The sequence below is a fragment of the Schistocerca gregaria genome, chromosome 3 (assembly GCF_023897955.1).
Source record: "Schistocerca gregaria isolate iqSchGreg1 chromosome 3, iqSchGreg1.2, whole genome shotgun sequence".
NCBI classification, from domain to species: domain Eukaryota; kingdom Metazoa; phylum Arthropoda; class Insecta; order Orthoptera; family Acrididae; genus Schistocerca; species Schistocerca gregaria.
Genome location: NC_064922.1, coordinates 267046352 through 267118440, shown reverse-complemented (window position 1 = coordinate 267118440; position 72089 = coordinate 267046352).

Below are 72089 nucleotides of genomic sequence, written 5' to 3'. Positions count from 1 at the left end.
TTTCAGGTTGTTACTGAACTTATGTCAGTTAAGTGATGCCCAAATTGTCACTCTAGTCAAGTAAGATTTAAGTCTACTGTGACACCACTGTTGACCTGTTGGCTTTAAATTAATTCTATCTTAACCACAGCTAGGAATAATTCAAGGCTAATTGTAAGTGCCGTGTGTGATTGTTTTTGGTCCTTTTCTCTTACTCGCCATTGTTGAGTGTTGAACTGTTTTGGAAACCCGTTGACGTCATTATTTTCTGTAAGCCATTGTCCCCGTTAGGTTATGTAAGGCTAAAATACAGTGACCAGCTTGGTAATTTTCTGTGTTTCGTACATTTTACAAGCATTAAAATTTTGGGAAAGGTTTAAATCTGATATTTGCAGGTTGGTTGATGTTAGATAACTTGTCGATGATTCATGTTAAATCAGCTGATTAAATTGAACAAGTTATATTTCAATATGTTGTTACCAGTACCTTGCATGAATTTTCTTGCGTAATAAATTAAATTTTATATTCTATCCTCAACTTGTTGCCCAGCTTTCCACTCCAGCAGCCCATGTATCCTGCTCTCAACCATATCAGTTGTTCTTGTGGTGTGTAAGTGTTATTGTAAAACATATGAAAATGTAGCAGCAAGAATAATAGTATTATTTAAAAGAAATAAATAAACTCCTATAATTCTTATATATGTGCTGCTAAGCCCGGCTGTAACTAGTTTCAATAATTCCATACTTGACATTAAAATGTGTGCACCAAATAACTAATATACCACACCAGCACCTCTAACCGTAACAACACCGGTGTCGTAAATATTTCTATGAGTCAGTGATGAATAAGTTTTGGAAAAATTAATCTTACGCACCAGCCATAAAATTATTTCATTACGTAAAGTCTAAGATTGTTCTACTGAATGTTATCTTCACTTTTACAATAGAAAAATAATAAATTCCTGGGGGGTCTTGTCCTCGGAGTTCAAATATTGCAACATCGATCGAAAGAATTAGTGCCTCATTATTTCTGCAGTTTAAAATTGCCGCTCCATATGCTCACGTAATGGCGGCAAACAAATCACAGTCTGGACTGCTGCTGACACAAAACTTAAAACATTCATAGTTGGTTATTTAGTTACAAATAAAAGTCCATACGCTAGAATTCCATTTAGTATTTTTCCTTTGACCACTTATGACTACCTTTTACAATATTTAAAAGAACAGACCTCAGCTTATCTTCGATCTCATCCACTTCATACAACATAGAGAAGAAGAACATAAGAAGGAAGAATTCCACAGACAATACAAAGCCAATGTACTCTTTTAGTGGTATTACCTTTTGTTATGTGGTTATTCTTTGTAGGAAACTGGTTATAAAATAATAAAACATATTGTTGTCGTTTCACAATATAATAATAATTCACAATATAATAATAAGTCTTTTCTCAGTTAAAAGTCATTTCTGGAAAAACACTCTTTGATTCACAAGTCCCGACCACTGTCCCACACACTGGCAACACAAAATATTCGCGTTGACATTACAACTGGAAGAGAATGTAACATTATTTCAGTGATTACAAAACTGAGTCAAATTTACAAAGAACTTGTCAATATGAGGCCAGTTAGAGGACGACGTTGCTCACCATCTCGCCTGGATGCGCACGCTGACTCAGTTGGGAAGGACGTCATAATGCCACTATATCCTCTCTCGAGGCAAGATTCCGACAACTATCGTATCCGGTCGTTGAGTTCCTGGGCACTGTCACTAGGACAGAGCTAAGAACTAGACAGGTTCCACATACGTTCCATTACGGACAGGTCTGGGCATCTCTCTGGCCGCAGGAGAACCTCAGCGTCATGGACACAGTTCACAGAGATGTGTGCCATGCGCGGATGAACTGTTACGTTGAAAAATGGCATCACGATATCGTCGCATGAGAGATAACTCATGAGGAGGCAGGATGTTGTTAGCGTACCGTTGTGCTGTCATAGTACGGTCAACCATTACCAGCCTTGAGCTGAAGTGACATGTGATGGCTCCCCACAGCGCGATGCCCGTAATGAGACCGCTGAGCTTGCCCAAGACATTGGAAGAATTGGGTATGATATCAGTTCGCCATCATACCCACCGACTACGGTCATTATAGGTAGTGCAGTCAACACAATGTGACGTCGTTCGTCAGCAGTCCGTGCTTCTCAGTCACTACACCACTCCAAATGCAACTGTTTACGTTGTCGTGTTCATGCTAGCCTAAGCAATGGACATTAACTCCTTAGTCCGGCTGCTTCTAGTCTCCAACTGTGGGTTTGGGTCGACATAGAATGTTGTAGGGCGTTCATTATTTGTTCTCAGATGTGGTGCAGATGTGAAAGTGTTACAAAGTTATTGGTGCACAACACGGGAGTCTCCCGTAGTGTTCACACGTGGTCGACAGGAACTTTGACAACGATTATGCCTGCCCTCCCATGGACTTTCCCCCTATGGATCGTAAGCCTAACTCTTCAAGATTTGAATTAGAAGAAAACTTTCCCGATTACTCTAACAATATTGGTTCATTACCCACTGATTGGAGTACTGTCCCGTGTCTGCTTGCTTGCAGAAAATACGTATATTTCACCCTATCCTCTGAATTACTCAGCTGTCAGAGACGAATAGTATGCCGCAACTTGTTCTGGTTCTTTGCAGAAGCATTTAAATGTCAGGAAGTCGTTTCTGAAAGTATTTGTATGGAGTGTAGCCATGTATGGAAGTGAAACATGGACGATAAATAGCTTAGACAAGAAGAGAATAGAAGCTTTCGAAATGTGGTGCTACAAAAGAATGCTGAAGATTAGATGGGTAGATCACATAACTAATGAGGAGGTATTGAATAGAATTGGGGAGAAGAGGAACTTGTGGCACAACTTGACTAGAAGAAGGGATCGGTTGGTAGGACATGTTCTGAGACTTCGAGGGATCACCAATTTAGTATTGGAGGGCCACGTGGAGTGTAAAAATCATAGAGAGAGACCAAGAGATGAATACACTAAGCAGATTCAGAAGGATGTAGGCTGCAGTAGGTACTGGGAGATGAAGAAGCTTGCACAGGATAGAGTAGCATGAAGAGCTGCATCAAACCAGTTTCAGGACTGAAGACCACAACAACAACATACATCAGCTCATTAATAGAGTGAGGCGTAGACGGCTCTTATTCTTCTATTAATTGACACATAAAGACACCCAATATTTATGTTGCTCCATACTCATCTAAGTCAGTGCTCTGCGAAATGGAACACATTTCTCCTCGTGGATTACTTCTTGCTACGTGGCACTCAGTACTGTAGCGTCAAAGCTTTGAGGATGAAATCTGACTGCTGCTGTTCTGGTATGGCTATCATACTACTGTTCATACTTGTGATGACACCTTATTTATAACAGGCCAATGGCTACTAGTTCCTTGTTCACAGAGTGTCTTGTCACGTTGTTCTTACTTTCCCTTACTGCTTTTGTAATTTCTGAAAACTTCCAATCCTGGTTGATTTTCAAATAGGTGTGGTCATGCTAGCATGTCCATGTTTCTCCTGTCAGGCCATTCACTGTTACCTAGAGAGTGCAGTAGTGTTCTTGCTGAGGTTGTGGGTGAATCAGTTTCCCCTTTGCCTGTTGACAGTGCTATGGTTGCTTACCGGAACTACTTTCCGTCGGTACTGTGTAATGAGTATCGATCAGGGAACACCCTCTCATAAGCAACGTGTATTCTCTTACATGTAACAGTAATAAAATTTTGCAGCCATACTTTCCAACGTCGGGGCACTGTCACACCCAAATGCCCTACAAATCTGGGTACTGTACGAGTTGACTAGTTTGCAAAATGCTCTAGCTCCGTCAGCTTCCGATGGTGCAGTGTCAAACTAGTACATGGCATCACTGTTTCCTTCAGGGCGATCGCTCAACATCTGACGGTGTTCACGCTCCTTACATGCGTATACCCTACCAGGCCTGTTTCAAATATTCAAATATGTGTGAATTCCTAAAGGACCAAACTGCTGAGGTCATCGGTCCCTAAACTTACACACTACGTAAACTAGCTTAAACTAACATACGCTAAGGACAACACACACACCCATGCCCGAGGGAGGACTCGAACCTGCGGCGGGAGGGACCGCGCCTCTAACCGCGTGGCCATTCCACGCGGCCCAGGTCTGCTAACGACACCAAACACTAATACACTCTGGTGGCCGTTGTACCAGTCACAGAGAATTGCAGCTCTAATCGCTTACATGCACTTCGATGCTGTGTACGCCTACGAAGTTATGCGACATCCGAAAATGTCATTTGGGTGTTTCACTTTTTTGTCAGCAGTGAATTCAGCTGTTTTTTTTTTAGAACATTTCAAGATTTTCGAGGTTGTGATTAGGTTGGGACTTTTAGAGCACAGCTTAAACTGTCGAGAGTGAAATTAAATTGATAATATTTGTTGTCATCAGTACCTGCCCTTTTTTTTCCGTCACGTCGCGATTTACGAGGTTGTTACTAGACTGGGACCGGCGCAGCTTAAATTTTACGAAACATTATTCGCAGGCTGCGAATTCTTTGACGTGAGCTGTGTTAGGTACAGCTATACTACCTATTTGCGACACATGGAAGTTTGTGTTGCCGCGGGGAGTGGTCGCCCGGTTTGAGGCGCCAAGCCACGGATTTCGCTGCCACTCCCGCCAGAGGTTCGAGTCCTCCCTCGGGTATGGCTGTGTGTGTTATTCTTAGCATAAGTTAGTTTAAGTAGAGCCTAATTCTAGGGACCGATGACCTCAGCAGTTTGGTCCCTTAGGAACTCACACACACACGCACATTGAAGATTGTGCTGGAACGGAGATTTCCTGCTCATCGCGAACGATCGCTTTAAGCATTTAGATTACCCGTGCATTCTCCCCGGACCGATCCAGACCTCCATATGCAACACGCTCTATATCGGCAATGTTCATATATTACATGATCCCCGCAACACGGAGAATGAGATTACAAGGAAGCTGGGTTGATGTCATTACTGTCGTGTTTGCCTGTCGATGCTTCTAATATTCATTTTATTGTAAAATGTCTGAAGGGACAGACGTTGGTTCAAATGGCTCTGACCACTATGCGACTTAACTTCTGAGGTCATCAGTCGCCTAGACCTTAGAACTAATTAAACCTAACTAACCTAAGGACATCACACACATCCATGCAGAGGCAGGATTCGAACCTGCGACCGTAGCGGTCGTTCGGCTCCACACAGTAGCGCCTAGAACCACACAGCCACTCCTGCCGGTGACAGACGTACAACAGCTTAAATTCCAGCGAGTGAAACTATGAGAAATGAAATTTGTTATCATATGACACAGTTGTTTCGCTGCTTTTCCGAGTATGTTGCTATTTCCGTGGCGGCAGTTAGCGTGGGACCTACAATCTCAGCTTAAATTGTTGCAGGTGAACAGAGTACCAATACACTTGGATGAATTCTAGCGTACGATTCTGCCCGTCATCTCTGACCAGTGACGACATACCACGCGCAAATATGCACACACGCAAGGTATTAAAATTGCGACCAATAGTGGTAAACGTTCCATGGTACCGAAATGAAATCATGAATTATAGAATAGCCGAAATTCATAATAATGAATAAATAAACTAATGGGATAACAGGGGGGGGGGAGATGGAGTTCTGATTGGGGAAAAGTGGCCGAGCGGTTCTAGGTGCATCAGTCCGGCACCGCGCGACTGCTGCTGTCGCAGGTTCGAATCCTGCCTCGGGCATTGATTTGTGTGATGTCCTTAGTTAGGTTTAAGTAGTTCTAAGTTCTCGGGGACTGATGACGTCAGATGTTAAGCTCCATAGTGCTCAGAACCATTTGAAGCATTGGGGAGAAATTAAGATATAGCGTAAGAACCTCTGAATCACAGTAATAATGAAACGTAGGAAACGCAAGAGACAACATCAAGATATAGCTAAAAATCACGAAAAATAAATAGACGTGTATTGGACAACAAGAACTGAGCTGAAGTACATAGAGCAACGTCAAAAAAATTAATCCTAAAAGAAATCGTCCTATCCACCTAATGAAAAGTCACGAAAAATAAATAAGCGTAGAATCGACAACCAGAATTGGGCTATATAACTAAAGTGGACGAAGCGATACAAAAACTCTAAATCCTAAATGAAACTGCATTATACACCTTGTGAGAAATTATAAAAAATAAGGAAGCGTGGAATCGACAACTAGAATTGAGATGTTAGGAAATTCCCGTTCTAAGACTCTGGCGGGAAGTGAGCACTTTTGAACAGGAATCCATTTCCGGAAACATACCGGTTCCGTTTTACAACGGTTTCAATTCAGATGTTTAACTGACCCACTTCTGCTTGAGGAACTAAAGTAAGCATAAAGCAGTACAGTTACTAGGTAACAATTCGAGAGGAAACATACCGGAACATCTAATTTTCTTTTAAACACATTTGTTTCTATTAACACTTGAATATTACGTGTTTACATTATTCCAAGACAAAGAAGAACGCAGCATACCTTACGTACAGAACAGTACTGATTCTTCAAAACAGCGGGTTGATGTGGTGACCACCAACGTTGTTACACACGTTGTACCTACGAAGCACGTTCTGGTATGCACTCCCCATCTCACCTGCTGTCACTTCAATTTCCGGTGTAGCGCACCGAACTCGGGCCAACAGATCTTCCTCTGTCTCTACTGGAGACCCGTAAATTAAACATTGCTTAATGCACGACAAGAAATAGTACACGTCATCCTGTCTACCCTACTGCATACAGGGACGAATAACTCTGAGACTTTTCTGTTTCCGATAGCACACACGGACACGTAACTCATCTGGACTGAAACCGTCGTAGAACGGAAACGGCATATTTACGGACTTGGGTTCCTGTTCAACACATTATGCACTCCTTCTCCTCTACAAGTCCTAAAAGTTTGTAACGCGAATTCCCAAACATCCTGTATAGCTAGGAAGAGTAATACCAAAATCATAAATCCTAAAAGAAATCGTTCCACTTTCGTAAAAAAAATAGATAAAAATTTGTGAGAACCAAGGTTATGTTTTGATTGCTACTCGTTTCACTGGCAGCGATGTAAGTTGTACTCTTGCCTAACCACATCCTAGAAAATTGCGACATATTCGGAAATAAACAGCATAATTTAATCCAGTTGCTAAGACAAGCGCAGATAACATTTCACATACGACGTCACCCATGAAGTCGTGGCTCGAAACTGAAAATAGGAGTCGCACACTGCGACTAACCCACTAATTTCGCTAATTTCATCTATGAAGCATAGGAAAATACGAAATAGCGATGTGATCAACTATCCGTATCAGACTGATGATTCGCCGTGTATGCTTTCCGTCATTCATCACGCGAAACTTTACAGACAGCAATACGCAACGGAAAAGCCGCGGACACCCTTAGTGCAATTTTGCGGATCTGTCGAAATGCATGCCTGCGATAAGCGGGGTTTGACCATCTGTCCAACTCATGGTTTAGTCCAGTGGTCTTCTCACTGCGGTCCGCATGCAACACGAATGATGCGTCCGCGTGCCTGCATCTCGTGGTCGTGCGGTTGCGTTCTCGCTTCCCGCGCCAGGGTTCCCGGGTTCGATTCCCGGCGGGGTCAGGGATTTTCTCTGCCTCGTGATGGCTGGGTGTTCTGTGTTGTCCTTAGGTTGGTTGGGTTTAAGTAGTTCTAAGTTCTAGGCGACTGATGACCATAGATGTTAAGTCCCATAGTGCTCAGAGCCATTTGAACCATTTTTTGAAGTGTCCGTGCGGCACGTGGTTCTCTGGCCGGCCGTATTTTGTAATAATACAGTACGCTTCTAGCAACCAGCAGAACAATACAAAAATATCAACGAACGTTAAAGTCTCCGAAGAGGGCATTTTTGTTGCTCGGTAATAAACAAAAATACTTACAGAGATAGTAATATTTTAAGATAAGCGTAATTTTATTTGAAGTTAGTGAATTCGGTCGGGAGCAAAGTGAAGTTTGCCGCTTACGTCAGGGGCAGAGGGTGTGCAGATCAGCCTCTGCGGGGTAATAGAAGTGAGAGTGAGAACTTTTTATTTGTGTTCCAAAACTGACAACTCACAAGCGTGCGCGGCTGGCACCGATCAGCTGCTACGGTACAAATGTCAAACATGGATTCATCCTGAAACGTACATGTCTGTTGTAATGCAATGGCTAAAGAAAAATGACATTCAGAATATTTAGTAAACATTTATGATCGTGTCTAATATTGCAGTTACTGTTATTAATTACGATAACATACAAATTTATGTAGATTACCAAGCAATAGTAAGATCGGAAGGAGAAGGTTTGGTAAAGTGTAGAGGACAGGAAAAGTGAGCATTCCATATTTTTTGTCCCGAACAGCGCTTCTGCTTGCCAGAAGTGATTGTCAGTGAGACTGACAATGGAAGCTTGCTGCGCTACTTTGTGGTAAAAACTTCTTCGTAAATAATAGATTTCAGCTATCAGTAGTCCTTTTGAAATTTTTATTGGCAGATCTAGATTTCTGCTAGAAACTAGCCATTCTCAATGCTGTGCAACAGGTACATAGTTAGATGATGTCATAAAAAAGTTGCTATTAATGGCTTAACTCATATGGTTTGTATATTAAATACCACTATCATTTTTTTGATCAAAGCATGTAATGCCTGTCGGTTGGACTTCGTCCACAGTTCAGTGAATACTAATATTGGCGGAAGGCGTTCTGTGTGGACAACACATCGGTTGGTTACATGGCGCCATCTATGTGAACTATATATAAACCTCGAAGGAAGTAAACCACTTCAAATTTAATTACATAAAATGGAACGTAAGTAAAATTCTTACATTGTCTTCCGACTTATTCCATATTTATCATCAAGTAATAAAATTTCCATGTTCACTCCGTGTGAGTCCGTAATTGTCATTAAAACATTTAAATTACGTCAAGTAATTAAGCTCGACCAACAGGCATTACATGCAATGATTAAAAAATGATAGTGGTATGTAATATACAAACCATATGAGTTAAGCCATTAATTGCAACTTTTTTATGACATCATCTAACTATGTACCTGTTGTATTCTTAGCATTGAGAATGGCTAGTTTCTAGCTGAAATCTAGACCTGCCAATAAAAATTCCAAAAGGATGACTGATAGCTGAAATCTATTATTTACAAGGTCAATATAACAGTAACTGCCTGCAACAGCCTTTGGAATGGAACGCAACCTGATGAAAAACTTATTTGTTTTTGAGTCGTCTGACATAAAATAAGTTATTTATATTATAATTGTTCCCTCACATGTGTGGAGAGTATAATTGTCAACAACATCAGTGTTTACAGAACGTCTTTTGGCCTACAAGTGTAGTTCCTTCTTATTTTTTTCAGTTAGATAATTTCATCTGTGGGTCACTAATGTTGATATGGCATCCGAACGTGAAAAGTGGCCACACTAATAGTCGGGAAAAACGGTCAAGATGTATTCCGCAATAAGAGTTAGTGCCGCATAATACAACAGATAAAGCTGTTATATACAGAGATGTTATCCATCAATTTGTCCCTTTGTGACAATTTTCAATTCATTTTTATTAATTAAAGGGGTCTCTGTTTTGTTGTATTGGGCCTAACACAAAATCCTGTTGTAAACTGGGAGCTGCCGTATTTTGTTATACTTTCAGGTACCAGGGCATGGAGATGGCTAGAAAATGTGCCCTGAAATCAGAAAAGCCAGCATGTAATCCTATTGCAATGGCTGGCCGTATTACCCCTTACGTAGGGAAAAGTGAACACTACGCAAACCTTAAGAAAGATGCGTCTTTTACTGCATTATTTTCTTTTTCACTCAAAAATATTTGTCATGATAGAGACAGCAAAGGACTTGGAAGAGCAGTTGAACGGAATGGACAGTGTCTTGAAAGGATGATATAAGATGAACATCAACAAAACCAAAACGAGGATAATGGAATGTAGACGAATTAAGACGGATGATGCTGAGGGAATTAGATTAGGAAATGAGATACTTAAAGTAGTAAAGGAGTTTTGCTATTTGGGGAGCAAAATAACTGATGATGGTCGAAGTAGAGAAGATATAAAACGTAGACTGGCAATGGCAACGGAAGCGTTTCTGAAGAAGAGAAATTTGTTTACACGTTGTATAGATTTAAGTGTCAGGAAGTCGTTTCTGAAAGTATTTTTAAGGAATGTAGCCATGTATGGAAGTGAATCATGGACGATAAATAGTTTGGACAGGAAGAGAGTAGACGCTTTCGAAATGTGGTGCTACAGAAGAATGCTGAAGATTAGATGGATAGATCACGTAGATCACATAACTAATGAGGAGGTATTGAATAGAATTGGGGAGAAGTGGAGTTTGTGGCACAAGTTGACAAAAAGAAGGGACCGGTTAGTAGGACATGTTTTAAGGCATCAAGAGATCACAAATTTAGCATTGGAGGGCAGTGTGGAGGGTAAAAATCGTAGAAGGAGACCAAGAGATGAATACGCTAAGCAGATTCAGAAGGAAGCAGGTTGCAGTAGGTACTGGGAGATGAAGAAGCTTGCAGAGGATAGGGTAGCATGGAGATCTGCATCAAACCAGTCTCAGGACTGAAGACCACAACAACAACAACAACAGCAACAACAACAACGTAGAATCAAAAATGTGTAAGTGGTTAGGGTCTGTCAGTAATAACCATGGTTTGAGAAAATTGAATATCCGAGTGGCCAGTATCCCCCCCCCTCTCCCCCCCTTTCCCCGTTCACTATACCTCGCTCCTATCCCACGTGACCATCGGCCGTATGTGCTGCCCTACATTGTCAATATTGGCTGTTTGGCTCTTAAGAAAACAAAATTAAGAAGACTGGTTTAATCTCTGAGGAACATTCGTGTTTCGATTATGTTAACAATCTGCGCATTGGAGCGTGAAGAATTTTTAAGTTATGACGAGCTCCATATTCGGCTCCAATTTTTGGGTCACAGGGGCAAGGGAGCACCAGAATGCCAGGGCGTCCAGCCAACGGCGCTAGAGTTTTCCTGGGGTGGCAGCGACGTGGTGCGGCTCATCCATATTTATCCTCGCGTGTGAGGTGCCGCGCGGGGGCAGGGGGGCGGGTCGATGTACGCTCGTGCTTCGTCGCCGCTCGTCGGACGCTGGGGGCGGCGGCGGCGGGCGGACGCGCAGCATCCGGACCTGGCGGGCAGTCCGGTCACGAGTGGCGGTGGAGGCAGCGGGGGCGGCGGCGACGGAGGCGCGGTGGAGGCGGAGGCAGGCGCGCCCAGCGTCTGGCGTCTCGCGGCTGCCGGTTCGCGTCGGCTCCGCTCGGCTCCGTTCGGCGCTCGTCGGGTCGCAGCCGAGATCCTCGGCACGGCGCTCGACTTGACTGGCCGCTCAGTCGCTCCGCGGGCCGGGCGCGGTGTAGCGTTTGGTTCAGTGAGCGCGGACGTACGGGTGTCTTTGCCGGTGCACGTAATCCCGGAGCACGCGAGGAGAGCGAAATACCTGCCGTAATTTGCACGTTTCGAAGAAAAAAACGAATGGAAATACAGTGCTTTCCCAAATGTCGGGCGACCACGTGAACTATCGCCTTCGTTCCGAGAGGCGAGCTCTGGCAACGCCTGACGGCTCGAACCGATGACAGTCGTGTCAACCACGTTTGTCTATCCGTCACCAAATGGCTCCACCGCTGGTGGTCTACGTATTGTTTACCTGCCAGACAGCTTTCGACAAGTGCCGCAAGTCGGTCGATTACGGTTCTCCAGTAGCGCTCACGACTTTGTGGAGGTTTTCTCGTGAAAACCGGTAATGCCTTTGATACTGGATGACTTTTTGAGAAGAACAGCCGTTTTTGACGAACGCCAAACTTTTGTGATTAAAGACTCGTCGAGATATGTTAAAATATTCACTCGTGTCAGCTAGTGCCGAGAACACGTTCGCACAGATCACTGCGGAATCGCTGCGTCCGTTTCGGCGCAATCCTTGTCCTCTTCATCTACAGTTAAACATAGAGGAGTGAAATTCAGTCTGGCATCGCGTAAGAAGTAAAAAAATAAAAAAATTAAAAAAAACTCGAAAGTAACTGTTTCGCAGGTGGACATGACAGAATTAAGGGGCTTTTATATTTTCCTCACGTATACTATGATTTTTCCTAGTATCGTGTGGTAGAATTTTTTTCCTAGGTTATATAACACGGAAGAGCGAATTGTGCAGAAGTAGAACTCTTCCGCGAGCACCGACGTATGTACAGGACTCAGGAAATGACAACGTATCTAAGTTTTAGAGCATAGCTGACAAAATTAGAAGCTAGTAGTTAGATAGAGCAATTGTAGTGGACGATGGTTGTGGACACTCGTCGCCGTTCCTGATTGGGAGGTCCACTGCGTCAACATCAGTGTTGCTGCTCATTGGGGTGGGCAAGCGGACAGAAGCCTTCCCATGTCGACGTCTGCCATCTGGACGACGGGAAAGGTAGGTTAGTCAGCGCTTTCAGTGCTCGGTCTGAATTTCCTCACACTGTTGATACAATAGCACATTAAGCATTGAGATATTAAAGGAATTACACCACAATGGCGTGCTATTCGAAAAGAAAGTGCAAGTTGCTGTCGTTTTGCAGTTTTTCGATTGCCATATCCGTGGTATGCGGTAGCGTCATTTTCATGTGAAAGAAGGTTGCGGGTTCGAGACCTGATTCGTGCACGGTAGTGGCGCGCGTCTTCTAAATACATTATACTGTGATGCTTTAAAAGGAAAACAAATAACAGAAGTACGTAGCATTTAAATCATTCACATAGACACGCAAGAGAATGCACCGTAAAAGAACCAGTGATACCAACACTTCATTGTGCTCAGAGAATACACTTCTTGTGCGAATAAATTTCTAAGACCCATACGAACAACGTAATTCTATGTTTGTCAGATAAGGGTGTAGGATTTTACGATGCGAGTTAATTTCAATAACATGCTCCTGGGTGCGTCAACGCGTCACGATGCGATAAATGTGATAAATCCACCCTCGTGATTTGTTGTTACTGATTTATGTACATATAATTTGAAAACTTCGCAGCCGTTTTTAAGTATTCTGCTTTCTTGTAGGATTAGATTTCCCTTTCATTCTCTTTTGCCAATAATTTTTCATGCGCTGGTTTAACTGCTGTCTCTGCTCATCAAAGAATTTCTTCTTCTTTTCTGTCACTTGTGTGTTTGCTCTGTCCCTCATCCATTTCTCAATATTAATTCTGTATGTAGTCCTGTCCCGTATAACGCCCTCTGTATTATTAGATTGGGTTAGGTCTTCTCTGGTTTTTCCAACGTATGGAGTGGTTATAAAGGGTGATTCACGAAGATATGCAAATATTTTAACATGTTATTCTACAAGTAAAACTAAAGAAAAAAGTTCATATAAACATAGGTCCGCAAATGTTTAGTTACGAAGTTACGGCTAATAAAAGTTTTTGCCTGAAACCTAGCAACTTAAGCCATCGCAAAACTGTACGAGGTTAAAGTAAAGCACGATTTCCATTAATTTTGTTGTTATTAGTCTGGTGAATCTAATAAAACAAGATCCAGACGTGTATCTGAAGTAGTTTTCCAGAACACCCAGAGAAGCAAAGATTATTATACAATTAAATTTGTTTACTTCCCATTAAGAATGTAGAAACATTTATGTCATTGTTGGCAACCGTTAGTGAGTTATTTGAGTCGTTTCCTAACATTGAAGCGAGTTAGTTCTCTGTATTGTTCAGTGAAAGAACATAACAATAGCAGTGTATTTAAGCGAAACTGTTACTACACATTTACATGAACATCTTTCCGAGAGATGATTGCACGTAGTGCTGAACGTCTGAAGCCAGGCAGCTCGCCCGATTTTAACACCCATGGGTTTTTATGTATGGGGATGGATGAAAGACATAGTTTACAGGGACAAAGTCATTACACGTAAGGCATTACTTGCTCACATCATGAACGCAACAGGCGACATTAAGAACAACCCTGTAAAACTGAAACGAGCAACAAAATCTGTTAATACACGTGCAGCTAAATACATTGAACTCGGTGGAGACTTTTTGAACATTTATTGTGAAACTGTATGTACACTTTACAGCTTTGTTAACACTGAGCTTTGTTTTTTCCGGTTTAATTAATTAATACATTAATACAGTTTCAGTTAACGTAATTACCATCAATTCTCCAAAATTAAATTCTCTACAATTTCTAGTCAAAACTTTGTGCAATTGTCTGCAATTTAAAAACAAATTGGGCCAAATAGTTAGTAAATTAAAAAGTTTACGAAATTACGTCTTCGCTTCTATGGATGTTCCGGAAAACAATTGCAGGTACATGTCTGGGACATATTTAATTAGATTCACCAGATCAATAACAACAAAAATGGAAATCGTACTTTGCTTTAACCTCTTACAGTTTTGCGGTGGTTTCATATTAGCGAAGTTGCTAGGTTTCAGGCAAAATCTTTTGCTAGCCGTAACTAAACATTTGCGGACCTATGTTTATACGAACTTTTATCTGTAGTTTTACTTGTAGAGTAACATTTTAAAATATTTGCATATCTTTGTGAATCACCCTGTGTAATAAGACTTTGGTTATTTGAGCCAGTGTTGATGGAAGACTACGGTATGGGTACCCAGATTTATAGGCATGATGTCGAGACTGCACAGCAGGAATTGCGTTGTTGATAGTGCTAGTGTCATGGTTTGCCGTTAGGTGGCACTACTGGTGCGGCGACGCTCCTAGGAGCTCGGACCCAAGTACCAATGACGTGCAGCGTAAACGGTACACGTTAGTGTGACCTTCGCCAACGTGTGCTCCCTGCTTTACGGGAGAGAGGTACTCCCGTCTCATCTGCTTTGATGCACGATGGAGCACATTGCTTTTGAGGTCACTCTGTTAATCTGTATCACATATGGAGAAAACCGAATCAGTGACCGATCGTTCCAAGATGTGTGGCCACTACGACCACCAGAACTGAAACCGCGTGGTTTGTGACTGTGTGGTTACATGAAGAACAGGGTTTACCACCGGGACACTAGCACGTTGGAGGTTGAAGATAATCATAGCGATGGAGGTAGCCAACATCCCACCTGAGATGCTTTGGGCAGCAATAGAGCAATGTCTAGTGCGGTTTAAGGCTGTCGTGGATACTCATGGTCGTCTCATTGAGCAACGTTTGTAGTCTGGAACGTAAACGTGGTACGCACCCAACCAATGTTACCCCCTTATGTGTAAATTAAAATATGTTTCTTTCAATGGTTTATTTTCTATTTTTCTTCCGCATCTCCTGACAATTGTTTCCACAAAGTTTAATTGTCCTGCGATCACTCGTTTTATATGGGAACATTGTCAAGTAGCGAAAGTTTAATTATAAACATCCTGTATCTATCTTGTATATGCAGGTTCAGACGGAGTTTCCCATAGTACATCTTTATCCTCTTTGTCAGTCTACTTAAGCGCAAAGCTTACAGACGCGTCATTTCTGTATGACTTCGCTCAGGGGTTCAGTGTGTTGACACACTTCCATATTTCTCCTGATCTTCCACTCACCAGCATTACTCTTCCTAGTTACTAATGTCCTAATAGATGGGAATTCTCTGAGCTCCAGTATGTTGAATAGACCTTTCTGATCTACTGTGACTGTCTCTGTGACATAAATTACCAGTGGCCTAAGAACTGTAGGGTACTGACAGATTTTGGAATTATTCCTACTATTTATTTTATTGTAGGATCCAGTGATAGTTCCGTACTTTGAATCCAGTTTAACAAGTCGAACCGTAGTGGTCTCTTTTTTTCTCTGGTGTTCATGAAAATGATTTCACCAAGCCACTTAAACCTTGGAACCCGTTTGATACAGCCAAATTGTGTCATGTATCGTAGCACTTGCGTTGGTTATTAATTCCTTCTTATCGATGGGTTTCTGCAATCCGGTACTTTCTGCACATTTTTCAAGGGTTTCGATCTGAGTGAGTGCATACTATGTTAATGTTTGTGGAGTGCGTGGCTAAGTCAACAGCGAATGCCAAACTGTCAGTTTCGACTTACTTTCGTTTGTCTTTTCTTAACTTCCGTGATCTTTTCCTAGAGCCAGGTTAAGGTAGGGGTGAGTGGTAGGACGTGCTCTTGTCGCACATCTCTTAATAGCGAAAGGATTTGAAGTCTGTCCCATAAATTTCACAGTGGATTTAGCGTCGGTGCGTGTTTGTTTGAGGAAATCGATGACTTTGTGTCGATACCAGTGTTTGGACCCTTATTATTCTTAGTTTATGTAAATGACCTCCCCTTCAATTTACACAATAACACAACCTTCCTCTTTTCTGATGATGCCACAATTATGATATCCGACTCATATGAATGTCTTCAAGACGCAATAAACAGGACCACAGCACAACTAAACTCATGGATTAATTCAAACAGACTACTCCTAAATATAAAAAAGGCATCTGGTATTAGTTTACACACAGTCAAAAATAAAACCCACCAGACCCAAATATATAACTAAGTGATGATGAAATCAACTGTGTAAAGGAAACCAAATTTTGGGGGTTACCATTACTGACACACTCGCATGGAAAAGTCATATTGATATTACCTGCACTAAATTGAGTAAAGTATGTTTCATGATTAGACAAATAAGTAATATTGTCAATACCAGCATCCTCACATCAATGTACTATGCTCTTTTCCACTCTTTACTAAGCTACGGAATTATCTTTTGGAGTCACAGTGCAGAAGCAGTGAGGCTGTTTAAACTAAAAAAAGTAGTTATAAAAATACTATCCAAACAGCAGAAAGAATCCTGTAAACCACTCTTCCAGAATCTGAACATACTACCCCTCCCATGTCAGTACGTGCTGGACCTACTATGTTTCACCAAGAAAAATATTAGCAACTTAGATTGTAAACTCAAACTGGCCACAACATGATACAAGGTCAAAGAACTCTATATGAGTAATTCCCCATTCAACAAAACTATACAGTAAAGATGTCAAATTTGTGGGAATAGAATTTTACAATCATCTCCCAATAGCAGTGAAGAACATTACACAAGTGAAGGATTTTAAAGTAAAACTACGGTCACTTCTAATTAAACACTGCCTCTACAGCATATAGGAATTCCTCGAAAACAACGTGCTATAAGGAAATGCTATAAGGAACTTCTCAATAAAAACGTCAGATAATGGATCCCAAACTATTGACCTTACGTGACATAACTGAATGTAAGTTTTATTGGTATAATTGCTAAATTCTGGTACAGAATAAATATAAGACCTAAGTACATTACACATGTGAAGTAAATATGAAATCATTTTATAGATTCATAGACATGTACCTCTTCTTATAAATGCCTAATATGTATCAAACGACGTGTCCTATATCATGATGTGCATTTCTGTACAATGTATGATTCAGAGGATAAAAATAAATAAATAAATAAAATTCATATATCCGTTAAATAGTGTGGTGCGATGAATTGAATCATAAGCCTGTTTGAAATCGTCAAAGATGCACACCCACATATAAATCAACTACAAGTCTCATTTAGTATATTAAAAAAAAACAAAAAAACTGGCTGTGACAGTAATCGAACCGTGGGTAATTTTTTCATCTCATGACGACTAAATGGCCAATGATCTTTTCATTTCAAATTCACACCAGGCTCGAATTCTTACGGGAATCGGCGAAATACTCGAGTGACGAAGATAATGGATACGAGGCGCTACATTAGTAATGTGCGGATAAGTTTAGAATTTGGGCTGAAGGGCGGTGCGCTAGGTTGTTTCATGCAGCTGCAATGCCCACTGTGTCAGGACGATTTGATTCGACATGAGTCAGCAGTCAGCAGTAGTTTAATCTAGGCTCAACCCCTGTAATGCTGATTTCAGATAACGAGAGAGAGATTATTTTAGTGTTTGTTTGAGTAATATAAATAATTATTTTGAACAAAATTATTTCAGTAAGTATGTTGCTCCCAGTGCCTAAAATACTACTTTATTTTTATGTAATGTAAAGGTATCAGTATTTTCGTGACAAAACTGAATTGTCAAAGCCTGAGTGAAACATTTCCCTCATTCGTGATCAAAGGATGTTTTATACTTTCTGTCACAATATATACAGTACAAAAATATCCAAATTATACAATGTCATCAGTCACACTTTCATGGATAATATTGTACAATGTGTTTTGCGGCTTCGTACCACATTTTAAGGTATATGCTGTCTACATTGTCTACATCGCAATGTCGTCGTGTGCATCTAACAATCCATGAAGGACACAAAAGAAAGGTTCAGGAATGGGATTAAAATTCACGGTGAAGGGGTACCAGCGATAAGATTCGCTGATGACATTGGAGTCCTCCGTGAAAGTGAAGAAGAATTACAGAACCTACTAGATGGGCTGCACAGTCTAATGATCACAGAAAACGGACTTAGAGTAAACAGAAGACACTCGAAAGTAGTTAGTAGTAGTTTAAATTAAGTTAGCGACAAATTCAGCATTAAAGCACGATGACCCTGAAAGAACTATCTTATTTTTGATGCAAGTAAGCACATTCGGAAAGCCTTGGATAGAAGAATACAATAATACTAATCTAACTATCAGATTCTGTCACACTGTCACTGAATTGATTGAAGATTCACTTTATTATTATATGGCTACGGTTTTAAATTTAGCTTAATCTGTGTTTAATTTTATTGAGCATTAGGCCAATATACTTTTCCACCATTGGGTGATTTAATGATTCTGTAGACTATACCCTATGTCCATCTCGTTAATTATGCTATAAAGTCCTCTTTCTGCTCTTTCGACCAACAAAGGGTGTTTTATTTTTTTTATTTCATCTATGTTACACTTGATATATGTTTCAGATAATCGTTTTAAAATGGCTTCGCGGCCGAAACTGAGTAACAATGAAAGCAAATAACGGTATATATTAGTCCGTCCCACGATAACCAAGATGGCAAAATGTTGTGATCCAGATAGTTACTGGACGCCGTGAATCCACCAGCAACTGAAGCATCGTACAGTCAGGTGAGATGTTTCGTCAGTAGCGGCGTTGAAAACGCCTGCTTTATCACCTAAATATCTGATAGCGGAGCGATTCTCTGCTCTTTCGGCAGTCTTGAACTTCATATTAGAGCACACCCTGTCACTATTTGCGAAATGCTTAACTGCGAAACCTAACAAGCATCATACCACTGTATTCCTCTTATAGAGGCTTCTAGAGTGCTACCAAATAAGTGCATAATAGGTGTTTGACAATTTATATTGTACAAGATTGCCCGAAGATACATAACGGCCGGCCGCCCCAGTGATTTAATTTCGAGACTGCTCATATAAGCAGTAGTACAAACTCAAATTTACGTTGCAATAGCTTTAGGTATAGTTACTTTCACTGTCAGTGATCTGCTCCATGTGGCAATGTCATATCGCAATCACCTCCAATCGCGTAGTGCAATCTCCGCATAAACTGTTGCTTTGAACGCCGTGACTGCAACAGTGCATTACATCCTTAGAAGCACCTCAGTGTACCACTAGACATCTCTGTCTTATAACAGCTTCCGTGGTTTCATGCTAACTTCACTGATTTCAGGCAGAAATCACTGGTACTCAAAGTATTAACCTAGCCTGCAGAAAGTTCCCAAGGAAGAACGTAATTGGTGTTTGAAATCTATTGCACATAATTTATAGAGATTTAGTAGATAGAATTTAACACAGAAACATATGGCTGTAAACGACCCAGTTCCATGTTACAAAGAAAATACTTTTTTGAAATGATATGTTATTGCCTTTGACGTGCAGCTTGTGTTTTATTGTTCATACACTGGCTATCGAAAATCATGTAATGCCACCACCAGTTGCTGCGAAAATCGTTATTATTGCTATCATATTCGATTGTTACTAATCATTGTCAGACAGAACAAATTTTTCCGTTGTAATAGCTGTTTGAATACAAGCTTGTCACTAACTCGCTCAGCACAACGTCAGAAGACGAACTAGACATGAGAACTCAGGACACCGAACTTAAACATTGTCATGGATATTCAGTATGTCAGTAATACAATAGCATACCCTATCCAACCTCTGAAGACATTTGAACTGTTGGAACATCACTGTTGAGACGTCTGAACCACGACTGACTAATCATCCGTTATCAAAAGTCGTCGTGAAAAAATTATATTTCCATTTCCAACGAAACACGTGCGCCTTTACAACAGTGTATCTTGGAACACACACACACACTCACACACACACACACACACACACACTCACACACACACACACATATATATATATATATATATATATATATATATATATATATATATATATATATATATATATACACTCTCCTGGAAATGGAAAAAAGAACACATTGAGACCGGTGTGTCAGACCCACCATACTTGCTCCGGACACTGCGAGAGGGCTGTACAAGCAATGATCACACGCACGGCACAGCGGACACACCAGGAACCGCGGTGTTGGCCGTCGAATGGCGCTAGCTGCGCAGCATTTGTGCACCGCCGCCGTCAGTGTCAGCCAGTTTGCCGTGGCATACGGAGCTCCATCGCAGTCTTTAACACTGGCAGCATGCCGCGACAGCGTGGACGTGAACCGTATGTGCAGTTGACGAACTTTGAGCGAGGGCGTATAGTGGGCATGCGGGAGGCCGGGTGGACGTACCACCGAATTGCTCAGCACGTGGGGCGTGAGGTCTCCACAGTACATCGATGTTGTCGCCAGTGGTCGGCGGAAGGTGCACGTGCCCGTCGACCTGGGACCGGACAGCAGCGACGCACGGATGCACGCCAAGACCGTAGGATCCTACGCAGTGCCGTAGGGGACCGCACCGCCACTTCCCAGCAAATTAGGGACACTGTTGCTCCTGGGGTATCGGCGAGGACCATTCGCAACCGTCTCCATGAAGCTGGGCTACGGTCCCGCACACCGTTAGGCCGTCTTCCACTCACGCCCCAACATCGTGCAGCCCGCCTCCAGTGGTGTCGCGACAGGCGTGAATGGAGGGACGAATGGAGACGTGTCGTCTTCAGCGATGAGAGTCGCTTCTGCCTAGGTGCCAAAGATGGTCGTATGCGTGTTTGGCGCCGTGCAGGTGAGCGCCACAATCAGGACTGCATACGATCGCGGCACACAGGGCCAAGCCCCGGCATCATGGTGTGGGGAGCGATCTCCTACACTGGCCGTACACCTCTGGCGATCGTCTAGGGGACAATGAATAGTGCACGGTACATCCAAACCGTCATCGAACCCATCGTTCTACCATTCCTAGACCGGCAAGGGAACTTGCTGTTCCAACAGGACAATGTACGTCCGCATGTATCCCGTGCCACCCAATGTGCTCTAGAAGGTATAAGTCAACTACCCTGGCCAGCAAGATCTCCGGATCTGTCCCCCATTGAGCATGTTTGGGACTGGATGAAGCGTCGTCTCAGGCGGTCTGCACGTCCAGCACGAACGCTGGTCCAACTGAGGCGCCAGGTGGAAATGGCAAGGCAAGCCGTTCCACAGGACTCCCCATGGGAGAATAGCAGCATGCATTGCTGCGAAAGGTGGATATACACTGTACTAGTGCCGACATTGTGCATGCTCTGTTGCCTGTGTCTATGTGCCTGTGGTTCTGTCAGTGTGCTCATGTGATGTATCTGACCCCTAGGAATGTGTCAATAAAGTTTCCCCTTCCTGGGACAATGAATTCATGGTGTTCTTATTTCAATTTCCAGGAGTGTATATTAAAACCAACCCCGATATTTTGGTCAAATTGGATTACTGTCATGGACACTTGCAAACTGTCTTCGAAACTTGACCGATGGCCGTAGAAACCTGCGTAGAGTGGTGACATGATAGCGTGAATGTACCCTCGTTTTCTTTTCAGTGCTGACAGCAGAAGCATGCGCGCATCACGCACCGATCAACGACTATGGTAAAAATAAATCCAAGGCGAGTTAACAAATCTTAACGATATAAATCATGCAAACTTGGCAGTGTATCTGCAGTATTGAGATATTACTAGTACGTTTGCGACACGGACGTACGGAATGAAACGTGCACTTGGGCATTTGGCTTGCCTGCGCACAACTGACTGCCGGGCGGGAGGGCGGTTTGATACATGCGATCGTTGATTGTTGCTGGCTTCTCATTGTTCCCAATAAAGATGTACGAAATATAAAGGGTGCATCAAAAAGAATCATCCGATCTAAAAGGATCATAACTATTATGCTGTTTGAGATACATGCCTGAAAAGCGTACTGTTAGAAAGAGCAAACACTCGAGTTTTACATGGTTCCCGCTAGGTAGCAGCAGTGTGCGCCCACTTCAGTAAAAATGTTGTCGGACAACAGAAAGAGTTTTTTTTTGTTCTACGTTTTGCACAGTACGGGTCAGAGAAAACTGTTCAGCGTGACCTTCGTGCTAGGTCTGGTGTGGATCCTCCTACAGCTCAGAGAATTAGTCTATGGTATGAACAATTCTGAGAAACAGGTTGTTTGTGTAAAGGAAAATCGGCGGGCGTCCCCACGTGTCTGACACAGACGTTGAACCAAACCGCCACAGTTTCACAAGGAGTACGCAGAAATACGTTCGTCGTGCAGCTCGACAGTTCAACACGCCCTCGATGTCGGTCTACCGTGGGTTGCGCCGACGTTTACACATGAAAACATACAAAATTCAGCTGCTGCAACTCTTCGTGAAGGTGACAAACAACAATGTGTGGATTTCTGTTCAAAAATGGTTCAAATGGCTCTGAGCACTATGGGACTTAACATCTGAGGTCATCAGTCTACATCTACATCTACATCTACATTCACACTCCGCAAGCTACCCAACGGTGTGTGGCGGAGGGCACTTTACGTTCCACTGTCATTACCTCCCTTTTCTGTTCCAGTCGCGTATGGTTCGCGGGAAGAACGACTGTCTGAAAGAATCCGTGCGCGCTCGAATCTCTCTAATTTTACATTCGTGATCTCCACCGGAGGTATAAGTAGGGGGAAGCAGTATATTCGATACCTCATCCAGAAACGCACCCTCTCGAAACCTGGCGAGCAAGCTACACCGCGATGCAGAGCGCCTCTCTTGCAGAATCTGCCACTTGAGTTTGCTAAACATCTCCGTAACGCTATCACGGTTACCAAATAACCCTGTGACGAAACGCGCCGCTCTTCTTTGGATCTTCTCTGTCTCCTCCGTCAACCCGATCTGGTACGGATCCCACACTGATGAGCAATACTCAAGCATAGGTCGAACGAGTGTTTTGTAAGACACCTCCTTTGTTGATGGACTACATTTTCTAAGGACTCTCCCAATGAATCTCAACCTGGTACCCGCCTTACCAACAATTAATTTTATATGCTCATTCCACTTCAAATCGTTCCGCACGCATACTCCCAGATATTTAACAGAAGTAACTGCTACCAGTGTTTGTTCCGCTATCATATAATCATACAATAAAGAATCCTTCTTTCTATGTATTCGCAATACATTACATTTGTCTATGTTAAGGGTCAGTTGCCACTCCCTACACCAAGTGCCTATCCGCTGCAGATCTTCCTGCAGTTCGCTACAATTTTCTAATGCTGCAACTTCTCTGTATACTACAGCATCATCCGCGAAAAGCCGCATGGAACTTCCGACACTCAGTGCCCCAGAACGTAGAACTACTTAAACCTAACTAACTTAAGGACATCACACACATCAATGCCCGAAGCAGAATTCGAACCTGCGACCGTAGCGGTCGTGCGGCAGCAGACTGAAGCGCCTAGAACCGCACGGCCACAACGGCCGGCTGGTGTTCTGCAATTAAGTTCTTGCTAAGATGGAGGGTGATAGTTTTCTTCCATGCTTAGTGTTCAGTGACGAGGCAATATGCCATTTAAATGGAAAGGTGAACCATCATAATATGAGGATATGGAGTACGGAACAATGACACGAAGCAGTACAACATGAGAGGGACTCTCCAAAATTTAATGCATTTTTTTGCCGTTTAACGGGAAAGGGTGTGTGGTCCATTTGTCTTTGCCGAGAACACTGTTACAGGAAGCACGTATCTCGATTAGCTTGAGAACTTTCAGTCGCCACAGATGGAGACTGATTCGAATGACTTCATTTACCAACGGGACTGGGTACTGCCACACTGGCATCTGAAAGTGCGCGATCAATCAATCAATCAATCAATCAATCAATCAAAGGATTACTGAACGATGGATCGGTCGCTCTGGACTAAATGATTCAGCCTTACTTTACTGGCCTCCAAGGTCACCGGACCTGACTGTGTTTGATTATTTCTTGTGAGGGTTTATAAAACTCTGTTAATGCGCCTACGTTACCAAAAGCAATGAATGAACTGAGACCTCGCATAACAGCAACTGTGGAAGCTGTAACTCAAGATATGCTCGCTGCAGTGTGGGAACAATTTGAATAACGCAATGACATATGCCGTGCATCTGAAGGGGGCATATCGAACACCTATGAAAAGGTATAAGAACTATTGCAGTTTCCCGTTCATTAAAAACTAGGATTCACTGTATATGTTTGTTAGTTTCATAAATATGGACGTGCCAAATCGGATGATTCTTTTTGATACACCTTGTATATGGCTTAGATAGTAACGTATGTTTACAGTGCGTTCTGGGGAACATACGCCTTTGAGGCGGATAGGGAGTTGGCATGTCCGCCTGACACATATTAGGCCTATGTTGAAATTGGGAATTATATGAAAATTTTAAATAAATAAAGTGATGAAATTCGAAAAGATTTTAAATTTTGGTTCGATTTCAGAATGAAAATCCATAGGTCTAAAAGTTTTATCAGTTTCGTGTACTATTTTAGCCATACAGAAATAAGTCACTTTGTTAATCCTGATACAAACTGACGGAGAGTTTGGAACACCTGCTGAATCTGGAAGGTCAATCAATCAATGGCTCAGAGCACTATGGGACTTAACTTCTGAGGTCATCAGTCCCCTAGAACTTAGAACTACTTAAACCTAACTAACCTAAGGACATCACACACATCCACGCCCGAGGCAGGATTCGAACCTGCGACCGTAGCGGCCGCGCGGTTCCAGACTGAAGCGCCTAGAACCGCTCAGCCACTTCCGAAAAGAAGTAAAAGTGTGAAACAAAATGTGCTTCTTTTCCTTGATTTCATGCCCCCAAATGATATATAGATCTGACTGTCTGAAAACAGCTGTACTGCATGTTTGGAAAGGTTATGCACCTTGAAATGGTCATCTCGAAGAAAAAAAATAACGGTAACGCATGGTGTCTACAGAATATTCGAAAACAAACTATAAAAACTGTTAGTCCTGTGACCACAAGGTCCGTTGCAACCAGTTATATCACGTAACCTACAGGATAGCGCAGGAAAACGGGAAACTCTGAACATGAGTGTTGTTAACCGTGCTGTGTTGATACAGATGCGTAGTAATTATGAACGCGTTGTCGTTTAATAATCATGCACCAACGAAGTGGTGCGAAAAGGTCCTGTTGCTGTGGGAGTGTTTTACGAGCAGGCTGATAATGTTATTGCTATTTCGATAACATTACCAGCCTCCCATTTGCTCATGCAATTACATCGTGGGTACATAATTTTGAAGAAGGGTAGAGCTTTGAAAAATAACCCTCGTGGCTGCGTTCTAACAGTTCATATTTCAGAGTAATTGTTCGAACTTTCATCGAGAGGAACCCTTGCCGTCCCGTTCCGTTCGACAACGTACATCTGTGCTAGAGAATGGGCGAAGAAGCGTACAATGAATTCAGCACGAATTAACTTTCTACTCTGATAAGCTACAGATTTTGCAGCAATTGAATCCGCGAGGTTTTGTGTCGCGTAGGAAGTTAAGCGAACGGGTGTTGGCTAAAATCAATGAGGACACCAATTGCCTTAACACCGATTTTCTTAACATCCACTTCCACATTAACGTATACGTCGACAAACAGAATTTCTGTTACTGGGAACAGGGAAATCCTTGAGTTTTACGAGCACCCTTCACATAGCGCCAAGGTTTTGGCGTACTGTATCATGACATAGTGACTCTGATCATAATTTTTTTTGAATGTGAGGAAGGCTCTGCAACAACAGTAACATATGCTTGAATTATTTTTTGTACCGGGAAGATGAAATCACTGCCATTCCCCGCGGTACTTTCGCCAATAAAATATGAGCGTCTGCCATGTACGCAGGAGATCCCGAGTTCGAGTCTCGGTCGGGGCACACATTTTCAGCTGTCCCCATCGAGGTAGATCAACACCACCTGTTCGCAGCTGAGTGTTTATCATCTACATGAGGAGGGTTGCTTTTGAATCGCTTGTGCAGCGGTAGGAAGGCCTTATTGCACAAGTTACAAGTACGGCAGAAATACGAACCATTCACCAAGTGGAGGAGAAGGAGATCAGTGTTTAACGTCCCGTCGACAACGAGGTCATTAGAGACGGAGCGCAAGCTCGGGTGAGGGAAGGAAATCGACCGTGCCCTTCCAAAGGTACCATCCCGGCATTTGCCTGAAGCAGTTTAGGGAAATCACGGAAAACTTAAATCAGGATGGCCGGAGACGGGATTGAACCGTCGTCCTCCCGAATGCGAGTCCAGTGTGCTAACCACTGCGCCACCTCGCTCGGTCATTCACCAGGTGTTTATGGCCGAGTGTATTAGAATTTACCAGTAAACCCGGCCACCCTTGATTCTGTAAAGAATTGAACTCCCATGTAGTAAACAGCTGCAGACGTCTGATTGCTTTACAAATGAGTTAATGTATTACATATTTTACGTTAAGCATATAAAGCCATATCGCTGAAGGCGCAAAATACTGTGTTTCACGTATAACAATGTTTATGGCGTATTTCTTGATTAAACACTGTGTCGTACAAGAATATAATTTTGCAGGTATATTCAGAGCCATATGTGGACACTGTGTCCTCGGTGGCTCAGATGGATAGAGCGTCTGCCATGTAAGCAGGAGATCCCGGGTTCGAGTCCTGGACGGGGCACACATTTTCAGCTGTCCCCATCGAGGTATATCAACGGCTGCTGAGGGTTTCAGTGAATTATCATTCATTCAATAGAAGCTGCACGGTCATCAATGGTATCTCTTCTTTCGAGAACAGTTACTATTTTCATACTCCTCATATAGCTCCACAGCAAAATGTCTAAAGGGACTGAATACGAGAACGAAACTTCCTTGCAAATGAAGCCTGTGCACCCAACCGTGAATCGAACCTGCAGTCTTCCATTTCGCAAGGCTCTTACCGACTGAGCTATGCTTCGACCGTACTTATCAGACAGTTTTAATCTGCGAGTAAATTACAAAGTTAAGAACACCCCTCTGCGGAGCGTGAAAGATTAATTCGGAATACAGTCCTTTAGGCTGTGGTTAAACCAATTCACCATGATATCCTTCCTTCAACGGGTGTTAATCCCAAATGGTAGACAGGAGAGCTTCTGTGGAATTTGGAAAGTAGGATGTAGGTACTGACAGGATTGAAACTGTGAGGTCTTGGACAGCCCAGTCGATATGGATGCTCCCATGCCGACACGGTAGCTCTGCGTGTTCGGTCAGGGAACTGGCAAACCGCTGTAATAATAATAATAATAATAATAATAAATCAATGGAGTGAAATTTTCATGGAAGGAATCTTGGAGATGTCGTGCGTCGTTCGTATAGAATTGCGGAAGAAAACGACGAAGAAACAGACAGAAAGAAAAAAATGTCGATAAGGGACAACACAAAATTTTGGGTTCGAGTTCTACGCCGGCACACTGTTTTAATCTATCAAGAAATTTCAAAACACCGTAAACTCAGCGCTGCACAAAAGATTCGTTCTGAAAAATCAGAAGACCTTGGCGGCTCAGTATCTGGTCGATTTTCACATATCTACCCCATCGCCAATGTTCCAGTGAGATCGTACTGCAAGTTTGACTTCAGGTGACTTAATGTGACACCAGGTGACCGAATCATGCAACGCACCGCGTAATATTAAAAGCATCGATATTAGCACAAAAGTCGACATAATCATCTTCGGGTTGAAGCTCCTTTGCCCTGCCATGCATTTCGGAGGAAGCTCTACAATAAATTCTTGAACACCACAGCAAAGGTACATCAAACTATTTGAAATATAAAATTCAATAGAATTTGTCTTTCACATAATATAATACCTAACTATATACATGTAAATGTAAACAGTATGTCACCTGCAGCTCGTCATGCCAAACACAAAGCTAAAATTGAGTGGCTGATGCAAGAAATTAGATACCTACATACAAAAAAGCAGGAACTCAACGTTGAAATTCAAATTCACCTGCAACTAGGAAAAGCACATTAAAATCAAAAAAATGGTTCAAATGGCTCTGAGCACTATGGGACTCAACTGCTGTGGTCATTAGTCCCCTAGGACTTAGAACTACTTAAACCTAACTAACCTAAGGACGTCACACACATCCATGCCCGAGGCAGGATTCGAACCTGCGGCCGTAGCAGTCACACGGTTCCAGACTGCGCGCCTAGAACCGCGAGACCACCGCGGCCGGCCATTAAAATCTCTGACATATTTAATGATATCATGAATACAGTCAAACAAAACAGAAATACAAATAAAATCAAAATGGAATAAACAACTACAAAGACTAAACATTGTTTTAAAACAAAACAAAGTTTTTGCACATAAAAGTAGAAAACAAGCAAACCACCCATTCCACAAACGTCTAGTCAACCTTACTGACATACAAATAACCAAGAAATAAATTTTCTAGAAAAAGGCCCAAAATACAATGTCAATACACACATAACACACAAGAAAGTGGAGAATCTTATCACAGAAAGTGAGTACATCATAAAACAACAAGAAATGAACAATAGCCCAAACTTCAATGCAGGTCTGAAAGAGAATTAGCCGCAGAAGAAATATGATGCATAATGAAGGAAAAGAGAAACAGCATATTGACAGGAACAAAAATTGAAAAAAAGTCGACATTGTTTTCTTTGTAGCTTGGAAACGGACAGGACACATGTTTCAACGTAAAATTATCAACCAAGACCTATCTGGAACATCAAAAAGACAAGAATAGGCGTTTGTGAAACACCTACACGAAGAAAAAGAAACCGATATCACTTCTGATTTCCTTCCTGTCCACGAACTTATACTTTGTCTTTAATGAACTCGTCGTTGACGGTATGCTAAAACATAAACTTTGTTCCTTCTTTATAGTTTCATTATTTCGCGAAATGCGTCTGTTTGGACCTTCTGAAGAGACAGGTGACCTTTGTATCGGATTAGATTATACACTTTTATGTCTTTGCCACTTTGTTTACTTCAGCAAAATTGATAATCGGTTACTGCTTTGCATCCATCATCATATCTAAAATCGGAGAAACACGACAGCAGATTTATAAAAACCAAAACAGGCATCAAATGTGCTTATAAAAGGAACAAGTTACATAAAAACGCGGCATCGACACGTAGGCGTATAGTCATTGCATAAAACCACAAGAACAGGGAGCACATATTCATAATTTAAATGAAAGTTTACAATGGTAGGTGCTTATGGTGGCAGTTACAGACAACTGAAGGTCATATGCGTATAATGTAGAGTGTAGAAAGCGATCGAACGAGGTGGTTCGTGGTTAGCATACTGGACTCTCATACGGGAGGACGACGGTTCAAACTCGCGCCCGGTCATCCTGATTTAGGTTTGCATCTGCATCTACAGCATGGTGTGTGGCGGAGGGTACTTTATGTACCACTAACTGAGCCCTCCAACCCCGTTCCACTCGCGAATAAAAAAATGGTTCAAATGGCTCTAAGCACTATGGGACTTAACTTCTGAGGTCGTCAGTTCCCTAGAACTTAGAACTACTTAAACCTAACTAACCTAAGGACATCACACACACCCATGCCCTAGGCAGGATTCGAACCTGCGACCGTAGCGGTCGCGCGGTTCCAAACCGTAGCGCCTAGAACCGCTCCGCCACCCCGGCCGGCTCTTCCTGTGTACGCGCAGTATGTTATATTTATTTAAGTTCGGGGTCAATTGCCAGAGCCTGAACCATTCATCAATTCTCTGGAGGTCATTCTATAAATTGTTACTGTCTTCTGGCTTTGCTACTTTGTTGCAGACAACCGCATGATCCGCGAACAGCCTTAGAGAGCATCCGACGCTTTCTACTAGGTCATTTATATATAGTGTAGACAGTAACGGTCCTGTCACACTTCCTTGGGGTACATTGGAAACTACCTTTACATCTGCACATACATACATTAATCCTTGTTCCATAGATCATGAATGCGACATTTCGTAATGATGTGGAACGTGTCACTATAACATAAGTTTTCTTTACACAAAGTAATTAATTAATTTTCTTTTTTTACAGTAACTACTTCATATCTAAGAATCTGTCGATTCCGTTCCGTTAAGAGCGGCGTGTTGGTCTGTCTACATGTTCCATAATTCTACATCAGATTGAAATCAACGATATAGATCTGTAATTGTGTGCCAATGTCCCACCGACCCTTCTTGAAAATGGGAATGACCTGCACTTTCTTCCAGTCTTCGCAGCTCAAGAGATCTACGTGATTTCCCTGAATCACTTCAGGCAAATGCGGGAATGGTTCCTTTGAATGGGCATGGCCGATTTCGTCGCTCATCCTTCCCTAATCCGATGGGAGCGGCGACCTTGCTGTTTGGTCCCCTACCGTAAATCAACAAACCAAGTAAAAAGCTTAGTGCGTTTTAGAAGGTATAGAATGAATATCTATTATACGTTTCTGAAATGTGGCGTGATGTTTATGTTTCAAAATAGTTACAAAATTTGGTAATATTATTTAACTATAGGTAACTCCTTTTCGAGTGAGAAAATAATTTAAGAATTTAGGTAAGATAAAATTTAACGTATAAAAACAATGTAATATGCGCTAAACGGGTCTATCTGTTATGTTGGATTTACAAACGCTTTACACGAAATGCGTTACATTGCACTGCAGCTGCCAGACAACTTGATATTTTACCGATGTATACTATATATTACATATGACGTTATATCGAAAGTAAAGACAGTTTAAATTCAGCTTGAAAGCATTGCACGTGAACATAAGGTGGCTTGAATAAAAAGTTAAGAAAGTAAATAGCGCATAATGATGGAATTAAAAATCGACTACTCTCACTGTAGAAGTGGGCGAAGCAGTCCAGGTGACGTCAGCAGTCGCATTACTTCTAATCATGCAATATGTCACCAAGACATAAAGTTTTGTAATTTAATCTGTTTCAATACTTCACAAGATCAAACAATTACGGATGTCCATTATAAAGCGAAATATCCATTCTTACCACTCCCTCCACCAAAATATGTTATCACTTGTAGAAAAACTTGCTTCAGGTTCGATAATGATTTCGAAACACAATGAGACAAAGATTTCGGGTAGCTATCCTTGTAAATTATTTTCAGTTGCCAGTTATCGTATAGCGTTTTGTGAGCTATGGACTTACCATGCCACCGACATACAGGCAACGATTAGCCGTTAAGTTGGTGGTCGGTATCGGCACACTATCTGTAGTGTGTGTTATTTTATCTCTGACACTAGTCGCACAATGTAGCGACTGCCCTTCATCCCTCCAGTTTCAGAGTCGGATAACGCCCACTGGAGCATCGCTATCGATGTTGAGACGCTTGGCTGCCGCTGAGGTTAACTGGTTCGCGTGTGCGGAATTGCGAGGGCTGTTTCCTATCGCGATCGCCTCCTGCTATCGACATCTCGAAGGGCGTTGTCCGCAGTGCTGCCAACATGCCGTGGGCGTGGCAGTGGCAGCACTGCTGGGTCGCTGCGCGCCGCCCTCTTCGAAACCAACTTCTCTGCGACGCTCGGCAAGTTGCCCGAGGTTCAGCAGAACTGTGAAGCTGCGCCGCTCTCCACCCACTCGCTTTTCTTAAAACTTCCTTTCTGCAATTTTTCCTGCTGTGACGTGCAAATTTTGTAAGTGGGTTTAGTGAAAATCAAGTATTACTGAAAGTTTAAAATAATGAGCTATATTCGTGAAAAATATTGAACGAAAACATTTTAATACTATATCTCTGCGGTAAATGAATTACAAATTGTGAACCTCTCAAAAATATTTTGAAAGTAGAATAAAATCTGTATCTTACTGATTATGGTAGCTGTTGTACATTGGTAGATAAACAACAGATATTATTTGCGCCTCATAAATAATTAATAGTGCTTAAATATTAACAGTGCATAAATCATTAATTTTATATAAGAAAGGTTATAACTGAGAGTTGAGATCGTTTTTCACACTATGATTCCACTTGGGTGGACAGAGAATAGCCCTCTATAAGCGCAGTGACTAAAAGGCTCTGCACACGGTCCAATTTATCGGCTGGCTAACGGACCGACCAATTTTGTGGTAGGCTACCCAATGTCCAACAGACTACACTCAGTGGTTACAGCGCCGCCCTCTTCGTACCGCTTGTTGCGAACTCTTTATGTTACGTTCATTGAGGTTATGTTTTATTAAATGCTGCTTATATTACATAGACACAAAAATTGGGATTTGCCTTCTCGTTAAAAAAAAAAAAAAAGCTGCCAAGCTGTGCGAAAACAAATGGCCTACATGAATTAGTTAAGAATGGACGAAACATGTTTTTCTGCGCTTCTGAAGCTCGTCAAGCCACATTCGATAAAAAAAGGATACTGGTACTGTGATGAGAGAAGCTGTAAGGCGTGAGGAAAGCTTCTTAACTACGTTAAAGTTTCTAGCTACTGACAGAATATATCAGGACGAGTAATTCAGTGCAGCCATATATTCACAGCTATATAATCAAGAAGAATATAATAATTCCAATCCCAAAGAAAGCAGGTGTTGACAGATGTGTAAATTACTGAACAATCAGTTTAATAAGTCACAGCTGCAAAATAATAACGCGAATTCTTTACAGACGAATGGAAGAACTAGTAGAAGCCGATCTCTGGGAAGATCAGTTTGGATTCCGTAGAAATGTTGGAACACGTGAGGCAATACTGACCCTACGACTTATCTTAGAAGAAAGATTAAGGAAAGGCAAACCTACGTTTCTAGCATTTGTAGACTTAGAGAAAGCTTTTGAAAATGTTGACTGGAATACTCTCTTTCAAATTCTAAAGGTGGCAGGGGTAAAATACAGGAAGCGAAAGGCTATTTACAGTTTCTACAGAAACCAGATAACCAGATGGCAGTTGTAAGAGTCGAGGGACATGAAAAGGAAGCAGCGGTTGGGAAGGGAGTGAGACAGGGTTGTAGCCTCTCCCCGACGTTATTCAATCTGTATATTGAGCAAGCAGTGAAGGAAACAAAAGAAAAATCCGGAGTAGGTATTAAAATCCACGGAGAAGAAATAAAAACTTTGACGTTCGCCGATGACATTGTAATTCTGCCAGAGACAGCAAAGGACTTAAAAATTCAGTTGAATGGAATGGACAGTGTCTTGAAAGGAGGATATAAGATGAACATCAACAAAAGCAAAACGAGGATAATGGAACGTAGTCGGATTAAGTCGGGTGATGCTGAGGGAGTTCGATCAGGAAATGAGACACTTACAGTAGTGAATGAGTTTTGCTATTTGGGGAGCAAAATAACTGATGATGGTCGAAGTAGAGAGGATATAAAATGTAGACTGGCAATGGCAAGGAAGGCGTTTCTGAAGAAGAGAAATTTGTTAACATCGAGAATAGATTTAAGTGTTAGGAAGTCATTTCTGAACGTATTTGTATGGAGTGTAGCCATGTATGGAAGTTAATCATGAACGATAAACAGTTTGGACAGGAAGAGAATAGAAGCTTTCGAAATGTGGTGCTACAGAAGAATGCTGAAGATTAGATGGGTAGGTCACATAACAAATGAGGAAATATTGAATAGAATTGGGGAGAAGAGGAGTTTGTGGGACAACTTGAGTAGAAGAAGGGATCGGTTGGTAGGACATGTTCTGAGGTATCAAGGGATCACCAATTTAGTATTGGAGGGCAGCGTGGAGGGTAAAAATCGTAGAGGGAGACCAAGAGATGAATACACTAAGCAGATTCAGAAGGATGTGGGTTGCAGTGGGTACTGGGAGATGAAGAAGCTTGCACAGGATAGAGTAGCATGGAGAGCTGCATCAAACTAGTCTCAGGACTGAAGACCACAACAACAACATATATTCACAATTATTGTGCAAAATTATTACTGAAACTTGCAGTGTTATTTTCAGGCGCATGAGGAAATAATTCATATTAGAGCGAAACAGATAAGTCAAATGATGCTCATGTAAACATTATGTATTTATTTTTACATGTAACATGAAAGGTTTCCCAATAAGTTTGAGAAACTCATTTCGAACTAGAAGTAGAAGGACTACAAATGGTGGCGGCGCATATCATGTAATTCTTAGCAACAGATAAATAAAAATGAAGCATTTCCTAACTGGTGTGTGTAGATAGCGGAGAGCGGGCCTGGTATGACGATAAATAATCACTAGCACTCCTGTCACTGTGAATAACATTTACTCGCGCAGTGTATACACTACGCATGTACCGCGTACTACGAAGAACAGATCTGGCAAAGATACAGTTGTTCTTGCTGCGGTAAGGCACCGATAATATTGAGGGATAGAGACGTAAGTAACTCTTACACTTCACGCTTCATAGTAGAAGGTGTCGCGATCGGCTGAATTTTCTTTAAAGCTTCCAAAAATGAAGCATATGTATTTTGTGAAAGAATGCCCGTCGGCAGACTGTAATTCGGTTTTTAGTTCTTTGTTGCGATACGTATTGTAAATGAAATCGAAAATCTGATCTCTCTGCGTTTCGGTTGATTTCATTTCCGAAAAGTATCGAAAATAAAACCTAAAATCAGACAGTCGACAGACTTTTATTCCTAAAATACATAACTTTCACTGTTTCTGTGCCACATGAAACCATAATCTATTCGTTTAAACTGAAACAAGTTTTTAATTTCTTGCATCTCTGTTGCTATACTCTCCCCCACGGTATGTCGCACAAACATATGCAATCATTAAACATCCCCAGAAACTTGGTCATCAGAGTTTCGTCCGCCTTGCAACCTATCATTTCAGTAGTATATAAAAAGTGTTGTTTCCCGCGAATAGTGACAGGGGACAAACTTCTGTCGGGCAGTTGGTATGACACCGCCACACACAGCACAATTTCTTGTGTGAAGCGCCTTGGTGTGAAGTAGTGACGGTGGTGGCGGGGTTCCGCTGTCACGTGCTCATACCCAGTCGAGCACCCAAGAAATTCTGTCGATTGGTCGGTAAAAATACGATTATTAATCAAACACAGCATACTTATTCTTGTATTCTTTTTTACTTACGCAACGAACTGTACTAAACGAGACTTGGAAGCAGCAGAATTACTGGCTGGAGGGACAACTAAATTATGTAGCACTCTCCCACCCAAACCCAATTTTTGCCTCCTCCACAGTCAAATCACGCTCCAGTCCTCAGTTGACAGACATCGGCAAAAATCGGAAGACTTCGGTCAAATGTCATATTTACTTCAGCATGTGCTCGTCACCCAACACCGTAGGACCTGCTCATAATAACTAAAATGCAGCTAGCTACTCATGGGGGGGGGGGGGGGGGGATCCAGCGAGGGCTACAATTATCGTGTAGCAGCGAAACTTGATAGATACGCTAATGCCTTAATGTGGAACCGATTTATGCTGGAAAACAAATTAGTACCAAGTTAGAGTGCCAGATGCAAATACCGTGCTGTACACTGTTTGTACGACGATACGACGTGAGAGAACAGTACTGATATCAAGAAGAGAGACAGTGCTCTGTTAATAAAACTGCTTTTTGAGAATGCTACATTGAGAGAGTATCGCCGACTGTAAGATCTGAGGAGAGGCTGAATGTAGTTCGTTAAATGGTTTAAAGATGATGATAATGAATTTCGAAAACGTGGGTGAGCTTGGTGTGGTGTCGAGAAGAGCCTTGTCGTATCCTGGTGGAAATTACAGGTTGCTGTTGATGTAAATGACTTTTCAGCACATGCCTCAGCGGCGCTAGTGCTCGTGCAGTTTCACGAGAGTTGTCCATCAGATGGTCAACAGTTCGGAAAGTGTAGCGGTCTATTTTACACTGGTACCAGTAGAAGGCCCATTTGTTGTTGTTGTTGTTGTTGTTGTTGTTGTCTTCAGTCCTGACACTGGTTTGATGCAGCTCTCCATGCTACTCTATTCTGTGCAAGCTTCTTCATCTCCCAGTACCTACTGCAACCTACATCCTTCTGAATCTGCTTAGTGTATTCATCTCTTGGTCTCCCTCTACGATTTTTACCCTCCACGCTGCCATCCAATGCTAAATTTGTGATCCCTTGATGCCTCAAAACATGTCCTACTTACCGATCCCTTCTTCTAGTCAAGTTGTGCCACAAACTTCTCTTCTCCCCAATCCTATTCAATACCTCCTCATTAGTTACGTGATCTATCCACCTTATCTTCAGCATTCTTCTGTAGCACCACATTTCGAAAGCTTCTATTCTCTTCTTGTCCAAACTAGTTATCGCCCATGTTTCACTTCCATACATGGTTACACTCCAAACAAATACTTTCAGAAACGACTTCCTGATACATAAATCTATATTCGATGTTAACAAATTTCTCTTCTTCAGAAACGCTTTCCTTGCCATTACCGGTCTACATTTTATATCCTCTCTACTTCGACCATCGTCAGTTATTTTACTTCCTAAATAGCAAAACTCCTTTACTACTTTAAGTGTCTCATACGATATAGCAAATGAAACCTGATGATCCGGAGCAGCGTTCTGAATTTGCTCTCTGGTTTCTGGCACTGATGGAAGTTGATAGCACATTGGACTTGCATTCGGGAGGATGACGGTTCAAGCCTGCGACCGACCATCCTGATTTACGTTTAAATCGCTTCAGGAAAGTGCCAAGATGGTTCATTTGAAAGGACACGGCTGATTTCCTTCCCCACCATTCACCAAACCGATGGGACCGATTACTCCGCCGTGTGGATCCCTCCCCCAAATCAACCAACCTGTCAACCAGAACTGCCGAATTTGTGGTACCGTTAAACTGCGCGTTGCCCTCGAAGACCCATTGTACTTGCCTTATGTGAGTGTATGGTGAGGATTCACAAGCATCTTTATTCTCGGCCCATTTTTATTTGAAGAGAATACAGCCAGAGGGCCTGTTAGGTGTACCGTCACGTTATCGAGGCCTTCTTGTACAGCATGTGATTCCTTCTTTGCAAGAGCGTAACTGCGTGGAAGACCTGCTTAGTGAAACCTCCCATGAACGTGTTATCCAGAGGTTTTTCAGATGGGTGGCGTGCAAAATCGTCTCATCTGAATTAATGTGACTTCTGGCTCTGGGAATATCTAAAAGAACGCGTTTATCAGGGACACGTTCGGTTTCTACTTGATCGGAAGGCCAGCATACAGGAATACGTTACTCAAATTCTACCAGATCTGTTGCGATCAACTGTTGATCACGTCATTTTACGGATGCAGCATCTCGTCGACCCCTCCAGTGCTCATATTGAACAAATAATACGAAGGTCATTCAATAATTAAAGAGGCAAATTGGTGTGAGGAAAAAACTGTTAGTAGGGCAAGTTTGGTACTTTTATGGCTTTAAGTTGATATCACTGGAATGATCTCAAAAATACAAGATGGCGAGTCCGCTTGAAACGTCCACATTAGAGGAGCAACGTTCTGTTACTCGTTTTTTATTTGCTGAAGGCGAGAAACCAGTGAATATATACTGTAGAATGTCTCAAGTTAATGGGTAAGGTGGTATGAATCGTGCAAATTTTTACAAATGGGTAGAGCAGTTCAAAAATGGTCGCGACTCAGTGGCCGGCTAACACTGTTCTGACCGACGAGTTGCAGTTTCAACTCCCTCACTATAAGGTCGAATTGATGACATTAGTCATGTCGACCGCTGTGTGACTGTGGAAATGATAGTTGATAAGGTTAAACTTAGTACTGGTACAGATCATAACATTATCTGTAACCAGGTGAAGTACCGCAAAACTTGGATCCCAAAGAAGTTGACGCAGCTACACAAGGAGACAAGTGTGCACAGAGCTAAAGGAACGTTATGGAAGAGAAGGTGACCACTTCCTAAACAAATTTTTAACTTGTGATGAAACTTGGGTTCACTATTATGAGCCAGAATCAAAAAGATCTACATCTACTTCTACATACATACTCCGAAATCCACCATACGGTGCGTGGCGGAGGGTACCTCGTACCACAACTAGCATCTTCTCTCCCTAATCTTCTCTCCCTAATCTCTCTTAGCTTATCTTTGTGGTCTTTACGCGAAATATAAGTTGGCGGCAGTAAAATTGTACTGCAGTCAGCCTCAAACGCTGGTTCTCTAAATTTCCTCAGTAGCGATTCACGAAAAGAACGCCTCCTTTCCTCCAGAGACTCCCACCCGAGTTCCTGAAGCATTTCCGTAACACTCGCGTGATGATCAAACCAACCGGTAACAAATCTAGCAGCCCGCCTCTGAATCGCTTCTATGTCCTCCCTCAATCCGACCTGATAGGGATCCCAAACTCTCGAGCAGTACTCAAGAATAGGTCGTATTAGTGTTTTATAAGCGGTCTCCTTTACATATCAACGACATCTTCCCAAAATTCTACCAATGAACCGAAGACGACTATTCGCCTTCACCACAACTGCCATTACATGCTTGTCCCACTTCATATCACTCTGCAATGTTACGCCCAAATATTTAATCGACGTGACTGTATCAAGCGCTACACTACTAATGGAGTATTCAAACATTACAGAATTCTTTTTCTTATTCATCTACATTAGTTTACATTTATCTACATTTAGAGTGAGCTGCCATTCTTTACACCAATCACAAATCCTGTCCAAGTCATCTTGTATCCTCCTACAGTCACTCAACGACGACACCTTCCCGTACACCACAGCATCATCAGCAAACAGCCGCATATTGCTATCCATCTTATCCAAAAGATTATTTATGTAGATAGAAAACAACAGCGGACCAACCACACTTCCCTGGGGTACTCCAGATGATACCCTCACCTCCGATGAACTCACCATCGAGGACAACAAAGCTTGGAATGGAAGCACACCTACTCACCTGTCAAGAAAAAATTCAAAACCCAAGCATCAGCAGGAAAAGTCATGTTGACGGTGTTTGGGGATGCTGGAGGTCCAGTTTTTTTGCGATTATCTCTAAGAGCAGCGTACAATTAACAGTCAATACTACTCGGATTTGCTTTTAAACATGTGGAGCCAGCCATGAGAGAGAGACGTCGTGGATCTCAGAGGAGAGGTGTGATTTTCCAGAAAGACCACGCACGTCCTCATATTGCTCAGCTAACCTGTGAAACCATCGCCAAAATGGACTCGGAAGTACTGCCTCATCCCACTTATAGTCCTGATTTAGCACCTAGTGATTTCCATGTGGCTGGTGCACTGAAGAAGGCATTACGTGGGAAGAGGTTCCAAGACAACGAGAATGCGAAAGAGTTTGTGGGAAATTGATTCAAACATCAAGAAAGAGTTCTTTGCACAGGGAATAGAAAAGCTTGTACCCCGTTGGAACAAGTGCATAAAAGTTCAAGGGGATTATGTTGAAACGTAGAAAAGTATTGTTTTGCAAAAATAAACGCGCTTTTTCTCCAGACCAATTTGTCTCTTTAATTATTGAACGACCCTCGTCTAGGCGGCGGCTTATAATAAAATCCACATTATGCCTTTCTCGCTTGTTTGGCGTTTTCTACCCACGTCCAGTTCCTAACGCATTACATATGGAAACATTTCTATACGCCTTTCTTGCAGACACAGCACCAGATTTGCATCTGGTGGCCAAAATTGGAAGTAATTTTTTCCGGCGTAAATTGGTTCCGCATTAGCATATCTACGAAGTTTCGCTGCTATACGGCAATTACAGCTCACACTGCACCTCTGTGAATTGTTGCAGTATAATTGTAACCACCTTTTAGTAGTAAGAACTCCATTGTTGAACGTGAGCGAGCTCAGTTGTGTAAACCAGCCACTGTTGCTGCGTAAAACATATCAACTATAGACATCTGTTCGGTAGCAGCCGTTTCTGTATGATACTATTTGCACGAAATAACGTTGTGACAACAGCGTTAATTTACAGTCTCATAGACAGAAGAGGGAAACACGAGGCTTAGGAGAACTCACGTACGTTTCCCGGTTAGTTCTTAACTGTCTTTCTTTTTTGCTTTCATTTTGCTAAGTTTTTGCGCTCCCTACATGCCTGTGTCTTTGGTGGCTAGCCTTTCTCGTCACCACCTCGAAACGGTTCTGCGTCGTTGGAGCCAGCTAACGAAATATTCTCTTCACTTACAACTTAATTACTCCAAGCAGTATACAGTTTAGAGAAAGTTAGAAAGTTCCACAGAACTCATTACGGTGGTATGTAAAAGGCGACGTAATAGAAAATTTAGCACACAAATCGCAGAAATTGCTGTGAACTCGGCCACAGTGAGATAGGCAGCTACGATGTTACCAGTTCCTCTTTAGTTTCTACTAGGGTTCCGAGTACCGAGCGACATGGCGTGGTTGCGAGACATTGCACTTAGGTTTCCGCGGTTTTAATAAATCGCTTAAGGTTTATTTGAAGGGGAACAGTTTTTCCCACTTCAAAGCTGTGCTACGTATCTAGTGACAACATCGTCGAGGGGACATTAAACAATTACATATAGTGGGCGTGAGCGATAACTGTTTATGGCTTTCCTGAGTAGTGTAAGTCAAAAATTTTCAATTTGATATGGGGCAGCTGCGGTCTATAAAGCCGGGAAACAGCCTAAAATTAGCCTACAAAATCCACGTAAGCGACAGCGCATATGCCCCGCGTAATCGTCATTGAGTATGAAAATCCTCTTTCTCTTCCTCTCAAAAAATGTAAAATTGTTTTTTTGTTTAAGTTTTGCCTCGATATATTTCAATTTTTAGCACCATAAAATTAACAATTAAATCCTTTTGTTTGATCTTACTACGAAACTACTGCGCTCATAAGCTTCCGCAGAGGGCGAAGGGGGTGGGGTGGGGTGTGGGTGGGGGGGGGGGGGGGGGGGAGGCCCAAGCCCATGCCCCTTCTGGAATATGGTATAGAGACATTATTCATTGTAGAATAATCATGCATTCCCGGAAACAACTAATTGTGATTCTACTGCAAGGTTTAGCATCATCAAATGCCACGGTGAAGACTGTTCGCCTTAAAAGAGCTACATAGCTTCTGTTTGCTTGTCAGTCTGTTCACGGTAAAGTATACCATATTGCTGCCGCGGTGGTGATTTCGGATGTGTAGCTTTGCAAAAATAGGGTCCCCAGTATTATCTCTGGCGATTCCTCGTACATCTCTTACCACGTTGTAGAAAGATGTTCAACGATAATCACAAGGTAAATGTGACCTTAGAGACTCTGAGGTGGCAAAGGTCGTGGGATAGCAATGTGCACATACACAGATGGCAGCAGCGTAGTGTACATAAGGAATAAAAGAGCAGAGCATTGGTGGAGCTGTCATTAGTACTCATGTGATTCATGAGGAAAGATTTCCGATGTGATTATGGCCCCACGACGGGAATTAAGAGACTTGGAACGCGGTAAGGTGGGAGGAGCTAGATGCATGGGACATTCCATTTCGGAAATCGTTAGGGAATTCAGTATTCAGAGGTCCACAGTGTCAAGAGTGTGGCGAGAATACCAAATTTCGGGCATTACGTCACATCACGGTCGACGCAGTAGACGAAGGCCTTCACTTAACAACCGAGCAGGGGCGTTTTCGTAGAGTTGTCAGTGCTAACAGAAAAGCAACGCTACGGTAAATAACCAGAGAAATCAATGTGTGACATATGAAGAAGGTATCCATTACGACAGTGTTACGAAATTTGATAGGCTATGGTAGCAGAAGATCGACGAGAGTGCCTTTGCTAACAGCACGACATCGCCTGCAGCATCTCTCCTGGGTTCCTGACCATATCGGTTGAGCCCTAAACTACTGGAAAAGCGTGGGATGGTTAGATGAGTCCAGATTTCAGTTGGTCAGAGAGCTGATGGTAGGGTTCAAGGGTGGCGCAGACCCCACGAAGCCAATGTGATCTGCCATCCGGGGTAGCCGCGCGATCTAGGGTGCCTTGCCACGGTTCGCGCAATTCCTCCGTTGGAGGTTCGAGTCTGCAGGCTTTCTAAATAACTACGCACCTTCCGACTCAGCGTTGCGATATTAAAAGTTTTGGCTGGTTTCTTTGTCTAGGGGCTGAAATACGTAGTTGCCGCATTACAGGCCAAATACTGCTGAGTCTACAGTATACGATAAGAATACACACATGAATCGAATGGTCGATGGTTTCTATCATTCGGCAATTGTGAATTATGAATGTAACATATAAATTTATAAACGAAAGATTGCAATTAAATAAAATATGCAGGTACAATCTTAACGACTTTAAATGTAGTAGAAGTACTTTCGAGAATGCGGTAGATTTCTGCAGAACATTTATTGGTGCCGTTGGTCCAGCAATTAAATAAAATATAAGTTGAATAACAGGGAAACAATAGATTCCTACTGCACGTAATTAGTCGAACAACAACAAAGCTCGCGAATTATTCTATTCACTGTAGAAGCCACGGAAATCTCATAGCTCCACAAGTCAGCACTACGAAACATTTCTATCTGCCGCGACCACTTGTAAACCGCTCCACACTCTCAAGGTCTCTCACGCGACCGAGCGTCTCTCGCGCCGTACCGTCCCGGCATTCCCCGTTTCCTGTGCCGTACCATCCAGCACTACCCCGTCCTGGGCCGTCCTGTCTCTCCTCCCCCACTTCCATACAGTCTCACTACTAACGAGCGCTGTGATTGGCTAGAGCGCTCCCTCCATGTCTCCCAGCCAACGCACACTCAAAAACATAATGAAACGTACGAATTACTGGCTTTACATTTAAATACTTGAAATTAAGTACACCAGTGGCCATTAAAATTGCTACACCACGAAGGTGACGTCCTACAGACGCGAAATTTAACCGACAAGAAGAAGATGCTGTGATATGCAAACGATTAGCTTTTCAGAGCATTCACACAAAGTTGGCGCCGGTGGCAACACCTACAACGTGCTGACATGAGGAAAGTTTCCAACCGATTTCTCATACACAAACAGAAGTTCACTGGCGTTGCCTGGTGAAACGTTGTTGTGATTCCTCGTGTAAGAAGAAGAAATGTGCACGATCATTTTTCCGACTTTGATAAAGGTCGGATTACAACCTATCGCGATTGCGGTTTATCGTATCGCGACATTGCTGCTCGCGTTGGTCGAGATCCAATGACTGTGAGCAGAATATGGAATCGGTGGGTTCAGGAGGGTAGTACGGAACGCTGTGCTGGAACCCAACGGCCTCGTATCACTAGCAGTCGAGATGACAGGCATCTTATCCGCATGGCTGTAACTAATCGTGCACCCACGTCTCGATCCCTGAGTGAACAGATGTTGACGTTTGCAAGGAACAACCATCTGTACGAACAGTTCGACGACGTTTGCAGCAGCATGGAGACCATGTCTATGGTTACCCTTGACGCTGCATCACAGACAGGAGCGCTGCTATGGTGTACTCCACTAAGAACCTGGGTGTACGAATGGCAAAACGTCATTTTTTCGGATGAATCCAGGATCTGTTTACAGCACCATGATGGTCGCATCCGTGTTTGGCGACATCGCGGTGAACGCACATTGGAAGCGTGTATTCGTCATCGACATACTGGCGTATCACCCGGCGTGATGGTATGGGGTGCCACTGGTTACACGTCTCGGTCACTTTTTGTTCGCATTGACGGCACTTTGAACAGTGGACGTTACATTTCAGATGTGTTACTACACGTGGCTCTAACCTTCATTCGATCTCTGCGAAACCGTACACTTCAGCAGGATAAGGCACGACCGCATGTTGCAAGTCCTGTACGGGCCTTTCAGGATACAGAAAATGTTCGACTGTTGCCCTGACCAGCGCATTCCCCAGTTCTCTCACCAACTGAAAACGTCTGGTGAATGGTTGCCGAGCAACTGGCTGGTCACAATACGCCAGCCAGTACTCTTGATGAACTGTGGTATCGTGTTGAAGCTGCATGGGCAGCTGTACCTGTACACGCCATCCAAGCTCTGTTTGACTCAATGCCCAGGCGTATCAAGGCCGTTATTAAGGTCAGAGGTGGTTGTTCTGGGTACTGCTTTCTCAGGAGCTATGCACCCAAATTGCGTGAAAATGTAATCACATGTCAGTTCTAGTATAATATATTTGTCCAATGAATACCCGTTTATCATCTGCAGTTCTTCTTAGTGTAGCAATTGTGATGGCAAGTAGTGTAAATTTTCCTACGACTGGACCATAATTACGCTCTAACACACATTATTAAATACATAAACAAATTAAATAAACATGTATCAAAGGAATAGAACAAAAGGTAGGCCAGTAGCCTAATGTCTTTGTGCTTTCTAAAACACAGTAAATATTTAACCAATATCTTCATGAATAGTTTATATCGGATATAAACAAAGACATAGATGAATAAATATATTTATAAGCATGCTGCTACCGTTTTTTCGTGTAACTGTGGAGTACTTATGGTCTGACGCGATCGATAGTAATCGGCCACTTTGACCTTCAATAACTCATGTACTATTCAAGTTACATGCCTGTAATTCATACCAATTTGGGTCTGTATTGTATTGTATGTTAACCGGGGACCCAGAAACGACAGAGAGGCTCCGTCCCCGCCGTAGCCGCAGTGGTCCACAACCCCACGACGACTGCCGCAGTCCACTTCACCCCTCCGCCGCCCCACACCGAACCCAGTGTTATTGTGCGGTTCAGCCCCCGGTGGACCACCCCCAGGGAACGTCTCACACCAGACGAGTGTAGCCGCTATGTTTGCGTGGTAGAGTAATGGTGGTGTATGCGTACGTGGAGAACTTGTTTGCGCAGCAATCGCCGCCATAGTGTAATTGAGACAGAATAAGGAGAACCAGCCCGTATTCGCCTAGGCAGATGCAAAACCGCCTAAAAACCATCCACAGACTGGCCGGTTCACCGGACCTCGACACAAATCCGCTGGGCGGATTCGTGCCGGAGACCAGGCACTCCTTCCCGCCTGGAAAGCCGTGCGTTAGACCGGGCGGGCCAATTTAGGTTTGCACTAATAGCTTTCCAAAGACATGGCGATTGACAAAGTCGGATGAAGCGTTTATATGTTGGAAATTCGTTGCTGGGTGTTACTTGTATAATTTACCGTCAGATACTAAACCTTAAACTAATAAAGATATCGAAAATCTGATAACACCATCAGATTCTTCGTGCAAATAATGGTAATGTACATGTGTCTTTTTGAGCTATCATTATTCACCTGGCTACTATTAATTTCTGTACAAACTGTGACGCGTGTACCATGATGCTTTCACAAAGTGCGCTGTTGCGTAAGAGTGCGCGATTTATATACTGTATACTGTATATGCTCAGCAGTTACGCTTCTGTTTCTCACAAACTCTGGAACGAGCTGTCTCGATTTCGAAAGCTACAGAATAGTTAAACAAATCATAACTACTAAACAGTACTGAGTGTTACCGAATGACCATTCAGATGCACAGGAAAGAATTTTTATCGCCAACATGGCACAGATTGTAAAAGTGACCATTGTGCCGCGTTGTACGCTTTGGCTATAAGCGCCCTGCTGACTTCTAATGTCCTTAAATCACCATTATGGGCAGATTGCTCAAAAACATCGTGAATATTGTACAAGCGAATCATAGGAATCTTAACAAATCGCATTCGATATCTGGAATGAACCTGGCTTAAATCTTTGAAGAGATAAGCGAAAAGGTATTTAACAGTTTGCGACCAGAGACACAGCTCAGAGGTCGGTAATTTTTGGTGTCGGAAAAAAAATTGCCACAACTATTTTTTAGCCTTTTTTCTCTGTTTTATCATACTGTTGAGCTGACAAATTATTTTTCGTAGGCATTGCAAAATGACTTCGTTGTACGCCAAAGTGAAAATGTACAGAAAGCTTCGGTTCTGAAATAGTGACATGCAGCAAATTTAGCGGTTTGCCAAAAACTGAAATATTTTCAGAAACTAAACACTTTTATCTTTACTTTCCAGTAGAATTTTTTAAAATATTTATTCATATTTAGGGAACATGAAATATTAATCACATTTTTTTTTGCCACTTTGTGGGAGCGTTATGGATACTGTGAAATAAGAACAGTGATTTGGATAACTGAAAAAGGTGAAGGAAATGACTTAGGCTCTCATATAAAAATGTTATCTGCACGTGAATATTGCTCGAAATGTGTCATTAGGGTGGACTGACTGGCAGCACAATTCCATACAACCTAATTTACCTACAATTTATAAATATATTACGATACGATCAAGTAAATTATACCTGAGAATTTATGTCTTCGTTACGACGTTTGTCTATATTGGTCAACACATTAAGCACCCCTTACTGGTATGGTAAGTAGACCCGTATATATATAGGGTAAGGTGTGAATCCGACCGGGTGGGTAAACCTCACTGCCCCCTATTTGTGAGAAACGGCAAAGTGGAGCGATTTCGCATTAGTATTACCATATAGAATATCCGAAATAACGAATATGTCACCTTGACAGCTTTTCCGCATTTGACATTTAGACACTCAAAAGACAACAAGTGTGTTTTCGATTGTTTCAATTTAATTTTTGTGCAAACTGCATCACTAGATTTACCTTATTAAATAAAGCGATCGCAAAACAAACGGTAAGTGATTTGTGTAGTGGATTTAGTGACCTATTCGAGTATGTATCGTTTTTGTTGGAAAATTCGTGAAAATCGTTTCTATGCCCGGTAAATGAAAAATGACATGGTGAGGTAAATCCGATCGAATGTTTTTTATCGTTTATGTGTATGGAACTACTTATTTATGCAAACAAAGTGAAATTTTATTTAGTTTTAGGAAAATGGTACGAAATTACATAAAGAAAAACGACAAAACGCAATCAAAGCGATAGTCACCGAGCATTTGCTGCAATGCAGATGGGAATGTCTTTACGAGCTGTCGATCGTGATTTTAACATTCCGAGATCGACATTGCTGTTGCACCGCCGTGCTAATGAAGTGAATACGCAACGTACTGAAGTCAATTTGAATGATATTGTTGTTGCTTGTGCAGGCCGTAGCACAAGAAGATTGCAAACGTTTTTTACTTTCGTCTTATTTGTTTTATTATACGAAGCAAATTTTTTATCTTTTTTATTGCATTTTTCTTTACTTTTTCGGTTTTTTTTTTCATAGGTGCTCACCGCAGAACAGCAAATATTCTCGCCGTTGCTAATCAAGTTCAATACCCATTTTATTCTTCATAAAAGCCTTAGTGATAGCCATTGAACAGCTCCTTACTGCACAATACCAATGTATTTTCTTACGTAGATTAACACTATTTTAACAACTGCCTGTCTCGGAACAATAAGTGAAGAGCAGGTTATATTCCATTTCGTAAATTTCAAAAAACAATTATGACAGATATCGTTTACCTTATGATCACAATAAATCGTTTCCTTCCATTACTACTATAATACAATTATTTTTAATGTTTTCGCATCACAATTACTTTTCTGTACATTTGTTTTTGTTTTAATGATCGCTATTCCGTTAAATTATTGATATAGTTGAAAATATTGGAGACATCTGACAACCACGCACAGAATCAACTCTAGTTTTTTCCGTACCACATCCCCGTATGCTTTGAAACTGGCCATGTCTCCCATCAGTCATTCCGTATCACCTAAAGGAACAAAACAGGGGTTCTGTACAGTATTATCTCACATATTATTCTGTATTTAAAAAAGAAAGTAAAAGAACTGAAAATCTTGAGGATGAGATGTTTTACTATTAATTTTATCAAGTTATTCATCAGCTTACAATTACAATTATTCTCAAACTGAAACAAAAATACGGGTCCGAGGCGAAACATTTACTAATAAAGCCCATGTAAGGTCTTCCAGGCAGTTAAAGTGGTGATTCAGATGGCTTCTTGTGCTAACATTGATAAAAAATGCGATGGATTTGTACATATCGAGCACTCTTTCAAACGCACCAAAAACATGTTGATGCGTAATATGCCAACTATTTATATCTGTTACCATCGTTGTTGCGATGTGCTAAATATTTATATGAACAGCATTGTAAACGTGTCACACCGAGCGGTTCTAGGCGGTTCTAGGCGCTTCTGTCCGGAACCGCGCTGCTGCTACTGTCGCAGGTTCGAATCCTACCTCGGCCATGGATGTGTGTGATGTCCTTAGGTTAGTTAGGTTTAAGTAGTTCTAGGTCTAGGGGACTGATGACCTCAGAGGTTAAGTCCCATAATGTTTAGAACCATTTGAACCATGTGTCACAAGTTGTCGTTTCGTAAGAGTATTTATTAGTACATTAACTAGTAATGACCATGAATTTAGGGGTAATACACACAGGAAATACATAAATCGATGTTGAGTACGATAAATGTTTGACGGATAACGAATCTAAAGACTGAAGAAGCAAAAGTTCCTGATGAAATAATACCAGATAACCGACATTTTCGACCAGCAGATCCACAAAAGACATAAATGAGGTATTATCTGGCAAAAAATATACATTTTCTGTGAACAGTATAATATATTAATACACCCAGTAAGTACGTGTATGTATTTTCAGTACTAATAGATGCTGTGTTGTGAGACGTTCTTCCTTGATTCACCATCAAAATGCAAATGTGGAGTTTCAATGAAGTGACTAAAATACAAAGGAATGGAACAACATACACACACTTGTCAAGGGGAACATGTGGACATGCTACATTGTTTTCGGCGTATCCGCACTGCAGTAGTCCAGTATCAAAAGCCACATTGACCACACTATCAAATGATGTGACATGGTCATCAACATCGTATCAGGACATTTGCCACGCTTATGTTTTTCAACAAAACGTCTATAGTACAGTTTCTACTGTCTTCAGAAATATACATCGAAAGGATAGCAGTACTTGGTTGTCTTTGGTGGCAGTATCTGAAAGTAATTTTCTTGCTGAGAAAATATACTTCCGTCAGACTAGTCTTTGTGCCCTGAACATAAATCACAAAGTAACAGACCGTTCTCACCAAAATGTCCCCAAAGTACAGAGTAGAAAAGTTTTTCATGTGCCCTTGGTTATTTTTCTACGTTTACTCCCTTCAGTGTGGATGTTCCGTGGACGCATTGCTGGCAGTTTCTCTGCATCCTGTGGACCAACCGTCTCCTGTGTGTTCTGCAAACAATTGTTAAGCTTGTTCGCTAATCTAACTTACATCGACGTAGAGAGATCTATTGTGTGACTGTGTGTAGCACTGTGAAGAGATTGTACCACACAAACAATTGATTTTTCACCTCTGTGTGACATTGTTAAAGAAGTCGATGGCTCATAAAAACTGGCTCTCGTCACTAGTCTACACATGTACGTTAAAAAGGTTTTTGTTTTTGATGAAATGTTTATATGTGTCACAAATGTTTCGGTTCTCTTTCGAGGTCTTGTTCAGTCTGTTTGCGCGCCATGACCGTAGCGATACACCTGGACAAAATGTTATATGCTTCGTTGAAGCCACTGATGAGTACAATGAAGCCTTAAAGTTGCCCAGAGCAAGTGCCCCAGTGTCAGTAGTGGATTACTGATCCATAATCTCTAGCTTTGTCAAACTGTACTCTGATAAATAATTTTACAGCTTTCTGCTTTGATGTTTTGTTTCCGTTGAAGTGACCTGTGTCTTGCATTTTGCGCGTCTTATAATCTAAAATTGTTTTCTGTAGAAATTATCCTCGATTAAATTAATCACCTAAACTACTGTCCAATGTTGGGTTATCAAAACATTGTGGCACATTGGTTCGTGATATTTTTGGTAGTGAATGTACGTATTTCCTTTCACTCGCAATTCCTTCATTTGCTGGCGAGGACATTCCAAAACTGAGGGTCCTCTCATACTCATGTGCTGTTTCTTCTTCGATGTCAAACTCACAATCACTGTTCCTAGCCAGTATGTAAATCCACATAATATTTTGGCGCTATGGTGTCACATAATATGCATCGAATCGGCTCACCCTCCATCCTATTACATCGTCATTATATCGTGTTCAAGTGCGACTTACCTTTCAGCGCAGCTTGTTCACAACATTCACTGTATTAATTGGCTTCAGCCCACTCATGTTTGACGTCAGTAAGCGCACTTCGCTACCACACACTCCAACGATCACGCTCGTACTGCCTGTACCGCTATGGCGCAACGGGGCTATACCTTCAGATGGCGCTGGTGGCCGCACACACAGTTTTATAGATGTAACTATTCGAGAAAGTACAACATTACATTTCCAGTCGACTTTATCCTTTCTAACTGGGATCCTTCCGTGTGAGAAGCGTCTCTACACAATTGGCCATTAAAATTGCTACACCAAGAAGGAATGCAGATGATAAACGGGTATTCATTGGACTAATATATTATACTCGAACTGACATGAGATTACATTTTCACGCAATTTGGGTGAATAGATCCTGAGAAATCAGTACCCAGAACAACCACCTCTGGCCTTAATAACGGTCTTGATACGCCTGGACATTGAGTCAAACAAAGCTTGGATGGCATGTACAGGTACAGTTGCCCATGCAGCTTCAACACGATACCACAGTTCATCAAGAGTAGTGACTGGCGTATTGTGACGAGCCAGTTTCTCGGCCACCATTGACCAGATGTGCGGTCGTGCATTATCTTGCTAAAATGTAGGGTTTCGCAGGAATCGAATGGAGGGTAGAGCCACGGGTCGTAACACATCTGAAATGTGACGTCCACTGTTCAAAGTGCCGTCAATATGAAAAAGAAGTGACCGAGACGTGTAACCAATGGCACCCCATACCATCACGCCGGGTGACACGCCAGTATGGCGATGACGTATAGACGCTCACCGCGATGTCGCCAAACACGGATGCGACCATCATAATGCTGTAAACAGAACCTGGATTCATCTGAAAAAATGACATTTTGCCATTCGTGCACCCAGGTTCGTCGTTGAGTACACCACCGCTGGCGCTCCTGTCTGTGATGCAGCGTCAATGGTAACAGCAGCCATGGCCTCCGAGCTGATAGTCCATGCTGCTGCAAACGTCGTCGAACTGTTCGTGCAGATGGTTGTTGTCTTGCAAATGTCAACATCTGTTGACTCAGGGATCGCTACGTGGCTGCACGATCCGTTACAGCCATGCGGATGAGATGTCTGTCATGTCGGCTGCTATTGATACAAGGTCGTTGGGATCCATCACGGCGTTCCGTATTACACTATTGAACCCACCGACTCCATATTCTGCTAACAGTCATTGGATCTCGACTAACGCGAGCAGCAATGTCGTGCTACGATAAACAGCAATCGCGATAGGCTACAATCCGACCTTTTTCAAAGTTGGATGGTACGCATTTCTCCTCTTTACACGAGGCATCACAACAACGTTTCACCAGGCAATGCCGGTCAACTGCTGTTTGTGTATGAGAAATTGGTTGGAAACCTTCCTCATGTCAGCACGTTGTAGGTATCGCCACCGGCGCCAACCATGTGTGACTGCCCTGAAAAGCTAATCATTTACATATCACAGCATCTTCTTCCTGTCGGTTAAATTTCGCGTCTGTAGCACGTCATCTTCGTGGCGTAGCAATTTTAATGGCCAGTAGTGTATCTCTGTTTAGTGTATTTACGAAATTCCTTAAGAGTCCCAACTTTGTATGACAACATTGTCATGCGCGACCAACGACACATGAAGTGTATTTTTACTACATGGCTGCTTTGCACATCTGATCGGTATTTTCCTCATTACGTAGTGGTGCTTTCTATCATTGGCGTCCCACTCGCAGTTTCTTGGTAAAACGACAGTACTTTACTACCCTGTATCCTTTCCTACGAGAAAAGTGAATATTTTTGAGTCTCCGTATATGTGCAATAGGTAGCCTATATTTTCAAAGAAGTGATGACTTGCTCTCGTACACCTCGCTCAGGTAGGTAGAGTTTCCAACCGATACAGGCGTATGCTATGTGATCAAAATCATCCGGACACGTGGCTGAAAATGTCTTAAAAGTTAGTGGCGCCCTCCATCGGTAATACTGGAATTCAGTATGGCGTTGGCCCACCCTTAGTCTTGATGACAACTTCCACTCTCTCAGGTATACGTTCAATCAGATGCTGGAAGGTTTCTTGGGGAATGGCAGCCCATTCTTCACGGAATGTTGCGCTGAGGAGGGGTATCGATGTCAGTCGGTGAGGCCTGGCACGAAGTCGGGGTTCCAAGACATGGCAAAGGTGTTCTATAGGATTCAGGGAGTACTCTGTGGAGTCCAGTTCATTACAGGGATGTTATTGTCGAGTAATCACTCCACCACAGGCCGTGGATTATGAACAGGTGCTCGATCGTGTTGAAAGATTCAATCGCCATCTCCGAATTGCTCTTGAACAGTGAGAAGCAAGAAGGTGCTTAAAACATCAGTGTTTTGTGTGCTGTGACAGTGCCACAGTGCCACGGCAAACAGGGGGTCCAAGCCCCCTCCATGGAAAACACGACCACACCGTAACACCACCGCCTTCGAATTTTGCTGTTGGCACTATACACGTTGGCAGATGACGTTCACCAGGCATTCGCCACACCCACACCGTGCCATCGGATGGCCACATTGTGTACCGTGATTCGTCATTACATACAACGTTTTCCCAATGTTCAATCGTCCAATGTCTACGCTCCTTACACCAAGCGAAGTGTCGTTTGGCATTTACCGCCGTGATGAGTGGGTTATGAGCAACTGCTCGGCTATGAAATCCAAGTTTCCTCACCTCGCACCTAATCCGGATGCAGTTTTTAATTGCTGTGTGAGGGTCTGGATAATGTCTGCCTATTACACATTACGACTCTCTTCAACTGTCAGCGGTTTCTGTCAGTCAACAGACGAGATCAGCCTGTACGCTTTTGTGCTGTACGTGTCCCTTCACGTTTTCACTTCACTATCAAGTCAGAAACAGCGGACCTATGGATGTTTAGGAGTGTGGAAATCTTGCTTTCAGATGTATGACACAAGTGACACGCAATAACCTGATTACGTTCGAAGTCTGTGTGTTCCGCGGAGCGCCCCATTATGCTCTCTCAGGATGTCTAATGACTACAGAGGTCGCTGATATGGAGTATCTGGCAGTAGGTGGCACCACAATGGACCTAATATGAAAAACGTATGTTTTTGGGGGTGTCCGGATAATTTGATCACATAGTGTAGTAGCGCTTTCTATCTTTGGCGTCCCACTGGCAGTTAAAACAACAGTACTGTAACGTCCCCTTAGAAAAATTATGAATTACTGTGCTGGTATGTTATTTGACACAAAGACAGCTGAGTAAAACTGAACGTACTCAGACAGTTATCTCTTTACTTATTCTGATCATCACTAAACTGGCAGACAATACTCTTTTAGCCAACGCAATCTGACTTTCAATAATCCCTACAAAAGAATGACCCTGACTAACAATGACCTATACCTTTCATGAATCACTCACCTCACAAAAATCTTCGTTACTCGAACTACTGCAATACAGTGAGCGCCAATACTGCCAGCTAAATAAAAGATTCTAATGTATTTACCTTAATAATGTTCAAAAGTCATGATATATGCATCAGTTTATGATATCCAGTCTGAAAAATTTCCTGTTTCTGACGGACACATGTCCATATCGTCCGCTCTCGAAACTCTGGCATCTCTGTCCCCACATCCACCATTGCTGGTGGCTCACCTCCAACTGCACAACGCTACGCGATGTTCAAATCCAACTGCCCAACACTACACAAGCGAATATTCCAACAATGAGTCCAACCAGTCACAGACTGCACACAGCGCAGTCAGTGATTTTCATACAGAGCACTGCATGGCATTACCAAGACAAAAACCTAAACAGCCTAATTACAGTGATTTATTATCCTGTATGCTTTCCCACGAGAAAAGTGAATACTTTTGAATCGCCTTAAATAGCGTATATTTTCAAGAAGTAGCGAATTGCACTCGTACATCTCGTTCAGGCAGGTAGAATTTCTAACCGATACAGACGTATATCCATTTCCTTTGTGTAAAAACAGTGTCTTCAGACTTGTCATGTTAGATGAATCTGTAGTCACTGATGAGCCAAAGCATTATCACAACTGCCCACGGCAAGATTGAATGCCGTCTGTGAGCGTTCCGGCACGTGACGAAGGAAAGTAAACAAGCAGAGCAGAGACAAATGGGGAATCTTTCGAGCGACGACACAGATGACTTTGACAAACGGTAGATCGTTATGGCCGGCGCCAGGGAGCGAGCATATCGGAAAAGGCGAAGCCAGTCGACCGACTCGAACTGTCGTCATCAGTATCTACGGAAAGTACACTCACGCTCATAAATTAAGGATAATGCTGATATATGGTGAAACAACGCTGTGGTGGGCGGCTTGCGTGTTTATATCACCTCGGGGTATGACCATGCGGTGCATGTGACCTGCGGTCGTCGCACGGTGGCGCTGGCAGCAGTTCACATAGCAGAGGCGTATTGGTGCGAGTAAGTGTGCAGACGTTTTCAGTCGTGCTAATGCTGACTGTGTGTTGAAAATGGTTTATTGATGACGTTATGAAGCGTAGAATACTAGGGCGACTGGAGGCTGGTCAAACACAGCACGCCGTAGCACTGGCGCTCCGTGTGCCACAAAGTGTGATCTTAAGATTATGGAAACGATTCCAGCAGACAGGAAACGCGTCCAGGCGCTACAGTACGGGACGTCCACAGTGTACAACACCATAAGAAGATCGATATCTCACCATCGGTGCCCGCAGACGGCCACGGAGTACTGCAAGTAGCCTTGCTCGGGACCTTAGCGCAGCCACTGAAACAGTTGTCTCCAGACACGCAGTCTACAGACGACTGAACAGACACGGTTTATTCTCCCGGAGACCTGCAAGGTGCATTCCACTGACCCCTGGTCACAGGAGCCCCCGTAAAGCCTGGTGTGAAGAACGCAGTACACGGTCATTGGAGCAGTGGTCCCAGGTTATGTTGGCGGACGAGTCCAGGTATAGTCTGAACAGTTATTCTTGCCGGGTTTTCATCTGGCGTGAACCAGGAACCAGGTACCTTGTATGGTACCTGTATAGACGTCGTGGTTTTATGGTGTGGGGTGGGATTATGACTGGCGCACGTACACTCCTGCATGTCTTTGACAGAGGAACTGTAACAGGTCAGGTGTATGGGGACGTCATTTTGCACCAGTATGTCCGCCTTTTCAGGGGTGCAGTAGGTCCCACCTTCCTTCTAATGGATGATAACACATTGCCCCACCGAAATGCCATGGTGCAGGAGTACCTTGAAACAGAAGATGTCAGGCGAATTGGAGTCTGCATGCCTATTCTCCAGACCTAAACCTCATTTAGCATGTCTGGGGTACTCTCGGTCGACGTATCGCTGCACGTCTTCAAACCCTTCGGACACTTCAGGAGCTCCGAATGGCACTGGTGGGAGGCTATACCCCAGCAGCTGCTCGACCACCTGACCCAGAGTATGCCAACCCGTTGCGCGGCCTGTGTACGTGTGCATGGTGATCATATCCCATACTGATGTTGGGATGCATGCGCAGGAAACATTGGCGTTTTGTAGCACATGTGTTTCGGGACGGTTTTCTCAACTTATCACCAATACCGTGGACTTACAGATCTGTGTCGTGTGTGTTCCCTATGCGCCTATGCTAGTGGCGCCAGTTTTGTGTGGTACCACCATGTGTCGCACCACATTCTGCAAATTATCCTTGCTTAATAAGCATGAGTGTAGTTGAAGGACGGTGAATGAACGAGTGCGCTACGAAGTGCTGGATGTCCATGTTTCATGACAAAACAAGGAAGTCGGAGGCTCACCTGGATAGGGGGCGATCTGTGACAGGCTGATAGAGTAAAATGCTGGTGCAGGCCGGGGCACACCGTTCTGTGCGCGATGTTCACGTAGGGCTCCGCAGCAGGCAACCCTTACAGGTTCCCATGTTCAGCCAATAACGTCGTCCATTACGATTGAAATGGAAACAGTTGAGGCAAATTCCTCTTTACATTAGATCGATGGTCCTATCCGGGTACTGTGTCATCCAGCCGAAAGGATGGTCCTGTCCAGATACACTGTGATCCAGGCGAACGGCTGCACGATACATGAACCGCGCTACAAACGCTGGCCGGGTGCAGAATTATACTACGGGGAACGCTCACCTGGGTTTCCACGAGACCTGTGGTGATAATCAAAGGCACATTGCCAGCTGTGGACTGTGTGAACACAACTGGGGACTACCAGCATCTGTTCATGGTTAACGACTTTCCTGACGGCAGTGGCAACTTCAAGAAGGGTATCTGTCACAAGATCAGAACCTATCTGACCTACAGTGGGTTGAGAAGCATGGTAGCGAACTCACGTTGTTTTTGCAAGTATATTCATCAAATCAGCTCCTTGCCCACAAACTACGTGACCGTAATTTACGTACATTGCATGACCCTGTGCCACATATCTCACTGAAACCTACAAAGGAATCAGTGTCACCGAGAATAGCTATAGTCATCATCATCAGTTTTCTGCTATATTATCAGGTCCTTTGCTTCTCCAGTTTCTGGGAGCCATTGCTTCCTTCTTAAGGCTGCTGTAAGTTCTACCGGCCATCACGTCATCCAGTATCTGAAATCTCTTCCATCCTCGCTTCCTTTTTTCTTCTACATAACCTTATCAATCCATCATTCTTTCTTAATACATGCCCAATCCAATTTCTTTTTCGTCTTTTCATTACATCTAGTAACTGTCGTTTCTCTCCCACTCTTCTTAATGCCTCTTCATTTTTTACTCTGTTCATCCATCCTCCACCATGTCCACATCTCAAAAGCCTCCAGTCTTTCTCCGTTTTTCTTCCTCAAAGTCCATGTTCCAGTGCCATACAGAAGAACACTCCATACAAAACATTTTGTAAGTCTTTTCCTCAATTCTCTGTGCAGACTGCTGCAGAAAATTCCCCTTTTCTTACAAAACGCCTCTTTTGCCATTCCTATCCTAGTTTTAATTTCTGTGCTGCACTTCCAGTCGGTGCCTATCCTGCTTCTGAGATACTTAAAAATTTGCACCTGTTCTAATATTTCTCCATTCACCATAATTTTTATTTCTTTACATCCTCCTAGAGCCAATATTTTTGTTTTGTTTGTGTTAATTTTCATTCCATATATTTTTTCCGTTGGTTTGAATGGTGTTCACTAAGTCCTGTAATTTTTTTCCCCTCTGTGGATAGAAGGACCATGTCATTAGCAAACCTCAAACACCCTACTCTTCTTCCTCCAATTTCTACTCCTTTGTCATCTAATGAGCATTGGTCAATCATATTCCCCAAGTAGGGGTTGAAAAGGGTAGGTGATGGACAGCATCCTTGTCTTACTCCAATTCCTAGTCCGATCGAGTTTGTACTTGTGACCCCATTTGACGGTAACTAAAAATTGAAAATGTTTGCGAAAAATAGCGTGCAAACGACGCTTTTATTGCAGTTTCGACCAGGGTGTAAGGAGAGTTTACGGTGTTGCACAAAAAATAACCAAAAACGATGAAAAATGTCCAGCGAACAGTATACCCTGGAAAAAAGATAATAGAGGAAAACTGGTTTCAGATTTGAAATTAGCATGAAAAATTGCTTTATAAAAAGTAATCGTCATCTCAAATATTTGCAGCCTTTTTATAGGTACAATCAAAGGTTACATTTGATTTTAATTTTGATTACACGTGAAGTGACACAAATTTATTTTTGCAGCTTCTAAGGTTTGGTGTTACGACGCTTTTTTTTAAAGGGAAAATTTTCGTCAGGATTTCTCAAGATTGCTTCAACTGGTTGTAACGTCTTGCTAGAAATTGAGTCCATGCAGGCGTAGAATACATTGAAAACAAAAAAAGATAAACAAGATCTGTTGTTGTTATTGTTGTTGTGGTCTTCAGTCCGAAGTCTGGTTTTGTGCAGCTCTCCATGGTGCTGTATCCTGTAGAAGCCTCGCCATCTTTGTGTGATAACACTGGGGATAGGCTACAGTCCTGTCTCATTCCCTTTTCAACCGTTGCCTCCCTCTCATGCTCTGTGGCTCTTTATAACTGCCGTCTGGTTACTGTACAAGCTGTAAATAACCTTTCGTACCCTGTATTTTACCACTGATACATTCAGAATTTCAGAGAGTGTATTCCACTCAATATTGTCAAAAGCTTTCTTTATGTCTACAAATGCTATAAACATAGGTTTGCCTTTCCTTAAACTATTTCCCAAGATATGTCGTAGAATCAGTATTGCTTCCCGTGTGCCTAGTTTTCCCGGGATCCGAACGGAGCTTCCCCAAGGTCGCCTTCTACCAGTTTTTCCATTTTTCTGTACAGAATTGGTGTTAGTATTTTGCATCCATGGCTTAATGAACTGATAGTTCAATAATTTTCACACCAGCAGCTACTGCTCTCTTTGGAGTTGTAAGTATAACGTTCTTCTTGAAGTCTGAGGGTATTTTGCCTGTCTCATACATCTTGCACACCAGCTGAAAGAGTTTTATCATGCCTGGCTTTCCCAGATTCTGACGGAATGTTATTTACTGCCGGGCGCTGTTTCGCTTAGGTCTTTAAGTGGTGTGTCAAATTCTTCTCGCAATATCATATCTCCCATCCCATCTTCATCTAGTTCCTCTTCCATGTCTGTAACATTTTCTTCATCTACGTACTCTTCCATGTCTATAATATTTCCTTCAAGTTCATCTCCTTTGTGTAGGTCCTCTGTATACTCCTTCCGCCTTCCCTTCTTTGCTTTGAACTGATTTTCCATCTAAGTTCTTGGCGTTCCTACAGTTGCTCTTTTTCCTCCAAAGGGCTCTTTAATTTTCCTGTAGGTGGTATCTATCTTTCCCCTATCGAAATATTCTTCTAAATCCTTACTTTCGTGCAATAGCCGTCACAGCTTAGCCATTTCGCACTTTCTGTCAAGATCGTTGTTTAGACGTTTGTATTCCCTTTTACCTGCTTCATTTGCTGCATTTTTATATTTTCTCTTTCAGTTAAATTCAGTACGCACATAACAAATACATTGAAAATAGTTCCTTACTCTAAGGTGTGTTTAGATTGTATTTCTTGGTTGTAGACCTGCGTTTGTGCTGGGAATTTGGTATGTCACACTGGGGTGTTCAGCCAACATTACTGCATTGCATCGATCCTGATATAGTGATTCCATCATCGGGACATCCTTGTGAAAACGTGCACCATGTTCATCACTATATGAACCTAGATTTTCGTATAAGAAGTCAAAAAGTGTGTCGAGGAGATAATTTTTGGACATGCTGACACCCAGCTGTTTATTCGCACTGATGCACTTCCTGACAACATTTACATAAAAGATTTACAATAACTGCCACACATGCTACCCGTGCATTTTGTTCAGTATTAGTCAGTGATTATAGGAAGTGGGTGTCAATAATTATCTTCTTGATTGTCGGATCTATGAACATACCTTCGTTGAATTTCTGATAACTCAACTATGGAAACATGTTGCACAGGTACCGAAAAACATCTTCTTTATAAGCCCCAGCTTAATGTGAAGCCGTGGCGTGGTAACTTTGACACAGTCAATTGAAGGCACACCAAGCACATTCTTATTTCCTAGCTGCATTCTGCTTGTGGCTGGCCAATTTTTCTTAGTGTAGTAGAGTGTCTGTCTGTCTGCACTGTCCCAGTCACAGATAAACAGTAGTTCTTGGGCTACCCTGTCTGCATTTCCATGAGAATGGTGGTAGCTCTTACACCACCACAGATACACCATTTGTACTCATAATCTCATATATTTTCAAGAAGCAGCGACATAGTATCGTACTAATGTCTCTTTCATGTGGGTGGAATATCCAAGCGATGCGGATGCATATTTCTTTCCATTGTGTAGCAATACTCGTTTGAAACTTGTTGTAGATGAGTCGATGAACAATCGTCGTGCTTCAATTGCTTCATTGTTGTGTTCCACCCTGAAGCTTGACATCTGGTCTTGAACGTCCGTACAGTAGCAAAGAATTTAACAAGTTTTTGTGTCTGTGTCGAAAATGTGAAGTTGTTTTAGTTGGTGTAAGAAAATTAAATTTTTTAAGGAGTAAACCGAATAGTTAAGTTTGACCCATTGTTAGTGCCAGGCCTCGTACGAGGTCACAAAGATCAGCATCGTTCATTACATGAGTACCTTCTCCAGATTGGTAGTCCAGTCTACTGTTTATCCCTGACTGGGACAATGCAGACAGACACTCTACTACACAAAGAAAAATTGGCCAGTCACAAGCAGAATGCAGCTAGGAAATAAGAATGTGCTTGGTGTGCCTTCAATTGACTGTGTCAAAGTTACTACGCCACGGCTTCACATTAAACTGGGGCTTATGAAGAAGATGTTTTTCGGTACCTGTGCAACATGTTTCCATAGTCTGGTCTATTGAAAGACGAATGAGAACTCTCTTCTTACGTTGCTTCATTAACTACATATTGTGCAGGTGCCTATTGATATTGTAGAATCGATGGGATCATGTGAATTCGTTTAGAAACTGAGGAGACTTCTGGATACTTCACAGATGAACGAGTTTTGTAGAAACATCCGATGACATTTGCCAATCCCAAATAACAGTCTGTTTTGTGGTTGATGACTCACGCCATATCACAGGAATTCCGAATGCTAGGTGGTCTTCTTCGTCTTCCTTATCCAACCGCACAATTTGCATGCACATGTCAGACAGATTAACTGTGGCGCCATCATTTGCCAGTATCCACCTGTGAATCGACGTATAGTTCACACGTTTTCTTCAGAAACGGTGTGAAAGTCCTCCGATGGGATTTGTCTGCTAGATAGCTGCACATATAGCAAACCTCTCGACGTTATAAATCACCTTAAAGTGAAAATAAAGAAGAAACAAGTGAAAGATTAGTAAAGCAATATCGAAAATATTTTGACTTATTTCTTTGTATGGAACTAATTTCACAGACGACGAAAACATTGTATGGCGTTGCATGAAAAATTGCTAAAAACGAGGGGTTAAAAAATCGATGATAGGTGCTCATGAAAATTAATTTTTGTCGTTATCTTCAAAACCTGAGGTGATAGAGTAAAACGGTTTTTAGTTATGAAATCAGCTGAAAACGCTAAGTCAGAAAAAGTAAACACGACACCTGATTTCTACAGTTTGTTTATCAGCGTAATCTTCGATGATTGTTGGGCCGGCCGGTGTGGCTGAGCGGTTCTAGGCGCTTCAGTCTGGAACCGCGCGACTGCTACGGTCGCAGGTTCGAATCCTGCCTCAGGCATGGATGTGTGTGATGTCCTTAGGTTAGTTAGGTTTAAGTAGTTCTCAGTTCTAGGGGACTGATGACCTCAGATGTTAAGTCCCATAGTTCTCAGAGCCATTTGAACCATTGTTTTGTTATTGTTGTGTACGTAAATAACAATAGAGCGATACACTGAACAAGTGACTATCTTGCTGCCTCACTGAGTCAGTATTGGCACCTTAACCACACGCAAAGGTCAGCCCCTGGTAGCTGAATGGTCAGCGCGACGGAATGTCATACCTAACGGTCCGGGTTCGATTTCTGGCTGGGGGACTGATTGTTGTTCTTATCATCATTATTTCATCCCCATCGACACGGCAGTCACCGAAGTGGAGTCTACTCGAAGGACTTGCACCTGGTGAACGGTCTACCCGCCGGGAGGCGCTAGCTACACGGCATTTCCATTTTCCATACGCAAAAGCCATGTAGAGCCTTCTTGTAAATTATGCGCGTTAGTCGTGTAACCACAACGTCCTCTCACACAAGTACTAAGCCAAAACGACTTCTCTTGAGCTGAGGCTGCTGCTTTTGTTCTAGGGCCGGTCACGTTATTCCCGCGACGTCAGACGAGGTCTACATCAGAATTGCGACAATTTTAATGATTCAAATTAAATATTCTGTATATTTAAACTATTTTCATTAGTAATAATACGTATAGTTCAGTGGATCTAAATATTGAGGATCCCTCATAAAGTACTGGCTCTGGTTGGATGCAAATCGTGTTTGTAAAGTTTTGACTGACCCATTTTGAACTTGGTGAAAATGGCTAAAACATAAGAACAAAACCAATAGAAAAATGCTAAGGTCGGCCGCTGTGGCCGAGAGGCTCTAGGCGCTTCAGTCCGGAACCACGCGGGTGCTGCGGTCGCAAGTTCGACTCCTGCCTCGGGCTTGGATGTGTGCGGTGTCCTTAGATTAGTTAGGTTTAAGTAGTTCTAAGTCCAGGGGACTGATGACCTCAGATGTTAAGTCCCAAAGTGCTTAGAGCTATTTTAACCATTTTTGAAAAAGGCCAAAATAAATATCTAGCACTTTGTTATCGTGGTGTACCTCAAATGATTCCGTTTGATCAGAGGATTACAGAAGTATAACTGGATTTCATCTCGACAAGATTTTGTAAAAGTTACTGATATTTCTTTGTCCATTTTTTAATTAACTAACAGTAATTCAATCATTGTCTTCTAAGTGAAGCTAGTTTTCAGAAGCGAGTTATTTTGATCTCCTACTTCGGCTAAGGTACATCAATTGGTTCAAAACGCTTTCTTTAGGAGTTATCAAAAATAAGATGAACAAGGTTCTCATATTAGTCTTTGCAGAATAGCTGGATTGAAGCCAACTCCCACAAAACATATTACGAGTACGTCATTGCTAATAAGGACTAGTCCTGACATCCAGTACATGTTCGCGAAGCTGGAGATAATTTGTAAAATAGAACTAATATAGGATAATTTACCCATACGAAGAAAGCTGGTAACGTAAGTACGCCGACGGAAAAATATAGCAACGCCAAGAAATAATCAATGTACAGTTATGAAATTTCGGAAATACGTCTGCCTAGGTAACATATTTAAGTGATTAACGTTTCACCATCACGGACTAACGTAAGGGCGGGAGAAGTCATTCCACATGTGAAATGCTGGTACGTTAATAACCAATATAACTGCTGGAATATTGAATGCAAAATATGCACACGTGCATGCACTGTGTCGTACAGGCGTCGGATGTCACTTTTTGGGATGCCTGTTGCACTTGGCCGTTCAAGGGACAATTAATGCTGTTTGCGGATGACGCTGGAGTTGCGAGCCGGCCAAGGCTACGTGTCGACACTCCAGAGCATGTTGGGTTACAACAGCGGTGTGTGGGCGACCGTTATATTGTTGGAAAACATCCCTCTGGAAGGCTGTGTATGAATGGCAGCTCAACAGGCCGAATCACCAGATTGACGAAAATTTTGCAACCATGGTGCGTGCGATAAACTCAAGAGTGTTCCTCCTGTCATACGAAATCGCACCCTAGACCATAATTCCAGGTGTAGGTCCAGTGCGTATAGGCCGCAGACAGGTCGGTTGCAAGCGCTCACCTGGTCACCGACTAACCAACACACGGCCATCACTGGTACCGAGGCAGAAAAACTTTTCATCAAAAAGCACTCTCCAATGAGCTGCCGCTTGACAAAAGTGAAGTCACTAGCGGCGATTGTAGGGGTCAATTGAAAGCACGCTACAGGGAATCTGGCTCGAAGCTGTGTTTGAAGTAACCTCTTTGTAAGGGTTGGTTCTGTCATTGTTGTGCCAATTGCTGCTCGAATTACTGCTGCAAACGCAGTACGATGCACCACATCCATACGCCAGAAACGACGGTCTTCCCTTTCGATAGTGTCACGTGGCCGCCCGCAGCCTGCTCTTCTTGCGATCATACGTTGCCGAGACCACATCAGCTAGCAATCATGGACAGTGGCAACGTTACTACCAAGTCTTTCTGCATTATCACTGAAGGAACATCCAGCTTCTCGTAGCCCCATTACAGGACATCGTTGAAACTCAAAGAACTCAGCGAGCTGTTAGTGATGGCTCCTCGTCGTCTTAAAGGCATTTTTCATTAACGTCGACTCGCTAAAACCAATCTTGAAAGTAGCCGTTACAGCGCATATTTAAAGCGAACGTCATTAGCATCTTCACAGAAGCGATGTTTCATATGTAAAAACACGCCTGTCAACTTTGATTTATGTGACTGTTTTGCCGTCAGTGTATACGTAAAGAGACTGATGTGAAAAGAGTCCGATAATTTCAAGCAGATCTGAGTAATGGCCGAAACCATGCGTTATGTTGCAACAGAACTAGGTTGTGACGAATGAAGCAGTTTTCATTTGAAGCAAACGATTAGGAATAGATCTCGGATTTATGAAAAGCGCGGCGAGTTAGACGGTATTATACAACACTCTCTCCCCCTTTTAAAGGACTGTGGCAGGTGATTTATCGGTTCTTACTTTGACTCAACTATAGGTGATACGAGTTACCTAGGAAGGAAGTACGATAAAATCGTTACGCCATTTAACACTTCAGACTTGCTTGCCATAAGCATCTGTTTACATAGCTGTGCACATTGTCAAACGGAAACATTACAGAGCAGCGGTAAAGCGTCGACTGATGAATTCAGATACTTTTATGTCATCTGTTCCCCCTCCTTCCCAATCCCCGTTTCAGCCTTTCGCTCTCCTCTTTTTACCGTCCGTGCTTAGCATCTCCCCCCCCCCCTTCCCGCCCTGCCTGCAACTTGCTCCATCCTTGGTTCGCGCCCAGGGACAAATGCTGTTGGTTCTTCTGCTGTTGTCGACCTACACCCGAATTCCCTTCGTTCTGGGATATCTCCTTTCTCCTCTTAATCAGACTAAGTGCGGTTTCCCAGGTCTTGCTAAGGATGTAGACACTATCAAGACTGATGTGTCAGGTAACCTGCCAATGTGACAAGATGTACGGGGCGATTTTTATTAACATTTAAGAACAGCTGAAGCGACACAAACGAGGCTGAGACAAGTAATTTAATATAAGACACACGGGGCTGCAAATGTCGGGAAATAGCTCAAAATTGGATGACAGTGTTGAACATGTGATGTCGCCAGATGACGTCTATCGGCCTGTCGCACTTGATCATCCCAACAAAAGTCATGTATTTAAGACGGTGTGGCTCCTGGGCACGTGTCCGACAGGCTTCGAGGCTAGAGTCTGGCAGACAGTATTTTTTTGCGTTGTGTTACACAGTTATTTGTGTACATTGAGGTAAGATTATTTATTTTACATTCCTGGAAATGGAAAAAAGAACACATTGACACCGGTGTGTCAGACCCACCATACTTGCTCCGGACACTGCGAGAGGGCTGTACAAGCAATGATCACAAGCACGGCACAGCGGACACACCAGGAACCGCGGTGTTGGCCGTCGAATGGCGCTAGCTGAGCAGCATTTGTGCACCGCCGCCGTCAGTGTCAGCCAGTTTGCCGTGGCATACGGAGCTCCATCGCAGTCTTTAACACTGGTAGCATGCCGCGACAGCGTGGACGTGAACCGTATGTGCAGTTGACGGACTTTGAGCGAGGGCGTATAGTGGGCATGCGGGAGGCCGGGTGGGCGTACCGCCGAATTGCTCAACACGTGTGCGTCGCCAGTGGTCGGCGGAAGGTGCACGTGCCCGTCGACATGGGACCGGACCGCAGCGACGCACGGATGCACGCCAAGACCGTAGGTTCCTACGCAGTGCCGTAGGGGACCGCACCGCCACTTCCCAGCAAATTAGGGACGCTGTTGCTCCTGGGGTATCGGCGAGGACCATTCGCAACCGTCTCCATGAAGCTGGGCTACGGTCCCGCACACCGTTAGGCCGTCTTCCGCTCACGCCCCAACATCGTGCAGCCCGCCTCCAGTGGTGTCGCGACAGGCGTGAATGGAGGGACGAATGGAGACGTGTCGTCTTCAGCGATGAGAGTCGCTTCTGCCTTGGTGCCAATGATGGTCGTATGCGTGTTTGGCGCCGTGCAGGTGAGCGCCACAATCAGGACTGCATACGACCGAGGCACACAGGGCCAACACCCGGCATTATGGTGTGTGGAGCGATCTACTACACTGGCCGTACACCTCTGGTGATCGTCGAGGGGACACTGAATAGTACACGGTACATCCTAACCGTCATCGAACCCATCGTTCTACCATTCCTAGACCGGCAATCGAACTTGCTGTTCCAACAGGACAATGCACGTCCGCATGTATCCCGTGCCACCCAACGTGCTCTAGAAGGTGAAGTCAACTACCCTGGCCAGCAAGATCTCCGGATCTGTCCCCCATTGAGCATGTTTGGGACTGGATGAAGCGTCGTCTCACGCGGTCTGCACGTCCAGCACGAACGCTGGTCCAACTGAGGCGCCAGGTGGAAATGGCATGGCAAGCCGTTCCACAGGACTACATCCAGCATCTCTACGATCGTCTCCATGGGAGAATAGCAGCCTGCATTGCTGCGAAAGGTGGATATACACTGCACTAGTGCCGACATTGTGCATGCTCTGTTGCCTGTGTCTATGTGCCTGTGGTTCTGTCAGTGTGATCATGTGATGTATCTGGGAGAAGGTGTAGGGTGTAGACGACGGACAGATCGGAGGACCGGAGTCGGTAGGGGGGGGGGGGGGCGGGGGGAGAGATAAGTGTCGAGGAACGTTGTACTTATCAATATACTGTGACCGTTGGACAGTGGCATCCGCACATTCACCCGTGAACTATTTCGTCATAAATTACACCAAGAGAAACTGAAGACTCACAGACATTTAAATGTTAGGCAGATCTTTCTGAAGGCGACAAAAGTCATGGGGGACCTCCTAATACTGTGTAGGACCTCCTATTGCCCGGCGTAGCGCAACAAGTCAACGCGACGCGGAATCAACAAGTCGTGGAAAGAAATATTGAGCCATGGTGGCTCTATAGCTGTCTGTAATTGCGAAAGTGTTCCCGATGCAGGATAATGTGCATGAACTGATCTCTCGATTACGTCCCGTAAATGTTAGATCGGTTTCTATTCGGGCGATCTGGATGGCCAGATATTCGCTCGAATTGTTCAGAATGTTCTCCAGACCAGTCGCGAAGAGTTGTGGCCCTATGACATGGTATATTGTCATACATAAAAACTCAATAGTTGTTCGGGAACATAAAGTACATCATTGGCTGCAACTCGTCTCCAAGCGGGCGAACATATCCATTTCTAGTAAATGATCGATTCATTTGGACCAGAGGACTCTGTACATCACATGTAAACACAGCCCACATCATTAAGGAGCCACCACAAGTTTGCACAGTGCCTTGTTGACAATTAATCCATGGCTTTGTGCGATCTGCGGCACAGTCGAACTCCATCATCAGTTCTTACGAAATGAAATGAGGATTCATCTGACAACGCCACGGTTTTCCAATAGTCTACGGTCCAACCTATTGGTCACCAGCCCAGTCGTCCTGTAAGCAAAGGTATTCGCGTCGGTCGTCTGTTGGCATAGCCCATTAACGTTAAAACTTCACCACACTGTCCTAACGGATACGCTTTTCGTGCGTCCCACATTGCTTTCTGTGGTTCTTTCCCGCAGTATTGCTTCTCTGTTACCACTGACAACTCTACGCAAACGTAAATGTTAAGTGAAGGCCGTGTCCACTACGTTGTGAGAGGTAATGTCTGAAATGTGGTATTCTTGGTACACACACTGTGGATCTCAGAGTACTGGACTCCCTAACGATTTCCGAAAACGAATGTCCCATGTGTCTAGTTCATACTACCATTCCGCGTTGAAAGTGTGTTAATTCCCTGGTCGAGTGGTTCTAGGCGCTTCAGTCCGGAACCACGCTGCTGCTACGGTCGCATGTTCGAATCTTGCGTCGGGCATGGATGTGTGTGAAGTCCTTAGGTTAGTTAGATTTAAGTAGTTCTAAGTGTAGGGGACTGATGACCTCAGATGTTAAGTCACATAGTGCTTAGAGCCATTTGATTTTTGCTTATTTCCGTCGTGAGTCCATAATACCTTCGGAAACCCATTCACATGCTTAGGTTGAGCACAAATGACAACTCCTCCAATGCACTGCCATTTCATACCTTGCGTACGCGATACTAACGCCATTTGTGTGTATCGCTATCCCTTGTCTTTTGCCACTTAAGTATCTTAAATGTAGCTTTGTATGGAAGTGAGGCGTGGACGATAAACTTTGCAAATAAGAAACAGAAGGTCTTTAAATGCGGTGCTGCCGGGAATTATATGGGTACTTCGTATAACTTAAAAGAAAAAGTAGGGAAAAGTATCCTGATGAAATATAATTTATGCCCCAACTTGGCTAAAGGAGATAGCGGTTGATAGGACATATCCTGAGGTACCAAGGGATAGATTGGCAATGGAGTCACGGATGTGTGATAAACCTTGTAGAGATACACCGGTAACAGTTGAGTAGAGAATGCAGATTCAGGTAGATGAAGGCTGAAATATTTGGGAAGATTTAAGGAGGCTGCGCAGGATTCACTGTATTGAAGAGCTGCATCAGATGCTTGAAGCTTGTATTCGGACTGAAGACAACTATAGAAACATTTGTCAATGCATTGATGATACGAACATTCTGTTTTCAACTAAGAAGTGTTCAAAACAGTTCAAATGTCTATACTTCTGAACAGTGTTGTTACATCTACATCTGCATACACATACACTACTGGCCATTAAAATTGCTACACCAACATTTTGCTACACGAACATTTTCTGTATCCAGAAAGGCCCGTACAGGACCTGCAACATGCAGTCGTGCATTATCCTTCTGAAATGTAGGGTTTCGCAGGGGTCGAATGAAGGGTAGAGCCACGGGTCGTAACAGATCTGAAATGTAGCGTCCACTGTTCAAAGTGCCGTCAGTGCGAACAAGAGGTGAGCGAGACGTGTAATCAATGGCATCCCACACCATCACGCCGGGTGATACGCCAGTATGGCGATGACGAATACACGCTTCCAATGTGCGTTCTCCGCGATGTCGCCAAACACGGATGCGACCATCATGATGCTGTAAACAGAACCTGGATTCATCCGAAAAAATGACGTTTGCCATTCGTACACCCAGGTTCGTCGCTGAGTACACCATCGCAGGCGCTCCTGTCTGTGATACAGCGTCAAGGATAACCACAACCATTGTCTCCGAGAAGATAGTCCGTGCAGCTACAAACGTCGTCGAACTGTTCGTGCAGATGGTTGTTGTCTTGCAAACGTCCCCATCTCTTGACTCAGGGATCGAGACGTGGGTGCACGATCCGTTACAGCCATGCGGATAAGATGCCTGTCATCTCGACTGCTAGTGATAAGAGGCCGTTGGGATCCAGCACGGCGTTCCGTATTACCCTCCTGAACCAACCGATTCCATATTCTGCTAACAGTCATTGGATCTCGACCAACGCGAGCAGCAATGTCGCGATATTATAAACCACAATCGCAATAGGCTATAATCCAACCTTTATCAAAGTCGGAAACGTGATGGTACGCATTTCTCGTCCTTACACGAGGCATCACAACAACGTTTCACCGGGCAACGCCGGTCAACTGCTGTTTGTGTGAAAAATCGGTTGGAAACTTTCCTCATGTCAGCACGTTGTAGGTGTCGCCACCTGCGGCAACCTTGTGTGAAAGCTCTGTACAGCTAATCATTTGCATATCACAGCATCTTCTTCCTGTCTGTTAAATTTCGCGTCTGTAGCACGTCATCTTCGTGGTGTAGCAATTTTAATGGCCAGTAATGTAGATACACCTTAATCTACTGTACGGTGCGTGGCCGAGGGTACCCTGTATCACCACTAGTCATTTCTTTTCGTCTTCCACTCGCAGATTGAGCGAGGGAAAAATAACTGTCTATATGTCTCCGTACGAGTCCTGCTTTCTCGTATCTTATCTTCGTGATCCTTAGGCGCAAGGTTTGTTGACGGCAGTAGGATCATTCTACCGTCAGCTTCAAATGCCGGTTCTCTAAAATATCTCGTTAGCGTGCCTAGAAAAGAACGTCGCTTTCCCTCGAGGAATTCCCATTTGAATTCTGGAAGCATATCCGTAAGATGAACATTAACAAAAGCAAAACGAGGATAATGGAATGTAGTCAAATTAAATCGGGTGATGCTGAGGGAATTAGATTAGGAAATGAGGCACTTAAAGTAGTAAAGGAGTTTTGCTATTTAGGAAGTAAAATAACTGATGATGGTCGAAGTAGAGAGGATATAAAATGTAGACTGGCAATGGCAAGGAAAGCGTTTCTGAAGAAGAGAAATTTGTTAACATCGAATATAGATTTATGTATCAGGAAGTCCTCTCTGAAAGTATTTGTTTGGAGTGTAGCCATGTATGGAAGTGAAACATGGACGATAACTAGTTTGGACAAGAAGAGAATAGAAGCTTTCGAAATGTGGTGCTACAGAAGAATACTGAAGATAAGGTGGATAGATCACGTAACTAATGAGGAGGTATTGAATAGGATTGGGGAGAAGAGAAGTTTGTGGCACAACTTGACTAGAAGAAGGGATCGGTTGGTAGGACATGTTTTGAGGCATCAAGGGATCACAAATTTAGCATTGGAGGGCAGCGTGGAGGGTAAAAATCGTAGAGGGAGACCGAGAGATGAGTACACCAAGCAGATTCAGAAGGATGTAGGTTGCAGTAGGTACTGGGAAATGAAGCAGCTTGCACAGGATAGAGTAGCATGGAGAGCTGCATCAAACCAGTCTCAGGACTGAAGACAACAACAACAACAACATCCGTAACACTTTCCTTTTATTCGAAACTACCGGTAACAAATGTAGCAGCCCGCCTCTGAATTGCTTTGATGTCTTCCTTTGACCCGGCCTGGGGTGGATCCCAAACAGTCGAGCCCTACTCAAGAATATGTCGCACTAGCGTCCTCTATGCTATCTCTTTTACGGATGAACCACTCGTGCCTCAAAGTCTCCAATGAACCAAAGTCGACCATTCGCCTTACCTACCACGATCCTCAGATTCTCGTTCCATCTGACATCGAGCAGCGCTCTGCTAATGCTGTATCCGAACATTACGGGTTTGTTTTTTTCCTCCTTATCCGCATTAACATACATTTTACAACATTTAGAGCCACCTGCCCTTCTTTGCACCAACTACAAATGTTGTCTAAGTCAGTCACTCAACTTCGACACCTTACCATACACTACAGCATTATCAGTGAACAACCGCAAATTGTTGCCCACCCTAACCGCCATATCATTTATGTATACAGAGTATGGTAGTGGTCCTGTCACGCTTCCCTGGGACACTACGGACGATACCTTGTTTCTGACGAACACTCGCCATCGAGGACAACATACTGCATTCTGACATTTCTGGGAATCTATTCCGTGTGTTCCCACATTCGTTATAGTGTCTAGTGGGATAGCGTGTCAGGTCTAGAAATATGGAATCTACTTGTTCTCCTTCATCCATAATTCGCAGTAAATCACGTGAGAGAAGGACAAACTGAGTTTCACACGAGCGTTTCTTCCTAAAACGCTGCTGATTCGCGCACATAAGCTTTCCTGTCTCTAATGTACTCGAATTCAGAATATGTTCTAGAATTCTACAGAAAACCGATGTTAAGGACATCGGTCTCTAATTTTGCGGGTTCGTTCCCTCACCCTTCTTATATGCAGGATTCACTTGTTAGATATACACAGAGGGCTACTAAGTTTCATGTAATGCCGATGGTGAAAAGCATCGAAGAGTGGCAAGAAAATTGTAGATGAAATGGAAGTGCGTTTTACAACTTGTGTTACCAGATCCAGATAAGAGAAAACAGGTCTTCCCAGGAACTTTGAAAATTAAGCGGGTACCTTCTTATTTCCGAAAAAGGTAGAATATATATATATATATATATATATATATATATATATATATATATATAAAGACTGTACACTATTGCAGAAGATCTACGAAAAATACCTGCCATATAGAAGGCGAACGCTTCTGGAAAATTAAAAACGAAAAAGGCATTTTGTTAATAAACAAATTAAATAGATGTCCTCTCACGTGGGAAGCAACGCATATCGCTTGGCGCTAAACAGTAGGCCCGGAAACAAATAC